General features: G+C 54.2%; 3 protein-coding genes across 6 annotated transcripts; 2 read left to right on the top strand and 1 right to left on the bottom strand.

The window, feature by feature from the left end:
• Nucleotides 1–2,781: 2,781 nt before the first annotated feature.
• On the top strand, nucleotides 2,782–3,809 carry LOC119234086 (olfactory receptor 13A1-like). The gene has a single exon (XM_037496851.2). The coding sequence runs from the start codon at nucleotides 2,782–2,784 to the stop codon at nucleotides 3,748–3,750; it is 969 nt and encodes a 322-aa protein (XP_037352748.1). The 3' UTR covers nucleotides 3,751–3,809.
• A 7,155-nt stretch (nucleotides 3,810–10,964) lies between these two features.
• On the top strand, nucleotides 10,965–19,213 carry LOC119234161 (cytochrome P450 2E1). Its single transcript, XM_037496951.2, has 9 exons — nucleotides 10,965–11,141; nucleotides 11,799–11,958; nucleotides 13,821–13,970; nucleotides 14,157–14,317; nucleotides 14,629–14,805; nucleotides 15,570–15,711; nucleotides 17,270–17,457; nucleotides 17,687–17,828; nucleotides 18,470–19,213. The coding sequence occupies exons 1-9, from the start codon at nucleotides 10,965–10,967 to the stop codon at nucleotides 18,652–18,654; spliced, it is 1,482 nt and encodes a 493-aa protein (XP_037352848.1). The 3' UTR covers nucleotides 18,655–19,213.
• An 11,865-nt stretch (nucleotides 19,214–31,078) lies between these two features.
• SYCE1 (synaptonemal complex central element protein 1) lies at nucleotides 31,079–36,659 on the bottom strand. 4 transcript variants are annotated; one of them, XM_037497171.2, is made up of 13 exons: nucleotides 36,555–36,659; nucleotides 35,545–35,607; nucleotides 34,989–35,048; nucleotides 34,569–34,643; nucleotides 33,912–33,959; nucleotides 33,619–33,673; nucleotides 33,082–33,171; nucleotides 32,807–32,870; nucleotides 32,067–32,133; nucleotides 31,860–31,983; nucleotides 31,671–31,781; nucleotides 31,455–31,542; nucleotides 31,079–31,242 (listed from the first exon to the last, which is right to left on the bottom strand). In XM_037497171.2, exons 1-13 carry the CDS (start codon nucleotides 36,622–36,624, stop codon nucleotides 31,165–31,167), a joined length of 993 nt encoding a protein of 330 aa, XP_037353068.1. In that variant the 5' UTR covers nucleotides 36,625–36,659; the 3' UTR covers nucleotides 31,079–31,164. The 4 variants fall into 4 exon arrangements, with proteins under 4 accessions (XP_037353068.1, XP_037353069.1, XP_037353070.1 ...); XM_037497172.2 differs by lacking the exon at nucleotides 36,555–36,659 and adding an exon at nucleotides 36,289–36,377; XM_037497173.2 differs by lacking the exon at nucleotides 36,555–36,659 and adding an exon at nucleotides 36,058–36,118.
• Nucleotides 36,660–63,509: the final 26,850 nt, after the last annotated feature.

Genomic DNA, 63,509 nt, shown 5'->3' with positions numbered 1-63,509 from the left:
CCGCAGCCCTGGCATCTGGTCTCCTGACGCTGATGGGCGGGAGGCTGCGGTCACGCGCCTCGAGCTGCGCTAATGGTCCCTGCGAGCACCTCAGCGGTGGCCTCCCCAGGGCCCGCCCCGAACCCTGGCCCCGGCCTTGGAGACTCCGAGCTTTCTTGAGCAGCGGCGTCCATACCGGAGCACGGTGGACACGGAGGGGCTGCACGACGAGCCACAGCCCGGCTCGCGGGGCCAGCAGAGGTGAGTGACCGCAGCTGCCCTGCCCTCGGTGCGCCGGAGCAGAGTCCTGCTTCAGAGGGAATCGGAGTCTCGGCAGCAATCTCAGACTTGGTGAGGCACAGAGTGAGGGAGTAGCAGAGGTGCTGCCACCCCACAGCAGCCCCGCTGCCCATGGGGAACCCGGCCTGGTAGACATGGGGCCTTAAGTCAGCCAGGAGATAGGAGCAGAGAGAAGCAGGAGGAGGAGGGCATGAGGGAGGCTGAGGAGGGGCCAGAGTGTGTCCAGTACAGACCAAGTGTCCACCCAGGCTGCATGCCTTTGGGGCACCTCCGTGCAGACAGGACACAGCCCCAGACAGGCTAGAGTGTGGAAGCTGCCTCATGGGGACGGCCGTCTGGTCAGCCTCCCGCCACTCCGGAGGCTGTGTCAGGTGCCCCCGTGCAGACCCCAGTGTCCTCCACACACTCAACAGGGCGGCCAAGTGTCCAGGCCCTGCCCAGGGCCAGCTCCCTCGCTCACCACACTGAGCGCCTGCATGGGGAAGAGGCCTGTTCGTCCCTTGGGGTCGGCTCCATGTTTGTTAGGGCGTCCTGGGGTCACGTCTCCTGCCAGCAGGGGGCAGGCCCGGGACACTGGCCAGGACTGAACTTTGTGTTTCCGTTTTCAGAAGGGCCGTCCTGAGTCCCAGGTTCCGGCGTGAAACCTCACACGGGAACAGGCAGGATCTGCCGGTGGGTCACCCAGGACGATGTGGCCTCGGGTCAGGAGGGGATGGAGGGCTGCAGTGTCTGTCCAGGCCACCTTTGAGCTGCCCGCTTCCCCCATGACCCCACTCTCCATCGAGCCTGGCCAAAAGAGCTCCCCCTCCCTGCAGGACCCCAGGCTCCCCTCCCCCTGCAGCACCTCCACCCCCGCGGAGTCGCTCTCCCCACCCTGCCGGCCTCGCCCGCAGCCCCTGGGCCTTGCTGGAGGGTCTGTCTGTGTCCCCCCCAGTTGTGTCCGGCTGTCCACGGTCTCCTCTTGTGACTGAGGGACTGGGCAGTCCCTGCCGGCCTTGCCAGGGGCCCCGGGGGCCCCGCGTCTGACGGCGTCCCGGAGGCTGTCTTCACCCCACGCCGCCCCGTTGTCCCTGAGCTCGAGCTGTTGTTCTTCGGCTTCTGTGTCCCGTGTGAGAAACCCAGCTCCGTCCCGGTGGAGACCGCGGGCCCTTCGCTCGCTCGGACACTCGCGCTCCCGAGCCCGGTCACGCAGTGTAGACCGGGGCGGCTCCCGCCGTCCCTGCAGCCTCCAACACTCTGTGCCGTGGACACATCGTTGTCGCTGACGTTCTTGTCTCTTCCTCAGGGAAGAGCTGCCCCTGCCGGTTCCCCTCACAAGGCGGTGGCCGCCCAGCCCGGGGCCTCCCCCTGCCCGATCCCAGGCCCCGCTGCTCTGTCCTTTCTGCCCCGTGGGTCCTGGACCCCTCCCTGTGTGTGTGTGTGTGTGTGTGTGTGTGTGTGTGTGTGTGAGCTCCCTGGAAAGCCAGAGGTGGCCGCCCCCCACCCCCTGTGGATTCTGACTCCTCCTGTCCAGGGCGAGGCTCTATGGGGCCGCACTGCCGAGCAGAATCCTTCCCGTCCTTTCTGAGTGCAGCTCTGCCCCGTTGGCATCCTTGGGGGGTCCCCATGCCCCACACACATGGACACAGTCAGGCGCTCACACATGTCCCGGGAGTGTCCGTCAGTCCAGCGGGAGGTGCCCAGAGCCAGATTCTGCTGGAGGAGTCCCTGGGGTCTCCGTGGAGATCTGTGGGAGTGGAGGCAGCTGCGGCGTCCTCGGGGGACAGGGCCTTGGCGTGCAGAGGAGGCCGAGGTGGCGGGGGAGCTGCCAGAGGGGTTGGAAGCTCAGCCGGCCGTGGGGACCCGTGGAGCTGACAGAGATGACGGCAGAGACGGTCTCAGCCCTGAGCAGCTGATCCGCAGAGCCTGGATGGCGGGAGCTGAGGGGTGAGGGGTCAGCCAGCTCCTGCTCCCTTGGGCCGCTCGGGCATCAGGCAGGGCAGGGCCTGCAGGAGGTACCACACCTGCCCTGGGGTGCGGCCACCATTCCCCTGGGTGTTGAGCGCAAAGGGGCTGCAGTTCATGGAGGCAGAGATGTCACACGAGTGCTTGGGGCTCAGTGAGGGGTTGGGGGCGGGCGTCTAGGGACAGCTCTGGAGCTAGAGACAGGCGTGTGCACCTGGAGAAGCAGGGCTGAGCTCAGGGTGACATGACTTTTGGGCGCAGGGACATGCTCAGCCCGCAGAGGGCATGAACGGCCCCACAGCATTGACTGGAGGGCCCAGTGGGCAGACTGCTGCTCTTCTGGGGTTGGGACAGGGAGAAGGGCATGGAGTAGGAACTTGGCCAGAGCCCGTTGTGGGCAAGGATGTCTGAGCAGATGTCCCAGGGCACAGGGAACAGGGCAGTCTAGGTAGATCCTGGAACAGCTGCCGGGGTCATGGGTCAGGGTGTGTATAGGTGAGGGGCCCGCGGCTCCTATGCTGAGCCCAGGCTGACTCTCTGTCTCTCTCAGGGGGCACCATGGAGCCGGGCCTGGGGGCCGCTCCCGGCAGGGCTGCAGGGCACAACTGGACGCAGGTGGAGGTGTTCATCCTGCAGGGCTTCTCCGAGCACCCAGAGCTGCGGCTGCCCCTGCTGGGCTGCTTCCTGGCCCTGTACGCCCTGGCGCTGGCAGGCAACACCATCATCGTCGTGCTGATCAGCTGCAGCGCCAGCCTGCGCAGCCCCATGTACTTCTTCCTGTTCAACCTGGCCTCCATGGACGTCATCTGCACCTCGTCCGTGCTGCCCAAGACACTGGTGGGCCTGGTGTCGGAGACGGAGAACACCATCTCCTTCCCGGGGTGCATGGCCCAGCTCTTCTTCCTCCTCTGGTCCCTGTCTGGAGAGCTGCTGCTGCTCACGGTCATGGCCTATGACCGCTACGTGGCCATCTGCCACCCGCTGCACTACAGCTCCATCATGAGCCCACGGCTGTGTGGGGCACTGGCCGCGGCCGTTTGGACCATCTGTGCCGTCAACGCTTCGGTGCACACCGGGTTGATGGCGCGTCTGATCTTCTGTGGCCCCAACCTCATCACACACTTCTTCTGTGAGATCCCCCCGCTGCTCCTGCTCTCCTGCAGCCCCACCCTCATCAACAGCATCATGACTGTCCTGGCCGACGCCTTCTATGGGGTCATCAACTTCATGCTCACGCTGGGGTCCTACGGCTTCATCATCGCCAGCATCCTGCGCATCCGCTCGGCCGAGGGCAAGCGGCGAGCCTTTTCCACCTGCTCCTCCCACCTGCTGGTGGTCTCCTTCTACTACTCAGCCGTGTTCTGTGCCTACATCAGCCCGGCCTCCAACTACAGTCCTGAGAGAAACAAAGTCTCTGGAGCACTGTACACCTTGCTGAGCCCCACCCTGAACCCCCTCATCTACTCTCTGCGGAATGCTGAGGTCAAGCAGGCCCTGAGGAGACTCCTTAATCTCTGCAGACGCTAATGCCCTGTGCAAGCTCTTCTGTCAGTGGATTTCCCGCGTCCCCCTCCCCCGAGTCTCCCTGAGACCAGGCTTGTAGATGTGAGACTGGCCAGCTCCCTCTCATCAGCCCAGCATGGGTGCTGGCCATGCTAGGTGAGCCTGGATACCTGGACACCCAGGAAGCCTCAATGGGACCCGTGGTCTTCATGCAAGGAGGCCTTCAGGTCTGACCTGATTTCAGTTTAGCTCCTGGAGTGAGGGTTTGTGTCCATATGTGATCACTTGGAGATTCTTCTTTTGATATAAAAGCTAATGCAAATCATCTCCTGTCCACATCTACTGTGATTTATGCAGAGATATTGTGCATTTTTGTCTCCAGTCTGTACGTGACATTCACACTGGGGCTCTGCCTCAGTGGCTGGTGGGTGGGCAGCGGCAGTGGTTTCTCTCACCCGCTGCTCCGCCGCAGGACAGCTCCAGCTGGGGCTCCTTGGTCCCAACAATTTATGCACCTTGAGATCAGGCAGGCTGGGGCTGTAGCAAGTTCCCTTTTATGCAGGGTGCTGGGATTGTAGAGTGGACCAATCAGGTGTGAGGTATGAGCTCTTTGGTGCTAAATGGTCTAATCGGCCATAGGATTGAAAATGGTCCAGTCAGAATGGCAGTGGAGCACCTTGAAAGAAGATACAAGGCAGAGGTGGAGGGAGCTGGGGGACGCTGCTCCTGGCCTCTGGAGAAGGAAGGACTAGCAGCTCATCTCAGAGGAAGAGAAGCCCAAGGCCCCTGCAGAGACCTTGCCACTGTGCCTGCCTCTGGGCCTTCTCTGATGTGGCCTGAAAGGGGCCCCAGAGGCGTCGGGCCTAGTGTCTCAAAGAGCCATTTAATTTTATGTCTTCCACCCTCTTACAAAGAGCCATTAACACTGGGTGTCTCTGACACCTCCTGGTGACCAGTGGTGACCCATCACTACTGGCCAGTGCTGCCTAGCTCTGTTGACAGGTGACCGGCACTCTGCTTGTACTTCTGGTGGATACTCTCTGGGTGATGCAGTCGCCACTTGTGGCCACAGTGAGCTCTCTGTTTGCCCTGGTTGTAAAATAAACCCTGTGGTTGTTGTTCCCTGAACCTCAGGTGTCTTGCAATTGTGTGGAGGGTGAGAACCCAAAGGCAGTGACCTGTCCACCACCAGGCCCTGCCCTTTGACCTGCAGTTGCCCCTGTTGTGTGGGTGCAGTGATAGCCCTGGTCTCAGTGGCCCTGTTTCAAAGTGAGAGCTGTGCCATCCACGTCTGCCCTTTGCTCCCAGACCCCGCCGGTGGGTGCCCAGCTGTGTAGTTTGGGTGGGAGGCTCCACACCCGTGCTGGAGAGGGTTCCTTGGCTCCACTTGTTACCACACCGATGTCTTTGCTGCTACTGTCCTTCCTCTTCCCTGGGGCCGGCCACCTGGTCACCCCTAGACCTGGGCTAAGCTGTGCCTCCTGGCGGACTGCAAGCTCAGTGTCTCTGGAGCCTCTTTTTCTTTCACAAAAGCAGACTGGGGTTGGGTAGTGCATGCTGGCGGGGCCTCCACAGTCGACAGGAGCCTGGTGCCCACACCTCCTACTCCTGTCCCTGGCCAGGGTCCTCGCAGACTGCAGGCTGGAGTGAGGGCTCCTGCCGGGGCCTGGAAGCCTGGTGGCCCCCGAGGACGCCTCCTGCTCACAGGCTCACTGCCACCCCTGTGGGCTGGCGGATCTTGGCAGGGCCAGAGAGGGGTGGACCCCTGTGGGCGTCACCACAGAGCCTGTTGGCAGCTGCTGTCCTGTGAGCTGGGGATGGTCAGATGTCCACCCACACTGACCTCTGCCCCCAGGTCCTGCACAGCCTGGGGCTGGGGCTTGGGGTCTCACGTCCATCGGCCTGTCGGGCCTGGGCCTGGGCTGCTGCTGCGTGTCTGGACTCCGCACGTAGGGCCGTCTTGCCCCCGGCAGCAGGCCCCCCACGCCAGCCCGATGCAGTCTCACCGTGCCGGCTGGCTCAGGCCGAGGCGCCGCTCAGCTGCCGTCTCATCTCACTCTCACCACACGTGGAGGACAAGGGGGCTCTGCTGGGTCCTTTTTCCAAGAACACTAGACCCGTTCATGGGGGGCTCTGGGGCTCCATCCTCAGGACACACCTCCCAAAGGCCCCATCTCCCCACACAAGAACTGGGTCTTGGGTTCAACATAGGACGGGGAGAGGCCATAGGCCTGGCCCAGTAGGTGTCAGGAGGGCTGTCGCTATTGGCCCGCCCTGGGCTCGCTGCCCCGCCCCCCGTGCCCTGGCGGGCTTGGGCCAGGGCAGCAGCCTGCCTGGGGCTGTGCCAAGCTGGGCTGTGAGGCTCACCCACGGCGTGGGGCCCAAGTGTCCACACCTAAGCGGAGCCCCAGGTTTCTTGTCTCGTCAGGCGTGGCGCGGAGGTGGGGGCAGGGGCAAGCTCTAAATGCATTGAACAGGAGCCGCTGCCATCACCTGGTGCCCAGAGTCCTACAGGGGGCGCCCTGTAGGGGGGCAGGGTTAGAGGCAAAGCGTTGCAGGTCATGCCCCCTGGCTGGAGGGGCCAGGCACTGTCCGGTGCTGTCAGGGGCCAGCGGCGTCGTTCTCACCTAAGTCACCCTCTGCACACACGGGCGACCCCACATGTCCCTTCTGACAACAGGGGGCTCATCACCGCATCGTCTCCTCCACTGCCAGGAGCGTCAAAGGTGGGCATGCAGTGTCCGAGGGCTGCGGGCACTGTGAGGGGGCAGCGGCCCTGCTCCCGGAGCTGAGCGTGGTGGGGGTGCCCAAGGGAGACGGAGCTTCTAGGGTGGGGGGTGAGGGACGACCCTGCTGGGCCCTGCCCTTCCCTGCTGCAGTCTTGTGTGTCCAGGGACTCCCGGCCTGTGCTGGTTGTCGTGGGTGCTGCTTTATCTCTGCCTGCCAAAGGGCAGGAAGGCACAGCCCGGCCTTCACTCGGGGAAAGTCTTAACACCCATGACACTAGCGCCGGAGGGAGGTGCCTCAGGCCCCCACGAGCTCCGGGCCCTGCTGTCCCCTGCCCGCTTCGGGCCACCCAAGCAATGGCTTCATAGACTTTCTGTCTTGCCGGGGACCGGCCTGGCTGGACAGACAAGGGCCAGCGGATGGACGTCGCGCTCTCATGCCCACTGCTACTTCTCTTCTTGCCGTCTCCCGCTGGGGTGACAGTGAGGAGACCCCACCGCCAGCTGTCACAAAGAAACAAGTAGATACTGAAGACTCGGCATCCACTTTAAGTTAACAATTCAATCCTGCGGCCTGTACCAGCAGCAGAAAGGCCAGAGCTCTGTGAGGCCAAGGACAACGCAGGGGACTGAAGGCTGCCCCGGGGCCGGCTCAGCTGCCCCGGCTGTGCCCACCTCCCACCTGCGCGTGGCCAGTGACGTCTGCAGGTACTGTCCAGTCAGGGACATGCCCGGGCGTGTCCCGCGGAACCGCACCTGCTGGCAACGGCCACCCCTCGCGCTGCGGCTGCCCCTGGGGAGGGGAGCGGACAGCAGAGTCCAGTGGAGACAGGTGGGCGCGGCAGGGACGACGCCGGCGGGTGGAGGCCAGACCCGGCCGCTGTGCAGGCGCTGTCCTCGCGCTCTGTGCTTGCGGCAGAAAGAGCAAAACTGAGAGGGAGGGAGGGAGGGGAAGGGTTATCCCCCCCGCCCCCCCCCACCCCCGGGCCCAGTGCGCTGGCTCCTGAGGCGCGACCCGTCCTCCCGGGCGTGCCCCGCGAGAGGCCTCTGCAGCCCGGGTGCGGTGTCCGAGGAGGGCGCTGCTGCCCTCACAGACGAGCGACTGAGGCCACCGCGCCCGGGCGGCCCTGGCCGGAGGGGGCAGCCGGACTGCAGCGGGCCTCAGAACAGTCCTGCAGAACGGGGTGGATTTAGTACAGAAAACAAGCAAGAAGGGCAAAGAGCTGAATGCTGTAATCATGAAGCCTATTTTTAAACACAAAATAAACGTTTTTGTCTGTTCGGTGCCAATTACAAAAATCAGGTATGCCCTTGGAAACAAAGTGACTGTGCGCTGCGCGCTTACAGTCTGCGCTTGGATGACAGCGAATAAAGCTAGAGGAAGTGAAAAGTTCTTCAATCTTCATTTGTTAGAAATTGAAAAAATGAGAACCTTGAGACAGGTCCCTGGGCGCCCCACCCCCGCCAGGAGCACCCCACAGCCCCGGCCCGTGGGTCCCCGCCGCGGCGGACTCGGCTGCGGCTCCGACTCTGCGGGTTTGTCATTCAGCTCATCTGAAGCTTCTCTCCCGCCTCCACCGGGCACTGGACCTTGCAGGGCTGTTCCTGCCACGGGTCAGCGCCCGGCACCCGACAGAGAGGGTTGTCTGTAAATAACAGTTTTAAAGAAAAAGCAGGATGTAAATTTGGAGCAAGAGCTCTCATTATTCCTGATGGGAACGCAAAATGCCTCAGTTGCTTTGGGAGACAGCCTGGCATTTCACACGGCACAGCTCACCCGTCAGCCCTCAGCCACCGCCCGGGTCAGCAGGCAGTGAGTCAGCTTGGATCCGAGCAGGAGCCACGAGCAGGCGTCGAGGTGGCTTCGTTCACGAGCACCAATGGGAGCCCAGCCCGTGAGACAGGGCGCCGGGGGCGCATGCCATCTCCTTGCGGGGAGCGGCCTCAGCAATGAGGGGGCGATCGCCTGCACACAGGACGGCCCGGCGCGCCTGGAAGGCGTCTCCTAGGTGAGAGAAGCCAGGAGACTGCACGCCGCAGGACTGCAAGCCTGACAAGAAACAAGACGCACAGGGGTACCAAGGGGACCTGCAGGGTGGGGCCGGGGAAGGCCACAGAGAGGCCACACGGCAACATCTCGGGCATCGGAGCTGCCCGGGTGCTGTCCGCCGCACCCACAACGTCTCCAGACCCCACGGGTTTGCAGAGCAGTCAGCGAACTTGATCTTGTGTGGCTCTCAAGTAACCAGTGAGTGTTGGGTTTCTGTGGTGGAACGCGGGCTGGGGGTGAAAGTGCAGGCGTGACCAGCACCCCCGTGGGAGGCCGCCCCGCCGCACACAGCTGTCCGTTCGCCTCACACAGCTGTCCGCATCGCGGCTGGAATTCAAGCCAGGGCCTGCCCTGCCGCCCCCGCCCCACGCGGCCTGATGCTGCGGAGAAGAGATGGGGGTCCAGATGGCTCGGCCTCTGTCCTGGGGCGTTGGCTGTGCGCCCCGGGGAGGGAAGGGCAAGGGGCGCAGCTGAGCCGGACCTGCGGTCCAACCAGTTTGTGGGTTACCCGATCCACAGGACCTGGACCAGAGGCGGGAGCCGGGCCGAGAGAGGTCAGCGCCCCTGGGGCGGCAGAGCCTGCCAGGACAGCACCCGAGGCGGCGCCCGGGGCCAGGGAGAGCAGGGCCGGGGGCGGGGGTGCTGGCGCTCGACTTCTCTGTGTGACAGGGAAAGTGCAGAAGGTGGTGTTCACTCTTCTCCCGTTCTCCGCGGCGTCCAAAGATGCATCACCTGTGTGAGAGGACGAACACGCCGGGGAGTCGCCTGTGTGTGGGGGGGGGCTCCTCAGGCTCAGCCGCCTGGGGCCGCTCCCCGCGCAGGCCGGCGAGGCCGCGTGCGCTTTTGAAAGAGAATTTGATGTCGTCTTTGGAGAAACGTCTCTTCAGTTCTTCGCCCGTTTCCCGACTGGACTGTTCCCTCTGTCTCGTGGAGCCCGGCGGCTCTGCCGTCCTTGTGATCCGGGCCTTGTCGGCTGACGCGGCGCCGAGACTTTCTCCGGGTCAGGGGCGTCTGCGTTGGTTAATGTCTGACGTGGCTGCAGCCGCCGGTCCGGGCGTTTATCTCCTCATGGAGCGCCTCTGCTCCGGGATGCGCCCGCACAGCTGTTCCTGGGAAGCGTCTCCAGCGTCCCGCCTGTTTGCTTCCGCGCATCTTACGGTTTCGGGCGTCACGTCCCGTTCTCTGACCCGTTTGGAGCCGACTTTGCGCGGGGCGGCGGCCCGGTCCAGCTTCACTGTTCTGCTGCCCGCCGAGACGAGACGCGCCTGCCCGCGAGGCCGGCGGCGAGGACGGGGCGGGACCCCGCTGTGCTGCGGGGGGCGCGGGCGGCCGGGCGCGGGGCGCCGTCGGGGGCCTCAGCTGCCGACCACGGGGCTGGCGTGCGAGGCGCGGGCCGCCCCGGACCCACCGAAGGGCGCGGACGCGCGGATCCCACAGCTCCGGGCCCCGGTTGCCGCCGCCCCAGGCGCGAGCGGGTGAAGCTGGAAACCCCCGAACAGCGGGGAGACGCGGCGACCCGGACGCCCCCGCCTCGGGCCGGGCCAGGCCGGACCTGGCTCCGCCGCGAGCCCCGAGGGGGCGGAAACGCGGGACGTCACGGCGGGAGCCGGGCACGGGGGGACGCGGTGCCCGAGAGCAGCAGCGGAGCGGGGCGGGGCGGGGGGCGGCGCGGCCCGGACCCCGCAGGGAGCAGGCGGAGGGGTGCGGGCCGGGCGGGGGTGGGGGGCGCGGGGCGGGCGAGGGGGGCGGGGGGCGGCGCGGCCCGGACCCCGCAGGGAGCAGGCGGGGGGCGGGGGTGGGGGGCGCGGGCCGGACCGGGGGGGGCGCGGGGCGGGCGAGGGGGGCGGGGGGCGGCGCGGCCCGGACCCCGCAGGGAGCAGGCGGGGGGGGGGGCGCGGCGGGCCGGGCACTCCGTGGGGCCCGCTCCTGGGGTGGGGGTCGCTGCTGTCTGCTGTCTGTGAAATAAAAGTAAATAAAAACGGGCGATGGAAAATAAGGAAACGCGGGAGACTCTGCCCGGGCGGGCGGGCGGGGCCTCCGGCTCGGCGACTCCGCGCGGCCGGCAGGGGGCGCCGGGGCCGGGGCGGGGGCCGGGAAGCGCCAGCGGGCGGGGCTGGGGGTTGGGGGCCCGGGCGGGGGGGGGCGGGGGAGGCTGGCGGGCGGGGCACCCGGGGCGGGCGGGGGACGAGCGGGCGGGGCTGGGGGGACTCGGGGGGGGGGGGGCCGGGGGGGCGGGCGGGGGGGCCGCGGGGCTGGGGGCGTGGAGGGGCGTGGAGGGGCGGGGGGGCGCGGGGGGGCGCGGGGGGCCCGGGGCGGGGGCCTGGCCGGGCTTCTGAGGGGCGGCGGGTCCTCTGAGGCGCCGCCAGCGCGGGTCAACAGCCCGGCCCGCGCGCATTGGCCGGCCCCGCACCCGCCCCCGGCGCGGCCTTAAAGCCCGAGGCCGCCGCGCCGGCAGCCGAGCCATGGCCGCGCTGGGCGTGACGGTCGCGCTGCTGGCCTGGGTGGCCAGCCTGCTGCTCGTGTCCGTCTGGAGGCAGATCTGCAGCGGCTGGAGGCTGCCCCCCGGGCCGTTCCCGCTGCCCGTCCTCGGGAACCTCTTCCACATCGACCTCAAGAACATCCCCAAGTCTCTAGGCAAAGTAAGGGAAACTCTGCTGCCCGCGGGGCCAGCACCGGGACGAGGTGTGGCTCGCGCGCTCACCGCCGCTCAGGCCCCTCTGGGGCCGGCGGGCAGCGGGCAGCAGCGCCCAGGCCGGGCAGCCCCCGCCTAGCTGGTAGCGCCCGGGCCAGCGGCCCCTGCTCCGGTGGGAGCTGCATCTCAGGAAGGGCTGGAGCAGGGGCCGGGCAAGGACGGGCGGCGCCCTCTGAGCTTACGATGCCACAGGGCAGGGTGCACGAGAGGCCCTGGGCAGCCCCTGACCCTGCCTCAAGCCACCGCTGTCAGCCGTGAATGGGCCGGGGTCTGAGGATGCGACAGGCCGGAGAAGGAGCGGCTGGGCGTGGATGCTGGCAGGCATCGGCACCCCCAGGGTGGGCTGCCAGGACCCTGCTGGGCACCTGGGGTCTCAGACCTGGGCGGGACAGCAGACAGTGGGGTGACGGGGCAGATGGGCGGGGGGCCTCGGAGGAGGGGTGGGAGGCATCGTCCACGGGAGTGATGGCAGGCGAGCCCCAGGGCCATGCCCACGCAGAGGCCAGCTCCTGGGGACGCCCCCGGCCCCCCCGGAGCGCTTCCAGTGGAGAGGAAATTCAGCCCTGGCCCCCGGGCCCGGGCCTCACCCGTGTGTCCCCCCCAGCTGGCCGAGCGCTACGGGCCGGTGTTCACCGTGTACCTGGGCCCGCGCCGTGTGGTGGTGCTGCATGGCTACCAGGCCGTCAAGGAAGTGCTGCTCACCCACAAGAACGAGTTCTCCGGCAGAGGCGAGGTCGTCGTGTTCCACGAGCACAAGGACAGAGGTGAGATCGCAGCCGGCCCTGCCAGGCGGCAGTGGTGGCGGGAAGTCACAGGTTGCGGGGTCGGGGAAGCCCTGCAGTCCCGCTCAGCTCCTCAGGACGGCACTTGTGGCTGCAGGGCCGAGCTGCCTGGCCTGACGTGGGCGGCCCCCTCCCGCCCTGCTCATCCTTCCTGCTTCCTCCAAAGTAGGTCAGAAACAAACAGCACAGTGTCCCTTGCACCCCGTGAAACTCGGGGCCCAGCCCCTCCTGCATCAGTCCTGGTGATGAGCCGCCGAGGCCAGTGGCCCGGTGCGGAGTGTCAGCGCCCACGTGCCGGGTCCTGGCCTTGCTCCCGGCCTTGCTCCCAGCCCATGATTTTAGGCCATGCCCGGTGGCGTTGGCTTCTGTTTTGGAGAAATCCAAAGACTTGGGTTTGGGCTTGCTTCTTTGTGTTGGCGAAAGCAAAATGGAGCAGCTACGGCTTTGTCTTTAACCCAGAGGAGAGTCACTGCGGGGCAGCTGTGAGAGCAGCGTCCTGTGGTCAAGGAGGGCCATCCCGGGCCAGGGGCCCTTGGTGCTACCGTGGACCGCGTCCTGACCTGGGACCGCAGCCGGGCCGGGCTGGGCACCCTGAGTCCACGGGGACGCTGGGGCTGCTGCCTCCTGCCCAGGGCCACCAGAGTCCTATTTTTCATGTCTCATTCGTCCCAGAGCTGCCCCCCAAAATTAGCCAGCCCTGAACTTGGGGTGCCTCTGGACCCCAGAAATGAAGACCTACTGCCCCTCGTCAGCACACCGCTGAGCCCAGGGCCGCTCACCAGCACCTGCGTCCCGGGCCCTTCGCCCACAGAGAAGCCTTTGCCATCCAGGCCTCCCTAGCCCTCTGGAGTCTCCGCCCTCTGCCTCCCTCTCTGTCTCCATCCCTGGCTCTCTCCTTATCATCCACCTTTCCCTTGCTGCAGAATTCTTCCAGTGACATTTAAAAATTATCTGCTTCTCCACTCCTCCCACCTCAACCACCAAGCCCTCTGGGGTCACTAACCCTTCAGGTGGGGTCCCCGTGCTCGCTCCTTCCTGCTTCCCCCACCTCTCTGGCCTCAGGTTCAGGACATCGGGGCTGGCTTAGGTCTCCCCCAGGGGTTGTCAGGTGATCCCACAGAAGCTCTGAGTCTGGAACCTCCCCCCTGTAGGATGCCCTTGGGCTGTCACCCCAGCCCCGCAGGTGACCCCAAGGGAATCTGAGACTCAGCACAGATAGGCCTGAACCTTGGTCCCCAAGCTCAGTGCCCTTGTGTTTTGTGCTGGCCATGGGAACTGTGCGTAGGTGACCTCCCAGCATCTGGTGCTGGGGTGCCCAGCCAGTATCCTGCCTGCAGCCACCTGCCCAGCCCGGCCCTGGGAAGGGTTGCTGGAGGGCTCCCCGTTTGGAAGAGCTGTGCAGGGGAGCCCTGGCCTCCGTATGTAAGTGGGGGCTCTCTGCGAAGCCACTGCTGTGCGCTAAGGCTTCAGTAGTTCAAGCCTTTGGAGTTGAGCACTAAAGACCCACGACAGCGGATGGCTTGTCAACAATTTTGTCGGTAGACAGGAAAGAGAAGCGAGGTTCCTCTGGGGCAGTCGGGTGCTCTTCCTTCCCTCCCAGCCCCCCACCATGGGGAGAGGGAGGCAGTCAGCACCGGGTACCCCGCCCCGCCTGCCCCCCGCCCCCCCGCCTGCTGGGCCCCACCCTGCCCCCCGTGCCCCCGGTGCCCAGCACCCCCCTCCTGCCCGGCCCCCCCACCCTGTGCCTGCCTGCTCACCCCCTCCCCACCAGAGCCCCCCACTGCCTGGTGCCTTCTCCCCACCGGGCGCGGGTGGCAGCGTCTCGGCTGGTTCCTTCCCCTCAGGCGTTATCTTCAACAACGGACCGACCTGGAAGGACACCCGGCGGTTCGCCCTGAGCACCCTGCGCGACTACGGCATGGGGAAGGAGGGCAATGAGGCGCGCATCCAGAAGGAGGCCCACTTCCTGCTGCAGGCCCTGCGGGAGACCCGAGGTGAGTGCAGGCCCCGCCCCAGCACCCCACAGTCGGGCTTCCCTGCGCCTGAAGTAACTGGAAAGTCAGGGAGCCCCAACCGGGGCTGTCACTGGCAGTGGGCAGCGGCCAGCCGCGGGGTCCTCTCGGGCGCCAGAAGGGGCGGCCTCCCTGCCCCTGGTGCCAGCGAACCCCTTCTGTCCCCAGGCCAGCCCTTCGACCCCACCTTCGTGATCGGCTGTGGGCCCTGCAACGTTATCGCCGACATCCTCTTCCGCAAGCACTTCGACTACGGAGACAAGACCAGCCTGCGGCTCATGCAACTGTTCAACGAGAACTTCTACCTGCTCAGCACGCCCTGGCTGCAGGTGAGGCCTGCGCCCCGCCGGCCCCCCAGCGCTCAGCGCCCGGGCAGGAGAGGGGGTGCCGGGCCTGGGGGCCTCCTGGGGAGCGAGCGTGTGGTTCGGGCCTGGCGCCCTCCTGGAGCTGTGGGCTGAGGCCCTTCCCTGGCCCTGCGCAGCTGGTGCCGGGGGTGCCTGGCCCAGATGGCCACACAGGCACTGTGGCCACTGCAATTCAAGTCTGAAGAACGTTATTAGCCCAGTGCCCGAAATTGTGTTGCATCCAGAAAAATTATGTGTGTGTGTATTTATTGAGCTAATTCCCCCCCCTTCTCTAGGTTTATAATCATTTTTCAAGTGTTATGCAATACCTGCCGGGAAGCCATAGGAAAGTGATGAGAAATGTGGCAGAAGTAAAAGACTACGTCCTGGAAAGGGTGAAGGAGCACCAGGAGACGCTGGACCCCAACTGCCCCCGGGACTTCACCGACTGCCTTCTCACGGAGATGGGCAAGGTGCCCCGCAGCACATGCCCCAGGCTCGCCTGGCCACCGTGGGAGGGTGGGGGTGTGCGTCCCAGATCCATACCTGCCTGCATGTGGCGTCCACACGGCCTGCGCCCAGCCCCCGCGCCTGTCCAGATGCAGCCAGCGGCCACATGCAGGCTGAGTCCCGGCCACGCTGGCAACAAGATGGCCTTTCCCAGGGAAGCCAGGACCCCAGCTGGCTGGGGCTGTCGGGTGGGGTGAGTGGGCACCGCCCACGGGCACCTCCAAACAGTGCTTATCCAACTGTGATGACTGTGTCTAACCTGGGGGTGCCCAGCACGTCAGCACGTGTAACCCCAATTGTGCATGATTGCAAGGGGTCCCAGCCCCTATGGCACCATCCAGCTGACAGGTCCTCGGGATCCCCGTTCCTCAGGGTGCCACATCTGTGACACCTCACCTTGTGGTCGCCGTGACTCTGAACTGCCATGTTCATGTGAATGCCACGCCTGACTCTCTGGGACGACTGTCCGGCGGTCTGAGAGCCTCTGGCTGGGGTCCCTGCCCTGGCAGGCACAAGGCTCCTGGATGCCCAGCAGGTCGGGTGGGAGATCAACCCTGCGGGTTTTGACTTGTTAGCAGAGGCCCCACTTATCCGGAGGTCCTGCGTGTGTGGCCACTCAGGAAGCCGCGCCCTGCCCCCCGAGAACTGGCAGGGTAGCTGGGGAGTGGAGGGAGACGTGTTCCTCACTCCGAGGATGCCCTGTGGGCGTCTGTCCTGACCCTTGCAGGGAGAGCCGGGTGGGGAGCTGGCCTACACCCTGGACAGCATCGCCGTGACCGTGGCCGACCTCTTCTTCGCGGGGACAGAGACCACCAGCACCACCCTGCGCTATGGGCTCCTGATCCTCATGAAGTACCCAGAGATTGAAGGTACATTGGGCTGCCAGGATACAGCACGTGGCTGTTGTGCCTGGAGAGCCAGCCGAGCACTCAGGGCCCGACTCCGTCTGCAGGGCGGGCGGGCGCTGGTCGTCTCCATGGGGGAGCAAGCCGGGGGTCTCAGATGGACCCTTTGGGAGGAAGTGTGTTGTGGAGGGTGGTCCTGAGCCCTCTGCATCCCTCGGACACACCCCTGATTGCAGGGAAGGAGCTGTGGCCCCAAGGGAGAGCAGGCTCCTCCGTGAGTGAGTGGCCTGAGTAAGCCTGGCCTCCGGGCAGGGAGGGGGCTGGTGAGGTGTGGGTGGAGCCCCCCAGCCCACCTGACCTGACTGGAAGAACGGGGATCGGGAGAAGGAAATCCTGGGGGAAGCACCCCAAGGCTGTCCCAGATCCTCTTGGTACCTTTCTGGGAGCTCTTCCCCAGCATATGGGCCAGATGGGGAGGAAGGCTTCGCTTCTGGGGTGCACCTGCAGAGGGGCATGAGCTGGCAACAGCACATGGGCCACGTAGAGGCCATGAGGTGGCCCCAAGTGCTCCCAGGTCTGTCAGTGCCAAGTCCAGGTAAAAGGGAGGACAGGGAGGCAGGGCCCGGGCCGCAACCAGCACCCAGACCAGGGCCTCCCCTCTCTCTGGGCGCCCTGGCCAGGGCACCTGGAGACCCCGCCAGACCCGCTGCTGCCTGCAACAGCCTGGCCCCCTGGCACCTCACGTGTGGTGATGGAGGGCGGCCGCACCCGAGGCCGTAGTGGCCACCATGGGGGGGGGGGGAGGGAGCAGGCGCAGTTTCCCGGGACGGGGCATGTGCCCCTCGAGGGTCAGACCTCGTTGCCCCGAATCCAAAACCGCTGTGTTTCTGGTTGACAGGAGGACAAAGGCCAAGTGGCAGCCCCTGAGTGGGGCCCTTTGTGGGACTGGGCGGTGCTGGGGCCAGCCGGGCTGCCTCCTCCTGGCTGACAGGCCACAGTTGAGTGCTGGCACCCATGCCCACTCTCATGGCTAACAGAGAAGTCTGCCAGCCCTGCCGTCCCTGACGCATGTGTGTGGTACTCACTGGGTGTTAAATGTCACCACACGACCCTTATTGCTGTTACACGTGCCTCCGATTTTTGCCTAGGCGCTGCCCTCTGCTGTGCCCCAAAAGGCCCACAGGAGCTGTCCAGCCAAAGTGGCTGGCGCCTGCCCAGGGCTGGTCCCTCAGCGGGAAGAGGGCCTCAGAGCTCTGCCCCCAAGGGTCCATCCTGCCGTCCCCCTGGGGTGGCACCAGCCTGGGAGGGGGGCCACAGCCATTCCTCCAGCTGGAAAGCCTCCGTGCCCCTTTGCTGCCACTCTTCTTGGCATGAAAACAGCGCCTGGATGGGCTGTGACCACCAAGATAGTAGAGGCCAGAAGTGCCTTAGAAAGCCCCTCACAGAGGCAGCCCCTGCTGGCCTCGTGCAGGAACCAGCCACAGGCTGCCCAGAGGGCCCTGGACTCTGCGGGCCGGCAGGCACTGGATAGCCGAGAGCCGACCCTCTGTCTGCTATGTCTGTTACATTTACTTTTTGCCAGAGAAGCTTCATGAAGAAATTGACAGGGTGATTGGGCCAAGCCGTGTCCCAGCCGTCAAGGACAGGCTGGAGATGCCCTACATGGACGCGGTAGTGCATGAGATTCAGCGGTTCATAGACCTCGTACCCTCCAACCTGCCCCACGAAGCCATCCGGGACACCATGTTCAGGGGCTACGTCATTCCCAAGGTCAGACTGGAGCCCTGTGCTGGATGCCCTGGAGGGTGGGCTGCGGCCTTAGGCGGACACCACAGAGAGGGAGGGAGTCTGGGGAAAGGGCTGCTGAGTTGGCCGCGGGCCCTCCCACTGCTTCGGCTGAGACCTGTCCTATATAAGGAAGTCCAGCCCGCCTCCTCCGGGGCATCTGGGCTGAAGACCTGAGGCCCTGCTTGGAGCCCATCCGCCTCCATCCCCCCAGGGCACAATGGTGATCCCGACGCTGGACTCTCTCCTGTACGACAGCAAAGAGTTCCCTGACCCAGAAAGCTTTAAGCCCGAGCACTTTCTGAACGAAAACGGGAAATTCAAGTACAGTGACTATTTCAAGGCCTTCTCTGCAGGTGAGTGCGGCTGGCACCGTTCCCCCCCCCCTTGTGGGCCGCAGTGCTCCTCACTCTGCCTGCGGCCACCCCGGTGTTCTTCAGAGGTTAGAGAGGTCAGTCCCCAGGAGACCTGGGAATGAGGTGTTGCGGGTACATTTTTTTTCATATAGTGGCTGTTTCATCCAGTCATAAAAGTCTTGAAGTATTTAATAGGACACTGAAAATCTTTCAGAGCTACATTATCTAATTCTCCATAATTGTAAACAAAGGTCACTAAACCGAATCTCATCTTCGGCTACCTGGGGTCATCACAGGCCTTCAGACCTTCCTCAGTGTCTCTCTACCTTGGGCTGCTGCCCAGGCCTCTGGGTGCTGAGCAAGCCCATGACTGGACACCCTGGCTTCTGGCCACACCCTCCTTCCCGGCAGGACATCAGGGTGGGCACTGGACAGAGGCCCTGGTCCTGCCTCGCCAGGTCCATGCTGCTGACTCCTGGTACCCGGGCGCAAACACGCCTGAAACGGGGATCCACTGTCTGCGTCCTGCCAGCGGGCAGACAGGCCAGCTGGGCTCTAGGACGGCCATTTCCCACAGCTCCCCCACCGGGCCCGGCCACCTTGGCCTGCAGGCCCAGCTCACCCCCTTGCCGTCCTTCCAGGAAAGCGGGTGTGTGTGGGCGAAGGCCTGGCCCGCATGGAGCTGTTCCTGTTCCTGTCCGCCATCCTGCAGCACTTTAGCCTAAAGTCGCTCACAGACCCGCAGGACATCGACCTCAGCCCTGACGCCATCGGGTTTGGCAAGATCCCACGCCCCTACAAGCTCTGTGTCATTCCCCGCTCGTGAGCGAGAGGCACCTGCCTCTGGAGAGGCCTCAGAGCCTCCAGGAGGGCGGCAGGGCCATGGGGTAGTGGGGGTCACATACTGCAGACAGAATGTGAACACAAAGTTCAGAAGAGATTGTGTGAAACCAATTAAACAAATAAAAGCAAACTGACATGCTCTGAGTTTATGCCGAAGCTCCCAGAACAATGTGAGACTGTTTCACTGCCAGTAAAACTCTCCTCTCCTGGAAACAGTAGACCCGTCTAGTCACAGAGCCAGCAGCTGCTATAAGGTGTCAGCAGAAGGAACAGGAATCATAGCGCAGCTTGGGAGAGGGATAGACGCGCCTGCGGGCTTGGCAGCTACATTCAGGGCCACCCTCGCCCCCTTTCCTTGGGGCAGAAGCCGCTCCCCGGGCTAACTGTCCTTCTGCACTACATCTTAAGATTAAAATGCATCTGAAAAGTCGGCAGAAACATTTATTCTCTCTCAACATTATAATGTGCCCTTTGCATCTGGAAGGAAAAATCCTACGGGGACATTGCCTGGACTGAGACAGAAATGAGGGGATCTTTGATCAGTGCAGTGAGGCCCCTTAATGTTGTAAAACAGCAGAGAGTCTGGAACAGCCGCATGGGAAGCCTGGCCACTCAGCTGCACGCCCCAGCTTGCCCTGAGAAGGATACCCCGGTGCTGGCCAGTGCCGGAGAGGGCTGAAGGCCAGGCCTGCTCAGTGTTTCGCCCTGGGGGGCGGCTTTCAAAGCCAGTGGTGCCTCCCACCATGCCCTCGCCTTCCTTCTCAGAGGGAGGCGAATATCTGACTATCTCAGAGAACTCAGATAATCGCCCACTTGAGGAGCTTGACTGGATTGTATGTTCTAAGCCCCATTTTCCACATGGGCAACCACACCAGGCTCAGGCTAGACGCTGCTGTCCATCCGCACGTAGTTCCGCTGCCCCCTGTGGCTCACTGCCAAGACTGGCCAATTGGCAGATGGAGAAACTGCAGGTGCTCCAGGCTAAAGGGCCTGCGGCCTGGTCACAGGAGGAAATGCTGGTTCCTGCAGAAAACAGGAGGGGAAACTGTTCAGTTGCTTTGGAAATTCAAGGAACAGACTCCTCCCTTTGCAGGGCCTGAGGGTGACCGCTCATTGGGTCAGCAGCGAGGTGTCCTCTGCATCCCCGTGACCCCCCCAGGGGAGGGGCAGTTTGGGCTGAGGACTTACTGGCCACAGTCCAGACTGGAAGCTCGGACATGACCCAGCTGAGGGAGTGTTCCTTGCTGCCTCTGCAGCTGCCTGGACACAGACCCGCTCATGGCTAATCCCGGACAAGCCCTTCATCTGTGTGCTCCTACCTCACGTCCATGGAGGGCAACAGTATCTGTTTCACAGAATTATTTCCTCCTCAGATGAGAGAATCAAGCAAAGTGACACAGTCCCCAAAGCCAGCCAAGCCCAGCACAGACGTTCTCTGGAGACCAGACTCCATGTCTTGGGCCAGGCTGGGCACCGGGCACACCCAGCGCAGCGGCACCAGCCAGGCATCCTCGACCCCGCTCACAGGGCAGCATTGGCCGAGCTCACACTCCCCACAGAGGGTCAGCCTGGAGCCTTTGGAACAGGGCTGTGTGGGGATCCTGGGGGAGCCGGCAGGCTGCAGGCCACTCACACTCCAGGCCCCCATACTGGACACCTGCCCCTGGGGTGTCCCCAGTGCACTGCTGGGTGGTGGGGCCATGTCTGTCCACGGGAGTGCCCCATTTCCGAGACATTGGCGATTTGAAAGCATTTCATGTTCTGCCATCCTGGGACTCCAGGGATGGCCAGTTTGTCAGGTGAGAGCAAGCTATTCGTTTACACTGAGGCAATCTTGGTTTAATCATTGTTTGTGCTTTGGGGGTGCAGGACCCCCACAAGTATGCCTGCCACAGAGCTCCTGGCCCCTGGCCTACTGGTGCCTGTCCCACCTCCTCTGGGCCCCAGTTCTACAATCCATTTTTCAGAATAGTTTTTCAGTTTGGCTTTATCTATTCCTTTGCCTGCTTTCACGATGTTACACTTAGACGTGACACCACCTGTGTTCAGGAGTAAACCATCTAAAAAGGGGTGGGGCTTAAGGACACTCCGAGGTTGCCCAGCCAAGGCATCCCTGACAGGAGCCGGGCCTGCACAATGTACTGACTCTGTCTGAGCTTCTGTGGTACTAGGGGCGCTTGCCCAGGGCCCAACTCACACCAAAGCAAAGGGCAGCCAGACCTGGAGGTCACCCACGGGGTGGCCGGCAGGCAGCAGTGCCTGGTGCTGGAGAAGTTCCACCTCAAGCCCAGTATCTTGAAAGAGGGGCAGGGATGCTGACCATGAGGAAAATCTAGGAGCACTTCCAGAAGTCTGCCCTAAGCAGCAGAGACTCTTGAAGCCACTGAAGAAAGGCAGGCCCGTGGCCCCACTGTGGCTTCAGAAAGGTCACACCCAGAGGCAACTATGTGCACTTAGAGCTCTAAACAGCAGAAGTAAAGCCAATGAGTCACTGAAGCAACATTTAGTAAAAGTGTATTGTGTACCAAACAAAGGTATTTCACAACCCAGAGTGCTCAGCTCAAAGCCTGGAACCAGGCCCAGGAGCTCTGGGCAGAGCTACAAGGCACCTTAGAGTGGGCGGCCACACTCTTTATTCTTCAGCAATTGGTTATAAAACTACAGTTTGCCCAAATGGTAGGGAATTGGTCCAGGTTTCCTCATACCAACCTTGGGAAACAGCCCAACCTTTGCTTATGATTCCAGAGGCGCCAGCAAGAAGTGACCCAGGTCAAGCTAGCCTTGCGAAATAAGCTCTTGTCAGCTTTGCTGTCTGACTAAAGTTGCCTGGTCTGCTTAGGGAATTCTCATGGCTGGTCTCCATCTGTGTTCTATTTTATTTTATTTTTTTTTATATTTAAAGAGCAGGTTTATTAGAAAAGGGATAGGACATTAAAGGACACTTGCATAGACACAAGCGGGCAGGAAGAGCTGACCACGAAGGAACAGGTTTGCTGAGAGAGGCCTGCATGGTTGCAGGCGGGCACCCTTGAGACCTGCCTCCCCTGAGGGAGGTCAGTGAAGAGAAGTCAAACTGCTGCCCTGCAGGAGAGACTTGGTGAAAGGAAGCACAGGTGGGCAGACAGAATGCTGCCCTGTGGTTTATTTTAAAGAGAAAGATGAACAAAGAAAATGAACAGGCAATTAACAGATAAATTCAAATCATTAACCATATTGGGCTGTCGGAACTCATGACCTGTTGTCTAGTTCCGTCTGCTACAAACGTACGTGTGCAGACTTCTCCAACAACCCAGTACTTTAAAGTTATGTGAGCCCTGGGACCCAGCACTCTCTGCGGTAGCAGGTCCTGTGGAAATAAAGACAATTTGTGCCTGGATCATGCGGGAGCCACAGCAAATGCAGGGCAGACGAGGGGCACTCACACTCACCCATAAGTTTTGCATCAACAGCACCTCACTGATAAGGGGAGGCATGGAGCCAGCTGCACAATGCAGGACACTGTGGAACAAGCAAGATCCTGGCCTTTTTACTGATCGAATAATCACACAGCATCAGTTACATGGTGCAGGAGGACAAGGAGAAAAAGACGGTGAAACTAAAGAATGTGCTGTTGTCATCTAGGGCTTTGCGGGGGACATGAGTTTGCTGACCAGATGATTCTTATCTGCTCAAAGACCAAGTATTGTCATCGAAACCAGACCCCAGGCCCTGGCCATGGTTCAGTGCTTATCAACAAGGCGTCCACTGATCAGCTTCTGGCGTCCCTTGGCATACACGGGTCCTCAGCCCCCAGGGGTTCCGGGTTTTACCTTGTGATGCACGCCCTTCCCAGGGTGACCAAGCTATCTGCTCTTGGTTGATTTGAAAGGCACCTTGTAAGATTTTGTGATGATTGATTGACTGGGTGGTTCTGACCTTTGTATAGGAGTGCAGAACTGCAGGTGACAATAATGGTGGCCTAGTGGGCTGCTTAAGTCTAGCGGGGGACCCACATGTCCCCCTTTTTTAAATTTTATTTAAAGAAAAACAAGCATAGGGGGAATATCATTAATAGGATATTTCCATTAGAAGAAATGGGAGTGCCACATGGAGATCGATACATAGTCTGGTCTGTACTAGACATCAAACAAAGTGGATCATTTAGTAAGTGAATAGTCCAGGTTGCAGGCAGGCTGTGGACAGGGAACACAGTCACATCACCGGGTGTCTCTGGTACCTAGAGCAGAGGAAACATTAGTGCCTATGGGTGGTTCTGGGCCAATCCAACTTATGACTTGAAAAACTGGGGCATTCATAACATGGGTCCACTTAACATGGGCTTGTGTCGTTGGTAATAAAATCAAGGAACATAAAACTACCAGCTTGCTATTAGTGAACAACAGATAACTGCTGGTACTGGGAAAGTTACAGGGAGGTCAGCAGAGCTTCAACACAGAGTTCTCTGGTGTAGGCAGCACAGGGCTTTTAAAATGACAAGAAAATCAGCAAAAGTAATAAAACTATACCAAACAAAATCCAAATTGAGACCTCTAACATTGAGACCGGAGAACCAGTTTTGTTGGATTTAGCCAATGGGTAATGTTGTTTAAATGTGCCAGTGTGGCATTTTGTGCTTTGTGTTGTAATTGTGCCAATTGTTGTGATAGTTTGTCTCTAAGGTCCATGACATCACATCCAAGGTTATTATGGAACACACCATGAGGTTGTCTTTGAACCTCTTCCCAGGAGAGGTTGCACTAAAAGAAATAGGAGTTACACAGAATGGTCTCACAACAAGCCACAACAGAGTCTGTGGTGTCCTGAGGGCTTGTTGATGTTCATCAAGTCAGCATACAGCAGCCTCAAGGGCATCAAGTCTTTATATCTGATGTTCCGGAAGATTGCACAGTCAATGGGAAGGGATCTTCTCACTGAGGCCAAGAACATTCTTAAGACAAAAAACTTTCCCCTGGGGACAGGAGAAGAGGTAATTAAGATTTTTTTTTACAAGTTTGCCTGTTCTTAGACTTTTATCAAAATCTGAGGTTTGAAATTTACCTCAAAATTTGTATTTCTTGGGCCTCCCCGGCGGCATAGCTGGTTGAGTGCTGTGCTGTGAAGCTGTTCGCAGCCTCTGCAGTGCAGGTTCGATTCCTGGCTGGCCAGGGAGATACCTACATGGCATGGCAGACCTCTCCTCTCTCGCCTGCTGCTCCCCTTAGCAGTGTCTTCAGTCCGTCTGCCTGTTCTGCTCCCAACTCTGTCTCTGGTGAATTCTCTCACACTCCCATGCCTCTGAGCTGTACCCCAGTTCTTGTATAAATAAAGAAAATCTTAAAAAAAAAAGTTGTATTTCCACTTTATATTTTTTACCAGGTTAATTAGTTTCAACAAGAAACTCAACTTTTTACAGGCCCAATAAACAATTTAAAAGTTTTAACTCAACCAATAAGCATTTTGTAGGAAACACAGGGAAATAGAATTTTTTAAAAGATTTATTTATTTATGCATAGAAGAACTGGGGTACAGGCCAGAGCCATAGGGGGGTGGGTGAGAGGATTCACCAGAGACAGAGTGGGGAATAGAACAGGCGCATTGACTGAAATACACTGCTGAGGGGAGCAGCAGGCGAGACAGGAGAGGTCTGCTGTGCCATGTTGGTAACTCCCTGGCTGGGGATTGAACTCATGTTGCAGAGGCTGCGGATAGCTTCATAGGTTGCATCTTAACCCCTTGCGCCACCAGGGAGGCCCAGAATTTTTTACCTATAGAACAGATCAGAACAATATCTTAGGGTGGACAAAAGGAGAGTCCAGTCCCCACAGCTGGAAGGCAGCAGTGACCTGTCAGTGACCTCAACCCTGGAGCAAAGTTCCAGGCAGCTGCTCTCTGAGACCGGGCCATCCCCCACCAGCCTGCCACAGTGAGTTGGGGCTGCTTGGATAAGAACCTTCTAGTCCCATGTAGTCATATTATACCCATTTCCTAGAACCTTAACATTTTTTTTTGTCAATGAACTTTGAATACCGTTTTTAGAAATACCATTTAACATTTTCTTAAAAACAGCAAATGGCAAACTCTAGTGTCCTGGACACTGGCTGCCTCTTCGAATAACTGGAACAGCTTGAAGCATTTTTCCCTCTGATTGTCTTTCATGAGAACATTTTTCTATGAGTGATTCAAAATCTGTTGCAGGCGGTTGTCCCTCTTCTGATCTTGGCTGCACCCACACTGCGGTGGGGGCTCAGGAGGGGAGGAGGAGGAGTCAGAGCAGGAGCCCCAGGCCATTTGGACGTAATAATGTGTTTTTATCCTCTTGAAGCCGTCTTAGTGCTAATTGACAGAGATTCCAAGTGGAAAGGTGAGATTCTCTTACCTGGCTGGCTTACCCATTGCCCTACGTATTTCCAATTATTTAAATACAAGTTTTTTTTCACCAGGGTACCAGGTGAAAAAATCTCTTTCTGGTGGTTATCAAGAGATATTCTAACTGCCACCTTGTTACCTTGTAGTGGCCACTTTTACAAGCTCCTGAGAGATTGGGGCCTGGGAGTGGTGGCAAGAGATTGAAATGTCTTTAGAATTTCCTGGAACTTATCAAAAGATCTAGTAGGTGGTACAGCCGCTCCCTCTCCTTGACTGAAAAATTCCCCAGCACGAGCCTCTGGAGAGGTGTCATGACCAGGGTCAGTCTCAGAGAGTCCAGTCAAGTTGCTTCTGTAGTATTTATTTGTGGAGGAGGAGCATTAGCTCGCTGAGCATGGCTCTGTTGGACTTATGAAAACTGCCTCATTTATTGACTGAATAGCAAATTTACATAAATTCCATATTTTAAAATGAGAAACACATTTTAAAATTCCATATTTTAAAATAATTCCATATTTTAAAATGTGTCTAAATCTCTGTCTTCGTAGATTTTCCCAAATTTTTAAAATTAAGATTCCTTCTTAAGAATTTTGTGACAATACGTTTTAACTGCCTTTAAAAATTGAGAGCTCTCTTTATCAGACACATCACACTCCTGGGTTAGTAGGAGAGTGTAGCGGCAGGAGGACACAGGGCAGGTGTCGGGTAAGGAAAAAATGTCAGGCTTTTCTGCCCTCCCGCCATCAGGATAGATGATGGATCCTTGCGGTGCTGAACGTATGCCTGATGGCGGCACCTGGAGCAGGGTGTGGGCCTAGGTAGATGGGATTCACCTGGGCTGAGACTGGGCTTTTAAGGGCGGCGTCACGGGGACGCCAGCAGAAGCCGAGAAAGCAGCAGCAGAAGCCGAGAAAGAGGCAGAGAACGTTGGAGAGCCCAGATAGAGTGAGGACTTGCTGGGGGCTGGGGTCTACCAGCCTCCCGGCCCCCCAGCACCCCTGCCTGCTGTGTACCAGGTAAATCTAAACAAAAGCCTGCAATAGCCACTGAGGCCTCTGACTCCTCCTTTACCCGGTCTGCTGGATCAGAAAACCTGCACTGTGGTCTTCCCGACCCTACAATTGGCGTAAGTCGGCAAGATGATCCATGCAGACGGGTATGGAGCCCTCCGAAGACCTGCAGGGACTGAGGAGTAACAGATCATTTGCCTGTGACGACGCTGGAGGCATCATGGCGACACAGGAGAGGGACAAGGTCCGGGAGCTACAGGACGAGACCTTGCGTGAAGGAGACGCCCGAGAGGACCAGCCAATGACCCCCGAGGCAGCAGGAATCGCTGGGGAAGAGAGGACCACAATTCGGAGCTCACCAGTGCTGATGGCAGGGAGAGGCCAACGGACTTGGACTAATGGACGTGGACTGACAATCCCTCCAGAAGGTGGAAGATCTTTGGCAAGTTAAGTTTTTGGGACCCTGAGGGAGGGTACTATTTGTACACCCCAGGAGATGGGAATCTGGGGGTTGCCAGTGGGCCTTGATGGCCAAAAGCAGCCTGTGTATGCCCAGCAGCTAAGCAGAGGAGAAAAGCCAACTGAGAAGGCAAAAGCTGGTGCTGATGCTAAGTTTGGGAAGCCTGAGCGGCTGCTAAGCACTAAGTAAGCTGAGGAAGACCAGTGAGTCTTGTAAAATCACCTGTGGGCGATGCCCTGCTCATTCCTGAGTGAGGGTGAGGAGCTGAGGAACCCGTCCTCGGGGGACGGGTGGGGAATGCGGCTTGGGGTGGAGCCCAAGCCGAAGAGGGGACCCGAGAGAGGCCGTATGTAGAGTTTGGATCCCCGACCCATGTGCGTGTGCAGGGGGCTGGCCTGAGTGCAGGGGTCTGCGAGTCGCATTGGTGGCTATGAAAGCCGAGTGTTGGAGCGACTGCAGACAGAAACCCTGAGGGTTGGCGATTACCCCCAAAGAATAGAGAATCCCCAATCCAGGAGTGAGTGCATCCTGGGGGTGGATGCGGTGTGTGGCTTGTAGCCGAGACTACAGCCAGGGGTCAGGAAGCCTGATGGCTCCTGGCATGTGACAGAGATGTCGAGAGATTTCCCCTCCCTCGTATGAGCAGTGCCTTTGGCAGCAGATGTGGTGGATCATCTGCTGGTACCAATAATTGTCTTTGGCCACTAGGTTGGTGTCCTGCCTGGACTTATTTGTGTTCTGGTGTATTTTGTTGTATTGTGATATACTTCAATTACTTCCGTGGGCCATGGCTGCAGTGTTCATATTGCCAAGAGACATGTGTTTATGACTTGTATATAAAGACTGATAAAGGGCCTCCCCGGTGGCGCAGCGGTTGAGCACTGGGTTGCGAAGCTGCCCGCAGCCTCTGCAGCACTGGTTCGATCCCCGGCTGCTCCCCGGCCCCCGGAGGAGGGTCCCACATGGCGCGCAGACCTCTCCTGCCGCCCGCTGCTCCCCTCAGCAGTGTCCTTCGGTCCCTCTGCCTGCTCTGCTCCCCGCTCTGGCTCTGGTGGATTCTCTCACCCTCCTGCGCTTCTGACTGTGCCCAGTGCTTGCATAAATAAATAAAAAAATAAAAATAAATCTTAAAAAAATAAAAATAAAGACTGATAAAGACTATATGGCAGAATAACCCTTAGAGGTGGACTGTAGCGTAAGGAAAAAATGTCAGGCTTTTCTGCCCTCCCGCCATCAGGATAGATGATGGATCCTTGCGGTCCCGAATGCATGCCTGGTGGTGGCACCTGGAGCAGGGTGTGGGCCTAGGGAGATGGGATTCACCTGGGCTGAGACTGGGCTTTTAAGGGCGCCGTCACGGGGACAGCAGCAGAAGCCGAGAAAGAGGCAGAGAACACCAGAGCACCCAGATAGAGTGAAGACTTGATGGGGACTGGGGCCTGCCAGCCTCCTGGCCCCCCAACCCCCCAGCACCCCTGCCTGCCGTGTACCGGGTAAATCTAAATAAAAGCCTGCAAAAGACACCGGGGCCTCTGACTCCTTTACCCAGTCTGCTGGGTCAGAAAACCTGCACCGTGGTCTTCCTGACTCTACAGCAGGTTATCTATGATCGGAGCAGACGGGGTAAGAAGTCCTAGAGCCCTCAGTGGCTTTTCAGGCTTTTATTGGGATTTTACTGGGTACACAGCAAGCGGGGGTACCGGGGGGCCAGCCTCCCAGCCCCCAGCAAGTCTTTACTTTTTCTGAGCTCTCCAGCATTCTCTGGTGGTCTATGCTTCTCTTTCACTCCCTTTCGCTCTCGTTCTGCTTCTCTGCTTCCGTTGGCGTCCCTGTGACACTGCCCTTATAAGTCCAGTCTCAGCCCAGGTGTACCCACTTAGGCATGCCCACACCCTCCTCCAGGTGCCGCCATCAGGCATGCATTCAGGACCACAGGGTTCCATCATCCATCCTAATGGCGGGAGGGCAGAAAAGCCTGATACTTTTTACCTTACCCTATAGAGAGCTTTAAGTTGATCTTTATAACTGCTCTGAGTGGTGGGGGGGATTATTACCCATGTTTCTAAGAGAAAGGAAAGACCAAACTGAAAGCATCACAGACCCTGAGTCTGTGGCCTTTGACCAGGGAGATTTAGAAGAAAAAGAAGACAGGAAAGGCAGGACTGAAAGTATCTTCTCACTGCTTTGTCACAGACTGGGTCTGTGAAGCCTTTGGCCAGACCTGAGAGGATGTCCAAGTCTCTTCTCAGTGCTTGAGAAGCAGGGTGCGGGGTCCCTGTTTGGGCACCACTTGTTGCGTCAGCAGCACCACACTGATAAGGGGAGGCGTGGAGCCAGCTGCACAATGCAGGACACTGTGGAACAAGCAAGATCCTGGCCTTTTTACTGATCGAATAATCCCTCAGCATCAGTTACATGGGGCAGGAGGACAAGGAGAAAAAGACGGTGGAACTAAAGAATGTGCTGTTGTCATCTAGAGCTTTGGTGGGCCATGCTGACCAGATGATTCTTATCTGCTTGATGACCAAGTATTGTCATCGAAACCAGACCCCAGACCCTGGCCATGGTTCAGTGCTTATCAACAAGGTGTCCACTGATCAGCTTCTGGCATCCCTTGGCATACACGGGTCCTCGGCCCCCGGGGGGTTCCGGGTTTTACTTTGTGATGCACGCCCTTCCCAGGGTGACTAAGCTTTCTGCTCTTGGTTGATTTGAAAGGCACCTTGTAAGATTTTGCTATGACTGATTGACCGGGTGATTCTGACCCTTGCATAGGAGCGCAGAACTGCAGGTGACAATAATGGTGGCTGCGCAGGCAGTTTAAGTCTAGCAGACCCACACCAGGGAGCTCCAAACCAACAAACACACTCCATTCAAGGGGGACAACAGGGAGCATTTCCCTGGTGACGGGAAGCAAGGCTGTTGCAGCCTTTTTGAAAATAATTGGCAAAACCACCTCTGGGAAAATGGTATGTGGCCCTTAAGGGAGTCATTTCCATAGAATAATACATAAATCACTATATAAACATTAAGCAGCCTTCATGAGGCCCTACATGAAATTTTTTTAAAACGCCAGAAACAAGAATTGTTTTGAATATCCTGATACAAAATGTGGAAACACAAATAATTTTGGAAATATGTCCTGTGAATTAATGGTTTTTGCTTGGTTTTGAAATGGCCTTGAAAATTGGCCATCACAAAGATATGGTCAAAAGAGCTCTTGAGGGCCTCCCTGGCGGGGCAGGCTGTTGAGCGCAGTGCTGTGAAGCTGTCCGCGGTCTCTGCAGCGCGGGTTCGATCCCTAGCTCGTCGTGCAGATACCCACATGGTAAGCAGACCTCTCTGGTCTCGCCAGCTGCTCCCCTCAGCAGTGTACTTCAGTCAATCTGCCTGTTCTGTTCCTCACTCTGTCTCTCGTGAATCCTCTCACCCACCCCCCTACATCTGGCCTGTACCTCGGTTCTTGTGTAACTTTATCAATCTTTAAAAAAAGCTCTTGAAAATCAGGAAAGTAAATATCCCCTTCTAAAAACAGGCAAATGAGTTAAAAAAATAAACACGTGGCCAGTGAAGTTACAATGGTCACTCTTCTCCAGTCTTGCAGTGACCAAGCACACGCAAGGTGACCAGTGACGGAAAGTGCACAAAGCTCTGTACCACCTACAGCCTGTGTTCAGCCATTTTGTGTTTTTAGCCATTCAGTGACCTATCTGTAGACCCCCTTCCATTTTTAAAGTACAAGCTCATAAAACTCAGGCTTTTCCTGTTTTTTTGTACATAGTTACCTTCTAATTCTTTTTTTCCCCATATAAACAGGTGTTGAATTTTGTAAAGGTCTCTCCTCCTCAGCTGAACTATGTTCTCTCATTATTTTATCGTGAACCAACTACAGTTAGTCGTCTGAAGCATGGGCGTGCCTGGATTGCAGCTTTTAAATGGGACACTTCCATTGTCACCAGGTGAGAAGCCAGCTTCTCCTGGGAGGTACTGCTGTTCTGACAGTTTGTCACTCAGGTGTCACGTCTGTATGCGGACAGTGCTGTCCCATGTGAGGCCTGCATGGGATCTGCCCTCCCAAGAGAAGGACTCTATACAGTCATGGGTTCTGACCACCGCCTTGCCCTCAGCTGGACAGCCACAGCCACGGCAGCTGCAGGTGACAGCCCCAGCAAGCCCGGGCTTCAGACACCTATTCTGCATGGTGATCTGTAAGCCTCCAGCCACACCTCCTTGCTTAACTGGGGGGCAGTGGGCAGGGGACTGACAAGGGCCCCGGCAACTAGTTCTTCACTGCTGGGGCTTCTGGGGCTCTGTGTGGCCTAGTCTTGAGTAAGGAGTTGAGGAAACCACTGCAGGGAGGGTCTGCAGCCTCCCAGGCCTGTCAGAGCAGGGGCGCAGGCCAGTATTGCTCTGCCTGGTGGCCTAGGAGAGCTTGTCAGGTCCTAGAAACCAACAGGCCAGACATGCAAGATAACACTGAGTGTCCTCAGTGGGACTCTGGCTGAGGCCAAGGGCTGGGGTGTGGCTACAGCTCCCTCAGTCTCAGGGCTGGGGTCTCAGGCCTCACCACTCCACCCTCACAGCACCGGCTACAGGAGGCAGTTGTACCAAAATAGCACCTTTATTCACCGCAGTGCCAGGACTAAGTACCAAGGTAGGGGGTGGGGGGATCTCCTTGCTAGGACGACACTGGGCCTTGCTTCATGGGCAGCTCCGGGTCTTCCTCCTCTCTGAGTCCAAGGGACTTGGGATTGGCCTGCGGGAGGGTAGGTCTGAGGGTGTGAGTGGCAACACTCCCCAGGCCTGCCCTGTTCCCAGCCCACCAATGCCAGCCTCCACCTCTTTGTCTGGGCTGTGGCCCTGAGGAAATGATTTTCCTTGAAGCACATTCTGTGAGGACTCCGGGGCCCTCCTCCTTGACCTCCCGCCCCCAGCCCCTCTCGGTAGAGATCTCTGCCCAGGGCTCACAGCTTCTCCGAGGCCAGTCCCTTCCTCTTGTTTGTTCTGGGCTTGAACCGGGACCTGCACCCCTAACATTTCCAGTTCCTCCTTCAGCCTGGACACAAAAGGGGGGTGGGGGGGAGGGAGAGGAATGAGAGGGTGTCAGACCAGGAGGGAGCCCGGAGGGGAGCAGACTCTTTAGCCAGCTTTCCCTTGGGGGCTGAGGCAGGGCTCTATACCCACCTCTGCCTCTTCTGCTGCAGCTGCTGGCATTTCTGCCACAGCTGCTCATGGCGCTGGGCCGCGGCCTCCAGGAGCTCCTGGGACTTCCCATTCTCTTCCTCAAACAGGTTCCTGGAGGGGGGGGGTGGGGCTGTCAGCACTGGCTGCTCCCTCTCTCACTCCTTTGTCCCTTCCCAGTCCTGTTCTTACACCACAGCTGCTGCTTCTTGGCTGCGGAGGAAGAGCCCCTCGGTGATGGTGGAGCGGCCCTTGGCCCCAAACTGGGAACACAGGCGGCGTTTCACATCCTCCAGCTTTGCCTCTACCAGTTTCTCTGCAGCAGGAAGGGGCAGAAGGACAGGTGAGAAGAGGTGAGGGTAGGAGAGAGGAGCGCCCCCCCCCCCACCTCAAGCCTACCTTCCTTGAGCAGCTGCTCCTTGTTGCTGTCCAGGGCCCCAATCTCCCCGACCAGTCGCTCCGGCCTCTGAGGGTAGAAAGGAGGCCAGTATCTCTCTCAGCTCTCCCCAGGTGCCAGAGAGGCCTGCCTGGACCAGGTCTCTGCTCTTCATGACTCAATGCCTCCTAATCCAGCCCTCTGAGCAGAAGGCAGGATCCAGGTTCAGAGGTTCGACAGACCAGAGGCTCGAGTTAAGCTCACATGGGGTGCTCAGGCACCTGCATGTTGGTCAGCCCAAGGGGGAGTATTTGCCATAGGGAATCTTGGAAGAACTACAAGTCAGACTGTTCTCTGGAGAGTTAGTCACCAGCCGCACGATGGCTCCCCCCCTCCACCCCCTGCAGTCACTCCTGTTTGGCCTGAGTGGCAAAAACTGAGGTATTTGGTCCCCAGCTATCCGCCCTGCGCCGGGATGGCCCCAAAAACAGCCATGGGTCTCTCGATGGACAGCCCCTCCTTGCTTCATGAAGGTGCCTCATGTCCACTGTAAGGCCCCGGAACAGTGGCAGAGATGTGGGGGGTGGGGGTGGGCAGGGCCAGCACAGATGTCAGTGGGGAGCAGTGAGGGTGGTAAGAGTAGACAGAGAATTTCAAGGCTCTTTCCTCAGGGACAGGGAGGGTATGGCAGGAGAGGAAGCCTGGCGGGTATCCCTCATTGTGGGCCTCGTGCTGCTAAGGCAAGAGGAGCTGAGTGACTCACGTGGAATTCCCAGAGGTCCTTGTGCTGACCCATCAGATCCTCCAGCTGTTCTTCGAAGTCCAATCTGGGGGCCAAGCATAGAGCATGAGGGCCCATGGGCTGAGCCACCCCTGCCAATCTGACCCAGTCAAGGGTCTTGCCATGTTTTTTGCTCTGCTGGGAAGGAGCACCTCTGCCACCCTGACCCTCACTTGAGGCAGCTTCTCTCTCACCTCCACCCCAACATCGGCCCACCTGTAGCCCATCTGCCCCAGGCCTTAGGCACCAGGCTTTACCTCAGCTGCCTCTGTTTGCTCTTCTCTTCCTCAATCTGGGAGTTGAGGGCAGAAATCCGTGCCTTGCACCCCTGCAGCACGCTATGCTTCCTGGGGAGGGCAAGGCAGTCCACAAATATGTTCTCTGAATGTCACCCCAGAAGAGTGTGGGGTGAGACTTCCACCTCTTGAGATTCACTTTAGCCTTCTAGATTGAGGGCCTCCTCTGTGACTACACAGGAGCAGGGGCCCCTGGAAGGACTGCTGGAGGGGCTGGGGGCAGCCACATAGGCAGAGACAGTGCAGAGGTGCACACACTCTCACATCTGAATTTCCCAGTTTCCAACCTCGGTGTGCTGGGACTTAGGGCCTCTGTTCACAAAATGAGTTAAGTAAGGATTTGGGTGGTGAAGTCAGACACAGCTGGGTGGGTGGCGAGTGAGAAGTGTCCTCAGGCCTACCCCCCTCACTGCTGCAGCCCTCATTTGTCCTACTTCACCTCCTGTGCATGCCCAGAATGAAGGGCAAGACAGAGCAAGGCTCAGCAGAAGCGCTTACCTCTGTGCTTCACCTTCCTTCTCCTGGCAGTGCAGCCGGAGAATCCTCAGGGTCTCTGCAGAGAAAGGAACCCAGAGCCCATGAGAGCATGTTAGGTGTCAGTTTTGGGCAGATAATGGGACCAAAGCCCATGAGGTCCACAACATCTGATGGGATTTCGCCATGTGCTGCAGGTCAGGGGGAATCACAGAATAAACCAAGCTGATTCATGTTCCAAAAGGTTTCCACTGCCCTGGAAAGTGGGCTTCTGTATGTCAGCCAAGGCCAGAAACAGGATGGAGCAATGCAGGTACCTTGCTTTTTGTTCAGGATCTCCTTCAGGCGCATTTTCTCTCCATTCACTGGAAAACAGTCAGAGAATCAAGCATCAGGCACCACCCCCTGCACCTTGGGGTCTGGCTGGTCTGCAGTCCTGGAAGCCCAACCTCAAATATGGACCCTCAGGTGGGTCCCTCTTGCACTCATGCTTCTGGTGAGCACCAGGGCCCTGATGTTGACATAGAGTAGCTATGAGGACTCATGAAAGATTTACATGGGTGGGAAAGAAAAATGTGTCACTAAAAACATATCAAACAGGAAGAAACACGTGACCAGACTGGGTCAGAGACAGGAAAGAGCGTGTCACCAGACTGAGTCAGGGCACCATCTGTAAAGGGAACGATCAGAGAAGCACTGTCTGGGAGGAGACATTTGAGCTAATGATGATGTGAGACAACAGGAACCTGTATTATCTATGGGATCACAGGTTGACAACAGCCCTGAAGTAGAAGAGTGTTTGGAGATCATATCTGGAACATTCCCATACCCACTGAGTGGCAGAGAGGGAGACTGGTAGGACCTGAGGCCAGAGGGGATGGGGCCCTTGGCTACAGAGGATGCTGGGTGTCAAGAACACTGGATCCAGGGAGCCATGACGTTGGTGACCTCTGGGTGACCCCTGGCATACTCACGAGAGTCAAGCTCCTTCTGCAGGGCCTCCCAGACAGTTCGGGCCTCTCCCAGCTCCTCGCTGGCTTTCTTTTTAGCTATGCAAAGAACACAGGACAGATGTGCAAGTGCAGCCTCAAGTCCCACTAGTACTTGCACAAGGTGCCATTTCTTAATGCTCTTCAAGCAAACCTAGCAGGGCCCAGAGCAGGAAGCAAGACTTCCAGAGCCCAAGCCCTCTGTGCTTGAACAGCTGGTAGCGGGCTAGGGTAACAGACAGTAACTAGCTCCTATAGATGAGGGTATACTTGGTGTAATGCTCTGCTGTAGTTGTCATAAAATACTTTGCAATTTCTAAATAAGAGGGACTGCATTTTTATTTTGTACTAGGTCTGCAAATCACGTAGTTAGCTGGGATTACAAGCCAAGGTCCCAGGACTCACCTTGCTGAACCTCGTTAATCCGGTTAATCAGGACCTCAACCCTGGGTTCCAGGTTTCCTGCTGCAGAAAGGAAAGGCAGTTTGAGGGATAGTGACAGAGCAGGCAGGGATTCACATTCTGGGCAGAAGAGGGGCAAGGAACAGATAAAGGAAGACACTGAGTCAGGTATGATAACCAGTGTCAAGTGAAATAGGGGAACAAGGAACTAAAAAATGTGCTTCAGATGTGGGTACCCCCACCCCTAAATCAAGTGAGGGGACAGGTCCCACAGCTCCCGGGTAGGGTGGGAGCCAGTGCAAAGGCCTTATACTTTCACCCTTTGCACTCTGCTGTCCCCTCTCAGGGGACATTGGTAGCCAATGTCCAGAAAGGTTCGGAGTGCAAAGGGTTAACTTTGAATTATATAGCCATACTTTTACTCCAAAGAAATAAGCTCAATAGTAAAAGACACTGAACAAGTTAATTTCTTAAGGCTGTGACTTTGGGGCCTGGAACTGAATCCTCCACGGCCTGACCCCAAACCTCAAGCTAAGCCTGGGACACAGGAGACAGTAACCTTTCTCCAACTTCTTCACCATTTCCATCAAGTCTTCAATTTTTTGCGAGGACTTGGTCTGCCCTGTGTAGATAAAAGCAAACATTTTAGAATTCTACAGGGGTAAGAGGTGTAAGAAAAGATCAGACATGCTGGGGCTGGGACAGCGTGGGCTGAGGGCAGGTCTCCAGCCAGCAGCCCTGCTCTGGGTCCTGATGTGGACATTGTGGGACTTGAATCAGGTCCCTTCTTTTTTGGCCTCTCCTTAGACTGTGAACAGTGACACCAGAGGCGAGGGAGGGGGCACTCATACTGCTCTAGGTCAGCGCCGGTGATGTCATGATGAGCCATAAAAAAGGTGTGTAACAAAAGCAGCAAAGAATCAGAAGTTATTGTAATTGGCCGGAAGCACAGCCAAGTACAAAGCTCTAGAAGCCTTTATTTCTAAAACGCCCACAAGGACCAACGTTTCCGAAGGGATCTGGTTCTCCCACAGACAAGCGATCATGTGAATCCCAGCCAGCAAGCGCTGACCTGCTGACGGTGAGCTCAGCACTCGCTTCTGGCCCCTCACGGAATGGCCCTGTCTCGGTAATGACTGTCCCCAGAGCTAAGGCCACGACGCAGATGCCGGGGCGCCCCGACTGGACCCGGCGTTGGCGGCGGGATTCCCGGCCCCGGCCGCCACCGAAGCCCACCAGCTTCCGCGCCAAATTCGGCCGGGGAAGGGCGAAAAGGCATCAAGGGAAGGGCCCTGCGCGCTACCTCCCGGCAGGAGGATCCAGACTCGCCGCCCGGCTCTGACGAGCGCCCCTCGACGCGCAGCGCGGGGGCGGCGGGATGAGGCCGGCGGGGCTGCGGTTACCGGGGCGGGCCGCGCACGCGCAGTCGGAGCGGGCCGCGCCCCGCCAAGGCCCCGGATGAAGGGCCCGCACTGTCCCAGGCTGCGCCACACCTGGCCGTGGGCCCGCCGAGGCCGCCCGCCCGCCGCCCGCCGCCCGCAGCACGGCCCGCCCGCCCGCTCGCACTACCTGTGTCCGTCTCCGCTGGGGCCGGTGCCCCCTCGGGCTCGGCGCTGGGAGGCCCGGGCCATCCCGACATCTCCCCTCGGCGCGCCCACCCGGAAGCACACACACCGCCGGGGCGGGCCAGCACCGCGCCTGCGCACTGCGTTTAGCCACCTCCGCGCGGCACGTGAGGGCCATGCGGGGACTGGACAAACCGCCAGGGCCGCACGCTGCGCACCGCGTCAGACAGAGGCGCAGTGTTCTCTGGAAGTAGTAGTGCGCATGCTTCAAACCGCCAGGTCAAGTCAGGGTTGGGGGCGGGGCTGCAGCCGTCTTGCAGGCTTGTGATTGGCTCGTTGAGGACCTGGCCTGTGCCGAGGCCTCCCCGGTTGACGTCGTGGATGCGCCTGCGCCGCGCTTGGGCCGCCTGCAGGCCCGGCGTCCGCGGGGCGTCTCGCTGCCAGCTCCGGGCGGCGCTGTCGCTGGACCCTGGTGGGGGCGCTGCGGAGCCAGGGGCCATGTCCTTCCCTGACCACCCCTGGCGGCCCTTGTCGGCTGCGTGCAGACGCAAGCGGAGGGCGAGCAAAGCCGGGGGAAGGGGAAAGGGTGAGGGCGAGGAGCATGTTTAGGCTTTAGGGTAAGGGATTGAGGGCTAGTGGGTAGAGGTTAGGGTGGGGTTAGGGTTTAGGTTTAAGGGTTTAACTTTTAGGATTAAGGGTTAAGGATTTAGGCTTTAGGGTTGGGGTTAGGGTTTAGTTTAGGTTTCATGGTTTAGTGTCTGGGTTTAGGGCTGAGGCCAGGGTTTAGGGTTAGGGGATTGGGGGTTGGCTAGGGTTAGCAGGGCTAGGTGAGTTTACAGCGCGAGTGTTCAGGGGGAAGAAATAATTGAAAGGGTTTGATGGTTAATTACATGTAGTTGTGGTGGAGGCAAGAATCAAAGGTTCTTTCAAGGTTATTAATTTGAATAACCGTTTGAAATAAATATATAACCGTCTGAAACTTTTAAAATAGAAGTTTCACATTTTAAAAGTTTGTGTGCTTTATAATGTCTTAGAGTAATGCTTCCTGTCCTTCAGTTACACAATTTGAGAGTCAGAAAAGAGTTTATAGTTTCTTAGAGACCCCAGGCCTCCCGTCCTGGGCCTTGTGTGGGGGAGCTAGAGATGGAGGCAGAAAGAGGCATGTTTTAGAGGATCACAACTGTCTCTCTGTGAACTGTCATCTTAGGGGAAAGAGCCACACCCTGAGGAAGAAAACTCAAAATATTAAAGAATGGGAGAGCTGTGGAAACTAATAATGTCAAACACTTGAAAGAAAGCAATACAATTTTAAAATTATGCTTGTATTTCAGAGTTGCCCCGCACATGGTGTGTTTGCAGGTTAATAGCTACAACTGTCCAGCCTTTCTAAAGGGCTGAGTCATGATTTATACTTGAATCAAATGCTTTTGGGGATTCCAGTTAGTTCTCGTCTAGCCAGTCACTGAAAAGCTTTGCCTTTGTCTTTAGGGAGGGCACTCGTAGGGACTATAGAATGTTAGGCTAGTCAGGTATTCCTTCCTTTATGTCTTTTCCATCTGATGAATGGGAAAGGATATATTTTGTCTGGGTGAAGCTGTAAATAAGTTTGAAATCACTCTCTTGCAGATGATGGTTCAAGCCTGGAAGATGACGCGGTTGGGACACTTCAGATGGGACCAGAGTTATGCTGGTGGTTCTCCTTCAGGTGTTGGGTGGAGACTTTACAGTTTGATTGAAAAACCTGAGGCCTGCCTGCTCTGAATATTGTTAGGTGAGGTCACTGAAAGTTCTTTCGATTGTTCCTGATACTTCCTTGATTCTGGCTGTGTGCTGCCTGCTTTGTTTGCCTTTTGAGGTATCCAATCCAAACTCTTAATAGTCAATTCATAGTTTTTTTTGATATCACTGTTCTTTATTCTAATTGAATTTCAAATCAACAGGGTCCAGTTGGTTTTGCACAATGCTGTGTGATAAAGTGAAATCTTGTGGAATTGGTGTGATCTTTATGAAAACACACTTCTTAAGAGAACAATGCACCTTCATGCACCTTCAGATGGGGCACAAAGACAATTGTGGAATTTAGTGCTGTGACACATTTTCTGTTTTAGGCCAATAGAGACCCTGATGCTGGAGTTGATGAAGCTCAGGTTGCAGGAGATGCTCGGTTCAATGAGATTTAATACATACGGGCTGGAGGTGCGAGAGGATGAGAGGATTCACCGGAGACAGAGTGGGGAGCAAAACAGGCAGACAGACTGAAAGCATTGCTGAGGGGAGCAGCAGCCGTGACAGGAGAGGTCTGCCACGCCATGTGGGAATCTCCCTCTCTGGCTGGGAATTGAACCCGCACTGCAGAGGCTGTGGACAGCTTCACAGCGCTGTGCTCAACCTGCTGTGCCAACGGGGAGGTGCCTACATGGCTTTTAAATTCCAGCATAGTGTCAGTGTAGTTTATGAAGTAATCAAAGATAGGAATTAAGTCAGGAAATTCAAAACGTGAAACTGAAAAACATTAAATTGGTAATAAAGGTAGAATCACATATCATAGCCCCGTCTCTGCTCACATGTGTCAGTAAAATCTGCAAGTCTTGACTGCTGGTCACCTGCTGCTAAACAGGTAGGGCCTTTTCCACTCACTCTTCCCATGGACTATCCTTTCTGAAACTAGACTTGTGGTCTGGCTTTGCAAACAGAAAGCATGAGCATATTACTACTGTCTAGGGTGGGTTGACTGAATGTCTTCAAGTCTTCCTTTCTTTGCCTCTCTGGGGAGGGAAAATGAAAGGAACAAATATTTCCCAGGGGCTGTCTGCAGCCTTTCCATCTTGCCTCCCTGTCCCTCACAAAAGGCAAAACTATTATGTCATCTCATTTGTTGGAAGCCTTAAAGTCCTTCAGTGGTTTCCACTGTCTGCTCAGGCCGAAGTCTAAGCCTCTAAACGTACTTTTATGACGTTGTTGTTATCTGTCCCTTGTTTTCTTAGACCTCCAGCCTCTCCAACATGCTTACTCTCTCTTCTCCCCCCCTATTCACTTGGCCAATTCTTTGACAAGGGTCAGTCCTCAAATGAGCCAACTCTCTAGGGATCCCTGCTTGACCGCCCCCAGGAATGGGTCAGGTGTCCCTCACAGGGAAGATTGTGGTGGCCTTCCAAGCCTGTTACAGCCGTTGTGGCATCTGTTGAAGTTGCCCATGTGCCTGCCTGCCCCCCGGAGTGCTCTGAGCTGTTGGCTTAGCTCGTGTCCTCAGCTTCTATCAGACAGTGGGCACCTGGTCAACATCTGGTGGAGGCATCATGTATCCCTCTCACATTGAGGGGACACGGTCCCTTGTACAGATAAGGAAACTGAGGCTTTGGAATGGGAAAAAAAACAGCCCTCACCTGAGCCTGTCTGGTGCATCTGTTTTGACTGAACTGATAGTCTCAGTGTTCTTTCCTGGCAGCTGCCCTCTTTCTCTCCTTATTCCATGGAGATGGAAGCACAGCTCTGACAGGACCCTACCTTCTGCTGGAGCAGCCCTACCTACCTCTCTTTCCTGTGAGAGCCTTGTTGATGACTGATGACACCCCATTGCAAGCACTAATTTCTTGTGGGCAATGAGGAGACTGTGGTTGTCACATCCCTCCAGCATGGGAGTTCAGGTCAGGGACAAAGATTTAGGTGGTTGCCTGTGACCGGGTGAGGCCTTGGTTAGTGGGCAGCAGCAGCATCCCAGGGACCAGGTTCCTGCCAGCATGGACAGAACTCCAAATTCCAGGGTAATGCTCACAGGGGAGGACTCACTCATGGTGGTGACACCCACTCAGCAGTCCTGCATCACGACAGTGTGGGATTCACAGTGAAATGGAGGCAAGTATCCCCTGTCTGCTCCTAAAATGGCGTCCACCTAAAAATTCTGAGGTCAATGGGGAAGTCTCAAGTATCCCCACAGTCGTAGGTGGAAATGTTAGAATGTCAATTTTATGTGGTTTGTGTGCAGTTGAATTTCAAGATTGCTAAAATGTGTTGTGCTTTAGACTAACATTTGTTTTAATTGTTGCTACATCAAAAATCGCTGTGTAGGGCCTCCCTGGTGGCGCAGCAGTTGAGCACTGGGCTGCGAAGCTGCCTGCAGCCTCTGCAGCGCTGGTTCGATCCCCGGCTGCCAGCGAGGGTCCCACATGGCACGCAGACCTCTCCTGCCGCCCGCTGCTCCCCTCAGCAGTGTGTTTCATCAGTCTGCCTGTTCTGCTCCCCGCTCTGTCTCTGGTGAATTCTCTCACCCACCTGCACTTCTGAGTGTACCCAGTGCTTGTATAAATAAATCTTTTTTAAAAATCACTATGTAAAAAAAATAAAGGGCACAGATGGACATTGTAAAAGGTGCCTGCAGTGTATTCGTGGTGTTCTTTCATTGACAGCTAACATCAGTTCATTTAGAGTGAAATATTTTCAGCCAAAAAAAATTCCCCCTTTTAAAAATGGGGGGTTTGGATATTGTTGGCATTCTTATAGTTCCTTGAAATGTCTCTGGCTAGTCCCAGGGTTTTTTTTTTTCTTTCTTGTGATTGCTTGAGTCTGAGAACCCACTCAAGTCACAAGGCTTCTGACCTTGTGTGGTTTGCAAGCCCGCTCAGAAATACACCTACTGTTGAACTTCCACAAAATCATAAATATAGGGCCTCCCTGGTGGTGCAAAGGGTTAAGACACAACCTATGAAGCTATCTGCAGCACGAGTTCGATCCCCGGCCAGGGAGGAGACCCCAATGGCGCAGCAGACCTCTCCTGACTCGCCCGCCGCTCCCCTCAGCAGTGTACTTCAGTCAGTCTGCCTGTTCTGTTCCCCACTGTCTCTGGTGGATCCTCCCACCCCCCCATTCCTCTCGCCTGTACCCCAGCTCTTGTATGCATAAATAAATCTTTAAAAAAAAGTATAAATATGTATTTCGATGCCACAATCTTTCTTGCTTCCTGTGAAATCTCTACTGAAATAATGATGATTTAAGCTCCAGAATGAGACAGAAAATGAAAGTGTGCTGTTTGCCAGGACACTGTGGACTTAATATTGATGTGTGACAAGTTGATTTGGAACACAGGAATTTCATTCTTTCTGTTCTATGTTTTTCACTTTGTAATGGCAATTAACTAGCCACAAGAAGCATCTCTCAGTTATAGAACATTCTGTTTTATAAAACGTTATGGCTCCATTCATCATTTTGTCATAGGTATGAATACCATTCAGAACTCCTATATTTGGAAGCTGGAAGGTTTAGGCTTTGAAATAGTGTCCTGTTTTCATTTTTTTTTAAACTAGAGCTTCTGGGTTAAACAAAATTATAGTTTTAAAATTTTAAAAAGGCAAAATGTGTTTATTTGGATTTAAAAACTAGCAGGAGCCTAGGTCCAGGCTAGAAACCCAAATCCCCTCACAAAAATAGTGAGGTGATCGTACCTTTCTGGTGACGCAGCGGGTTGGGCACAGTGCTGTGAAGCTGTCCTCAGCCTCTGCAGTGCAGGTTCAATTCCTGGCCAGCCAGAGAGATACCCACATGGTGTGGCATAGCTCTCCTGTCTCGCCTGCTGCTCTCCTCAGCAGTATTTTGGGTCCATCTGCCTGTTCTGCTCCCTGCTCTGTCTCTGGTGAATTTTCTCACCCTCCCACGCCTCTGGCCTGTACCCCAATTGTTGTATAAATAAATAAGTCTTAAAAAAAACCAGTGATGTGACCTTGACAATAATGCCAAATGCTGGTGCTCTGTCCTGTCCTCCTTGTCTAGCTGGAAGGCCATGTTTTCATCCTTAAATATTTTTCTATGACCACAACAGAATCCTTAAGACTTTAAAAAATTTTATCAGTGACTTTTCACCTGCCAAGGAGCCGAGAGGTAATTTCACCTAATGATTTTTTTCATTAGCTTTAGTTCACTGGTTCTGATACTAAAAGGGAGTTGCGTGCATTATAGAAAATTTGAACAGTAGAGTAAGATATAATGAGCAACAGTCAACTCTGATTTTTTCATCAAAAGATACTTTCATGAGTTAGCTTTCTTCCTTATATTTTCCAGTATTTTAAATCATGAAATATAACACCTGTTGTCCCGATCCGCAGGATTTGGAGGCACGGAAAGAGAAGGGCTGAGGATTGAAATGAGGGGCTTCAGATGACTTGCCGCTAGTGGTTGCTTCTTTATTTTTCCTTTTTCCTTTTCCTACTTTTACATGTTTTTTCTTTTCCCTGTCCTACTACCTTCCCTGGCCTCTATGCTCCTCTCTCAGTACATTTCTCAGTATCCTCTCTCTAAGTCTCTACGCAGTATCCTTTCCACAGTCTCCTTCTCCAAGTCTCCTCGCCTCATCCTCTACGCAGTCTCTGCAGTCTCTCTCCTTATCCTCTACGCAGTCTCCACAGTCTCTCTCCGCTCTCTCCCGTGGTTCCCTTCTTATACCCTCGTAGCTCCTCCCATAGTACCTCCCAGTCCCACATGATTTACCGGAAATGCAGTGGTTTCTCCAAAGGCAAAACAGGAATCAAAACCAAACTTACGCATGCATGCGCAACACGGCGCATGCTCCAGGCGGCTCTGGACAACCTGTGTGTAACGCAGGTAGTGTAATCATGGAATCGAGAATCACAAAAGGGAAATCCTACTAACTTGGTCAAGAAACATACCACACTGTATCATAATTTTCCTCCCTGAGTGAGCGCCAATATGTGACTTTCATTGTAATTATTTCCCTTGCTCTCCATGACAAGACACAACACCTATATCACTAAATGTATAATTAAAACATTCAAAAATTTTGTCTGGTATTTAAAATTTAAAGCATACAATGTTAGTTTTGTAATGACTTTCATTCAACAGTATGTAGACATATATGGAAAATATGCTCCATATCACTTATGATCACGGAAATGAAAATCAAAACCACAATGAGATACCACCTTACAAACAGTGAAAATGGTTCATATTTAGAAAACTGGTAACAGTAAGTGCTGGTGAGGATATGGAGAAAATGGAACACTTTTACACTGCTGGTGGGAATGCAAACTGGTCCAGCCACTATGGAAAGTAGTGTGGAGGATCCTCAGAATACAAAAAATGGAGCTACTGTAGGCCCAGCAATTCCACTCCTAAGAATCTACCTAAAGGACACACAAAAATTAATTTGAAAGGAAACCCACAGTGCTTTCTTTATTGCATTACTATTCACAATAGGTAAGATATGGAAACAACATAAATGCCCTAAAATAGACGACTGGATCAAGAAAATGTACATATACACAATGGAATACTACTCAGCAATCAAAAAAGATAAACTCATGCCAGTTGCAGCAACATGGATGGAGCTGGAGGGGATTAGTGAAGTCAGAAGGAAAAAGAAAAATCAGATGGTTTCACTTACAGAAGGAATATAGGGGAACCAAATAAGGGATTGGGGGGGGAAAAAGACAAAACTAGCAGGCAACTATAAATCAGAGACATTCTGCAGGAGAGGAGGAGGGAGAGGGATCAAAACAGGCAGGAAAAGCACAAGAGACTGGTGATGGTTCCCAGGTGACTTGGGAATTTTATGGGGACTACAACTGAGAGGAGAAAGCAAACTATAAAAATGAATAATGATGTAGGCTAGACAGAAAATAAAAAGTGTAGGCAAGATTACCCTTGTTATTGGATGTAGCTAGAGTCCAAAAATTACTTTTCATTATTTTATTTCATTAATATTTTGTGTCATTATTATTACTTCATTATTTTCATTAATATTACATTATTTCGTTAATATTACTTAATAATTTTTTCCATCCATGCTGGAGCAACACTTTCTACAATTTTTATAGCCTCCTTATTCATTTAAAATGGTAACGTATTTTTCAAGTCATTAAAAACTGTTCAGAATTATTGTAACTAATTGTTATGTGTCTTTTCTTCCTGTACACATGGCAATTTATTTAATCCTTCCCTGGGGTTTTCATTAAGATTATTTCCAATTACTTGTTACGATAAAGAAAGACCTGGGAGATATTTTTACAAATAAAGATTGTTATCTGTGTTCAAAGCATTTCCTTAGGTCATTTCCCAAAAATAGAATGAGTATTTCATTTAAAATAAAATACAAGGGCCTCCCCTGGTGGCGCAGCGGTTGAGCGCTGGGCTGCGAAGCTGCCGGCAGCCTCAGCAGCACAAGTTCGATCCCCGGCCGCCGGCGAGGGTCCCACATGGCACGCAGACCCCTCCTGCCGCCCGCTGCTCCCCTCAGCAGTGTCCTTCGGTCCTTCTGCCTGCTCTGCTCCCCGCTCTGGCTCTGGTGAATCCTCTCACCCTCCCGCACTTCTGACTACCCAGTGCTTGTGTAAATAAATCTTAAAAAAAAATACAAATATTTTAAATTCAAAGTTCTCTGCAGAAGGGCAATACAAATCGATTCTCTTCTCAGGAATGAACGAGAGCACATATTTCAGCTCCCCCTGGCCAGCATTTCACTGCATCCAGCTGTCTTCTCCAAGGCTTTTGACACGAGCTTCCCTCTGGCTGCACCTGTCCCGCCCTCCGCTCCGGCCCGCCATGGCCCCTCGCCCCAGCTGTCGCTTCCCCTCCTCGCCGGCAGAGGGCGCGCCCCTCCCCTGTGGTTCCCGGGAGCGTCCGGGTGGGTCCTGCCGCCTCATTTCTCCCCACTGTGGCCGCTTGGCCCCTCCGAGCCACCAGGCGGCGCGCTCGGCGCCTCCGCTCCTGTTCTCGCCCAGGAGCTTCTCCTTCCGCGGCCCTGCGTGCGCCGCCGCCTGGTCCGCGCGCCCGCCCGCGGCGCCTCCGCTGCCTTCGTTCCGGCGCCGTCGCGGCCACGGCGCCCGGCGATGCGGGGGGCGCCCCTGGTGGCGGCGCCGCGTCTGTGGGCGCCCGCGGCGAAGGCGGCCGACCCCGAGCGCGCCTTTGAACACAGAGGGACGCGCCTCGCCGCTTTGATGGCCTCCGGGAAGTTTATGTTAAAAGTGTCTTCAGAGAAAACGCGGGCTGCTGGCCTCCGTGGGGGCGCGGCCCTCGGCGGAGTCGCCCGAGAGCGCCGCCGCCCGCGCCCGCCCGCCGCCCCAAAGCCGGGCCGCGCCCCGGGGGCAGCGCCGGGCGCCGCGGGAACCCCCGGGAGGCGCCGGGACCGGGGCCCTCGGGCTGCCGAGGACGAGGGGAGCCCGCGCGGGAGGTGAGCACAGCCCCGGGGGCGGCCGCCGGGCAGGGCCCTCGGCGCGGGGCGCGCTGGCTGGAGGACGGGCGCGGGCTGGTCTTGGTTCCCTTCGGGGCCTGTTGGACGGCGGGGGCCGCTTCACCCCCGAGCGTGACCCCTCGGGGTCCCCCTGCGCTGACCCAGCCGCGTCCGCCCGCGCTCGCTCCGCGCGCGCCTCGAATCCAGGCCACGGCCGTACCCGGCTTCACCCGCGGGTCCCTCTGCTCGGGGTGCCCCAGACCCCCGCCCCGAGGGCTTTCCCGCCCCGCCGGAGCTTCCCCGCCTGTCTGGGCCTCTGGAGCCCTGTAAGTGACCGGCTCTGCTCAGCTCAGCTCTAACTCAGCTCCCGAAAGAATTTCAGTCAAAGCCGTGTAATTAAACATGTTTCTAATTCTCTCGTTTAAGGACAAATAAATACAATTCCATATTGAGATGATGCAAAGATGGACATATTGCTATGAAAAGTACACATATTGCCAGCAAGTTATTATTTTCCTATGTTTTGGGATTTTTTTTACCACTGGGAGAGAGAAAAACAAAGGTTCCAGTTTGCTCATAAAAAATATGTGAAACACCACTGCTATATATAAATCATAGCACAGATCAAAGACAAACTTTCTAGAGATAAAAAGCAAAACATAAAAAGCCAACATTTTCAAAAGTCATTAAAATTATATTAACCCTTTCCTTTGTATTTTGTCCCATGCAATAAGTCTGAATCTTCTGTTGGTAATTTTCATAAATCAAATTTTTCTATAGGCTCAGTAGTTTTTTTGTCAGTGCCACAACAAATCTGTATTTCTAGAGTACTGTCACTCCCTAAAGAAAAGAGGTGAAAATTACCACACTTCTACTATAAAGCAAAATGCAAAGATGTTTGCTTAATTTTTGACATGTATTTTTGAAAAATCAGAACTGAGCAGTAATATTATACCAAAACAGACTAAGTTTTAAGAAATATCTATATTAAAACTTATATCAGTTTAAAATTTAAAATATCTATTTTAAAGCTTTTTATCAATTCACATATATGGTGAACATGTGTGACTTTTTTTTTCAATGACAGTGCTTCCTATGAAGTTTTAACTTGTCTAGATTGGCCCAATTGGTTTCAGCATTTTTTTTCTCAATGAGGAAATCTATTCCTTAGGAGCCCTTCCAAGACATCCCACATCCTTTCACTGACCAAAATCTTTACTATTTCAGAAATTTGATAGCAAGGATGTGTTGTCACAGAGTTAGTCAATGTATACAGGTTTTTATAAAACTACATGTTATTACCCAGAGTGATAACTAGAGGTTTTAAGAAAAGATCTTTGTTTTTTACAATGCTCAGTCATGCTGACAGGATTAGATTCTTTCCAGTTAACCAAGCGTGATAGTAAAAGAGCACTAAGATTTTAGATTACCTTCGCAGTCTTTAATTTGTAATGGAAAGCTAGTAAAAACAGTTTAAGAACACTTTATTTTTTTCCCTGTGAAAAGGGAATTAAAGTTTGGTTTTACGTAAGTACACTGCTGATACAAATGTAAAATCATTCAAGGACATGACATTTCTTTTCCTAAGATACCGCTCTCACACCTTCAACACTTTCTTTTGTTTTCCTTTTTTCAGTCTGGTAATTTCAAACTATTTCATTTCAACACTAAAGTCTTCTCAAGACCTTCAAAATATCCATTCCCAATACATTTCCTTCCTTTTGAACCACACCTCACTTTACTTGGGTTCAGAGTTATTATTTTTTAATTTTATTAGTTTTTAATTTTTAGATTAAAAATATTTAAAAATTGAATTAGTAACTATGCTATTTTCACAAATATTGATAAAATAACTGTGTAAAAATTAGTACCATGGCCCAAATTCCAAAGTAAAGACATTTCTGTGTCTGTGTGTTTGCCTTGTCTCCAGAGGGTTATTGTGGTAAAATAATTAGAAATAGTACCTATCTAAATTCCAATAGAGAAAAACCCAAATTTTGAGACCACGCATGCACACTCCCTACATGTTTGCCCCACATTTGTACTTGAGTCCAATGAATAGGAGACGTGTTTGGGTGGGGCTGCATGATACATCCCTGAGTGGTCCCTCTAGGTGTCCCATTGCTCCCTGTGGACTTTGAGTGATCTCAAAGTCCATCCTTCCAACACTGCTGCCCCACTAGGTGACAAATGGTGACCTGATGTGACCAGCTTGGAGGAAGAAGCATGGGACTAACCTCCTGCGCCCAAAAGGGAGCCTGAGAAAAGGGTGGAGGACCTCGATTTCATCCTAGGTAAGGAAAGTAACAGATGGAAGTAGATCTAGCTCTGCACATGTGCAGGAGGTCAAATTAGGCCTTTTCACCTAGAGGTTTCTTTTTTCTCTCTTCCTCTTTCCTTGTCCTCTTTCTTCACAAGAAATAAGCTGGAAAGGCCAAATTTCATATGCTTCTTTTAAGTAGGTTGAAAGGCTCAAATAGCGAATGTTTCTGTCTCTTGCTAAATGTTTACTTTATTTTGGAGCCAATTAAGAGGCCACAAAGAATGGACCTGGATTGGCCAGTTAAACACCATTAGGGTGGCCACCGTCAGTCTCCCATGACAGGATAAACTGGTAACTGGACCTGGTTAGGGATTAACCCATCCCTGAATCAGAAGACAAAGTCCTGGCATCTTATCAGAGATTTTGGTCCCTGAAGGAAATAGGCCCATATACCATCTAGAAGCCTGGTGGTGTTGCCTATAAAGGATTGATCTCCTAGCAGCCCAGGCTGTTTTTTGTTGTTCTTTGGCAGGAAGAGTCAGTTCCACACAAGTTTGAAAGTGCTGGCCTCAGTATAACAGCTGTGGAAGCCATTTTCTCATCTAAGCACCACATAAAATCTGACACAAAAAACCCCACCACGGCCTCAGAGCCCCCTGTCAGGCAGCTAACAGACTCCTCTTGTCTCTTTTTTTCTTTTTTTGGAGACAAGTTTAACTTCTTGCAAAATGGGGACTATATACATGTGTTTTTTCCCACGTGTGGGGGGAGAAACAACATAGAAAGCTATTGCAAGATCTCTTAAAAATGGCAGCTGCAAGGTAACAAGGCAGAAGAGACCTCTTGATAACCACCAGAAAGAAATGTCCCTGATGTCCTAATGATGGAGCCTTGGATTTAAAGGATTGTGAAAAGGCAGGACAACGCCTGTGGCAAGGGGAAGGACTGGACCAGTGAAGGTCGTTCATCTCATTACTTGTAATCTATGTGGCTTGGCCCTCAAGCCAATTCCTGGACATAAACCCCCCCTCCCTCTGAGGACATTACAAAAGAACCCCTTCCTCCACTTTCTCCTAAAAAGTTTTTGCTTCAACAAGGGCCTCAATCCTCCCTCCCTTCTCTCCTTCCCCTCCCTCATTCCACCCAGACTGCCTCGGGCCCCTCAGTCATTCCTTTCTGACTCAGCTCTTAGTAGAGAAGTGTTTCTTGATGGTGGCATAGAGTGGGAGAAATGCTTTATGCATTCCTGGTCATGAGAGGGGGCAAACAGAGGTCTTAGATGTGAAACCTTGCCATTTGCAGTCATTAAAGGATTCAGCATTAGCATCAATTAAAATGGAATTCAAAGCTCTTTTGATGTCTTTTTTGGAGTTAGTGCGGGGTCCTTGGCTTCACTCTGGGAAAGGTTTCACCACAGCTCCCATTTCAGTGGCACGCAGTGAGTTTCTCCATGAGACAGAGATAGCAGTTGTATTTAAAGAGCAGGTTTATTAGAAAAGGGATAGGACAGCAAAAGACACTTGCTGGGCAGACACAAGTGGGCAGAAAGAGCTGCCCCAGAAGGGACAGGTTTGCTAAGAGAGGCCTGCATGGTTGCAGGAGGGTGGCCTTGAGGAAAGTGGCCTCTGCTGAAGGAAGTCAGTGAGAAGCCCCGGCAGGTACAGGTCACGGGCAGGTAGGAGGCTGCTGCCCTGTTGTGGGGGCAGCATTAGGTTTTATCATCTTCAGGGAGGGGCTCATCTTTGTGGTTGGATGCTTTGTGCCCTTGACACTCCCTATAGCAGTCTGATAGTTTCTGGGTATTGTGGCTCCTGATCTGGGCATTGATTCCTAAGGGTCTTGGTTTCTATAACTGGGCTGATGGATTACGCTAATCCCTTCTACCCCTACCCCTTGTGTGAGTTAGGTTCTTGATCTTGTATCTCCTTTCCAGTTTTTCTATTCTTATCCTCCATCAAGAAGATTAACCAGAGACAGAGTGGGGAACAGAACAGGAAGATAGACTGAAATACACTGCTGAGGGGAGCAGTGGGCAAGTCAGGAGAGGTCTGCTGTGCCATGTGGGTAGCTCCCTGGCTAGGAATTGAACTCATGCTGCAGGGGCTGCAGCGAGCTTCGTAGGTTGCATCTTAACCCCTTCCTCCACCAGGGAGGCCCAATAATTCTTAAAATTAGCACACATGGCCAAAAATTCAAATGAAAATCAAGAGATCTCTGTGTCTGTCCTTGTCTTTTACCCCAGGAGGGTTAACTATAAATGGTGTCTATAGAAAATCCCAAATTCTGAGATCATGATCTGGAATTTTGGTAAATAAGAACTAGTTCAAAATTTGATGGTTTAATTTGAAGCATGCGTGCCTTAAGGTTATAATGTTGGGTACAGATATTTTGTTCAATGTTTACATGTATTTACTTTAAAAAGAAAGCTCATGGTATTCAGCAAAAGAATAATTAACCTGATCTATATATTTTTTTAAGGATTTATTTTATTTATACAGTAGCTGGGGTACAGGCCAGAGGCTCAGGATGGTGAGAGGATTCACCAAGACAAAGTGGGGAACAGAACAGGCAGATGGACCAAAAGCACTGCTGAAGGGAGCAGCAGGTGAGACAGGAAGGCCTGCTGCGCCATGTGGGTATCTCCCTGGCTGGCCGGGGATCAAACCCATGCTGCATAGGCTGCAGACAGCTTCAAGCGCTGCATTCAATCCGCTGTGCCACCGGGGAGGCCCCCTGATCTATATTAACAAAGATAAACTTGCTTTTATGTTTTTTTCTTTCACTAAATTTCTCTTGATAAAGTTCCTTTCCAGGAAGACTAATCCACTTCACCGCTGGTAGAAAAAATACTTTTGTCCCCCAGGTAAACACCCTAAATGACTTATTTTTTTTCTCCTTGACCTCACAGAAATTCAAGATAGAATGCAAAGCCATGTGGATGAGCTACTCAACCATAGTGAGTCTCTGACAAGTATGCAGGGAATGCATATTATGTTAAGTTCCACTTTCATCAGTCTACCTAGTACTTGCCTAAACAGAAACTCGGTATATGGGATTGTTAGATTTGCAACTCTGCAATTTAAAATTCCAGTCCTAAAAAAACCCCCAAAACTATAATTGGTATCTCTGTTACAGGGCAGCCCCTATATAAAACGGGTTGCCTGACTGGGTCCTCACCTGCGTGCTTAAAAGGAACTTATTAATACTCCACTGCAGGAACTCACATGGGAAGGGGAAGTGAGGAAATGTACAACTCAGGGAGAAAAGAGGGAAATAAAGTCTTAAATGCGTCCTACCCTTTCCACTGACCTGGAATCCCAATGGCACTCTGAGAGCTGGCCACGAGCCAAGAGCTGTGAAGCTAAGGAGGAGACCCCCAAGGCCCACGTGTCTGGTTTTATATCAAACCTGGTTGCTTAACTCCACCCTCAGGCCCCAGCAACCCTCCCTTTGGTGATGATGGGATTTGTCTTTCCTAATGTCTTGATGGCTTTGGTCTGGAGTGGGGGTGGAGTCCACAAAGCCTGTATGGAATTAGCTCAGGACATCCTTTCCCCCTAACAATTCCCACCCTTTCACTTGTTGCCACCATTTCCATGGTGATGAAGATCAAATATATGGATGGTGGGATACAGTCTCAGATGAAAATTTTTCAGGGTTCCAGTGTGAAAGAAAACCAGTCTCTCTAGGTATTGTCCATTGTGGAAAGCAAAAGCCTTCCATTCCTGGAAAAACAGTTCATCAGTCCGAGCCAAAAAAAAAAAAAAAATCTGGAGGCATTACCCAAAACGAAACAGCAAATATGTCAAAATCACAGGGAAAAAAATTTAAATTGGTTCAACTTATGTAAAAACAAGTTCAATCAACCTTGATCCCAAATTGTTTTAACAGCATAGTAAAAGTTTGCAAACTAGATCTACTTTTAAACCACATTACCTATTTTTTCATAAAATTACGGGGCAGAATAACTAAACAGCAATTTTAGCTGGCTTTGTTGGAATACTCCATATAGGATCAGTGCGAATTCTTGACATCTGGTCCACGTCGGCTTCAGGAACAAAGTTGGTCTCATCAGACTCCACCTGGGCTTTCCTCTTCTCGAGGGTACCAGGACTTTTCGTTGGCAGTGTTGTCCAGTCCTGCCAATGGAGGCAAGCTTCCTCACCTTCTTTGGAGGTCTCTGGAACCCTACAAACAAAGCAACAGGTTCTCTTCTTCTTGGTTCAGCTGTTTTAACTTCCTGGAAGAACCATTCAAAGCCACACAATGAAACTCATGTCCAACTTTTTAGTTTAAGCAGGCAAAATCCCTATGGAAGTTATGCAAAAACAGACTCTGAGATAAGTAGTAAAAAAATTACTACCACTATTTTTATGCTGTGTTGGTATCAAGGGGAGAGACACAAGTTAGCTAACACAAGTTAGCTCTGCTGAAAAAAGAAAAAATTCAACATTGCTGCAGGTCCTGGTCAGTGAAAACAAGAAATTTTTTGTGGAGTAAGAATGAAATGCAAAAAAAAAAAATTACCAGTATTATGTCAAAACTTAGTAAAAATCAGGTGAATCTCCAGGTCTATTTTTAAAAGCTGACTCAAAAACATTATGGTTTTCATTCCTCATACTCTTAATAGTTAAATCAAAAGCCTGAATGTGTTGTTGCATAGCTGAGTTAAGAGCCTGAATATGTTGTTGCATAGTTGAGTTAAGAGCCTGAATGTGTTGTTGAATAGCTGAGTTAAGAGCCTGAATGTGTTGTTGCATAGCTGAGTTAAGAGCCTGAATGTGCTGTTGCACATTCTCAGTATGTGAAGTAGAACATCTACCTCTCATAGAACCAAGAATGTAGCAAATGGCACTTACACATATTACCAAAAAAACACCTAGAAGCACAGACTGTAAAGGGATGGCTTGTAAACCACCCATGTATGTATACAGAAGTAAAATCATGTGCCATACACCAGGTTTTATCAAATTATTTACATTTATAAAACTGGTGGTAATATTTAACAGAAAAAGGCTACTTAAACTCAAGGCCAGAAAAAAACTGAAAGAACTCAAGCTAGGGATAAAACTGTGTAAGCTCATGGTTGAGGCCATGTTTGGGTCAAAAAAACACCCACAAGAGCTGTACACATGGGGAAAAAAAGCAGACTTTTAAGACTTGAGACAAAGATTACACTGTGAGTCCTGTAGACCTAGTGCACTTATGGTGACCAACGCAAGGAAAGTTACTTTGGGCTGGTCAACCACAGGAAGGATTGACCAGGGAAGGGGACATGAGGAAATGTACAACTCAGGGAGAAAAAAAGGGAAATGGAAATAAAGTCTTAAATGCATCCTCCCTTTCCGCTGACCTGGAATCCCAATGACACTCTGAGAGCTGACTGCGAGCCAAGAGCCATGAAGCCAAGGAGGAGACCCCCAAGACCCACGTATCTGGTTTTATATCAAAGCTGGCTGCTTAACCCTCAGGTCCCAGCAACCCTCCCTCTGGTGATGATGGGATTTGTCTTTCCCAATGTCTTGATGGCTTTGGTCTGGAGTGGGGGTCGAGTCCACAAAGCGTGTATGGAATTAGCTCAGGACATCCTTTCCCTGTAATATCTCCACTTTGTTCTTTTTATCATTAACATGGTGATCAAATCTCTTATAAAACAAAGGTTTTGCTAAGTTTAATATTAAAATTTGTTAAATATCCAGAATCATCTAAACTTAAAAACACCAGTGGCGCAGCAGTTGAGCGTTGGGTTGCGAAGCTGCCAAAGCCTCTGCGGCGCCGGTTCAATCCCCAGCTGCTCCCCAGCCACTGGAGGAGGGTCCCACATGGCGCGCAGACCTCTCCTGCCGCCTGCTGCTCCCCTCGCAGTGTACTTTGTCAGTCTGCCTGTTCGCTCCCTGCTCTGGTGAATTCTCTCACCCTCCCGCGCTTCTGACTGTACCCAGTGCTTGTATAAATAAATGAATAAATATTAAAAAAAACAAAAAAACACTGAGTTTTCAGGTTTACCTTTTTGCTCCTTTTGTAAGGAAATTAATATTTTATACATCTCACCTAAAAGAACATTGACGCATATGTCTTGGTGTGAGTTATCTAGTCTAAAGGGATGATAGTATAACAGCTATTACAATGTCTTACAATCTAAAGATTAAAAACTAGGATGTAATAACTGAATACAAGTAAAATGAGCAGTGTGTTTAATAAGGAAATAATTACTGGGAAGGTCATGTTGGGATAGGTAATCTATCTTGGGAAAAATTTAAATAAAATGATTATCTTTAAAATGGTAATGAAAAAATAAAGTGTTAAAGATCAAAGAGCGGTATTTTAGGAAAAAATTTGCGTGATCCAATGACTTTTTATAAGAGTTTAAGTTGGTTTTAAGACTAAGTTTTGGTTTTTAGTCTACAGAAAGGATGAAATTGTTCTAAAACTGTCTCTACTGGCTTGCTAGCTTGGACTGCTTAGGTAATCTGGGTGTCCTGGTGACCTTTTCCCCCCAGACTTGGTTAATCAAGAAATCCAATCCTGTCGGCAATACTGAGCCTGTCAAAGAAATTCAGATCTACTAAAAAATCTTGTCACTCTGGGTCATTAAGTGCTTTATAGAAATCCGTAAGTTTACTGATCCTATTACGGCTTCCCTGGTGGTGTAATTCTAGACGAGCCGGGCAGTGCGGGTGTGCTCAGCCTCCCCTGGAGCACTGTGTGGGAAGACGGGGCACCTGCTCAGGCAGGTGGGGCTGGGGGGGGGGTGTTACAACATGGAAGATTCAGCTCCTCCTGCTGACCCCTGGGGGCAGCTATCTTGAAGCCCCCTTCACAGCAGCAGGGACCATGGAATTGCCTGCCCTTCTCTCCCTCTGGACAGGGCCAGGAGGAGGCCAGTCAGGCCAATGAGGAGGACACAAAGGGAAGGCTAGGGAGGCCCAGTGATACCGGCAACTGCCCTGGCCATCCCTGCCCCTCAGGCTCACCCCAGGAGCCCTCAGGGCACTCAGGGCTGCTTCCAAGGCCAGCAGCGGCTTAATGAACATAAAAAACTTACAAGCAATATAAATACATAGGCCAAAAGTGAAACTAAGAATATGTTAAGGTGCCTGCGTCCACATCCTGAGTGTTAAAGACTGGTAAAAACAGATGGCTCTGAGCAAAGGACTTGCTGGAGGCTCCTCTTCCGTAGTCCAGTTCACTGCTCCCTTTGGAGTCAGACTGCTCTCCAGCCAGCATCTCTCCTTGCTCCTCATTTCGGCACCCCACGAATAAGCCTCACTCCCCAGTCCTTCTTTCCACGAATGGGCGGCCTGCTCTCTGACAGCAGCACATGCTGCAGACCAGCTCAACATCCTGGTGACCACGGGCCCTCGAGCCTAGAGACTTCCATGGCCGGAGGACTCCCACGTAGGGGACGGCCTGGCTAAGACACTTCGTGGCTACTGTCTTCAGTCAGAGCTACTCTGGGAATTTGGCGTTGGCTAGCCTACAGGAACGTATGTGTGTGTGACTAATACAGTAATAAAATTCTCTTTGAAAGCCAACTTCCGACTGAAGCCAATTAAACATGCTTGCAAGAAGTGGGACCCCAGGGCCGACCTCTCTGGATTGGGCACAGGCACAGGACAGGGATAGGTCCGGGACAGGGATGGGCTGCCCCATGCTGGCCAGACCGCAGGACAAGCTGACCGCCAGCCGCTTCCGACTGTGAAGGACCTGGTGCAGGAGGAGACTTCTCTGAAGAAGCCCAGAAGTGAGACAGGCTCCCCATCTCCATGGACCAGCCTCAGTGACCCCAGAGGTGCAGACAGAAAGCTCCCCTTTTTGGTCAGTGCGGGAGCCTCCTCCTCTCCATGCTTCAGTTCTGTGGACCGACTGGCTGATGGCCTTGCCGTGCTGATGGCCACTGCCTGCCCGCCCTGAGGCTCTGCTTCCTGCAGACACCCTCCAGGTAAAGTCTCCAGGCCACTGCGTCAGCCCCGTGTAATTTGGGGCATCTGCTTCTTGCTGTTGGTAGGTAATTTTATAATGAACGTGAGATTAATGGTGTTAAGAGCTTAAGAGTGTATTCAATGTGAACTATGTCTGAAAATAATCACCTGTTTCTTCATGAGTATAAGAACTTGGCATGATATTTCAATGCACTAAACTCCTAGCAATTTCTAATCCATAGTTTGTTTTAATGTTGGAAATATATAATTATTTGGTGAGCTCATTTAATCTTCCTTTAAAAATAATTTTTGAAGCTGCACTAAAAATACTCCCATATGAGCCTGAATTGTGGGTTTGTCTCACAGGCTTGCAAATGTTTTCTCTGAGCCCCGTGGGATATTAGTATTCGCTTGGCAGCTGTCTTCACAGCTCTGAGGATGACTAAAAATTTGGCATCTGATGTAGAAAAGGTGTGGTGATTATTTTAGTTGAGATAAAATAAAAGTTTATTTTAGCTAATAATAAAATGATATAATTTTATGAGGAGCGAGGCTTTGACACACATGCCCCCACCCCGCTCCGCCTGCCGGGCCTTCCCAGCACCCGCCCCGCTCATCGCAGTTGGTCACCTTGGCGCTCCCCAGCTTGTCGGCCAGGCTGCCCCTCGGGTCCGGTCCCGGCCTCCTCCTCCAGCTTCTTGGGCCGGGCCGGGCCGGGCCGGGCCGGGGGTCTAGGGTGGATGTCCGGCGCCCCTGGGGCCTCATTCTCCGCTTCGGCCCCACCGCGCCTCCTCCTGCCCCCTCCCCGGCCGCGCGCAGGGCCCCCTCGCCGCCTGCCCCGCAGCTTCTCGCTCCCGGCCTGGAGGTTCCCGCCGCCCGTCCCGACGCCCCGGCGAGGGAGGAGCAGCCGACGGTGGGGGCGCGGCGCCCCCTGGCGGCGATGGAGGGCGGCGCGGCCCAGGGGAGGCAGGGCTGGGGCGCAGGGAGCTCACCCGCTTCCCACCTCTGGGGGCGCGGGGCAGCTCCCCGCAGCCGCCTGGACGCCGCGGGACAGCCCCGGAACCCGCCTGGCTCGGCTTCAGCCGCGCGGGTGCGCGAGGCCCGCGTCGGAAGGGCACGTGCGACAGGTCACGTGCGCCGGGTGTGGACGACACGTGGCCGCCACCGTCACGCGGACCCCGCGGAGGCAGCACGCGCGGCGGCTTGGCCGGGCGGGCGGGCTCAGGCGACCTTCGCCCGCCCGGCTGGGCCTGCCCGGAGGCGGCGGCCGCCGCGGGGTTAGGTCGCGGCCGGACCAGGGCGGTCCCGTGGCCGCCGGGAGCGCGCCGGGGGCGTCTGGCTGGACTCCGACCGACCCGCTCCGGAGGCCCGTAGCTCCCGGGGGCGCTCTGGCGCGTTCGCGGCCGGCGTCGGTCACAGGCCTGGAGGCCCAGGGGCGGGGCCGCCAGAGGGCGGAGGCCCCACCGGGGCGCGGGTGGGAAGTGTCCCGGCAGGTCCGGCCGCGGGCGCCCGTGCCCAGGCCGCGAACTCGCCTAACTGGAGGCCGGGCGCTCGCGGGCCTCACCGCCCTGGCCGTCAGGACCCGCATGGCCCGAGAGAACTCTGGAGAGAGCGGGGAGTGAGGTCTGCATGGTCTCGGGACCCGAGAGCCACACGGGGAACGTTTCTCCGCGGGATACAGGGCATCCTCCCAACGCCACCGCAAACACCCGCCGGCCCAGGGGCGCATCAGGAATGTGGACGCCTGAAACGGGCCAGGCCAGAGCGATGTTGCCGCCGCTGCTGTGTATTGACTGGAAGTTTATGCGCAACGATGGAGGGAAGAGATCCAAGACACCTGTGAGAGACAGGAAACCCTCGGCGATGTTTATTCGCAGAGCACAGATGACAGTGTCTTCCACACAGAACTTGCTAAAGAATCAGCCCCCGATGGATGATGAGGACGTTGGACGGAGCTGGGACATTGGCCCTCACGTCCATGCGCAATGTGTGTTTAGTGTGTGTCAGTCCTGCTGAATCTGGACTTTGAGGAGATTCAACGTGAAATGGAGGCAAATATCCTCTGTCTGCTCTCAAAGCAGTGTCTTTCTAGAAATTGTAAGATAAATGGGAAGGCTTAAACGCCGCCAAAATCTGATGGGAATGTTTGTTTGGATGTGAATTTTATACAGTTTGTATGTAATTAATTTTCAAAATTGCTGAAATGTGTTGAGCTTTAGACTACAACATTTGTTGTAATAATTGCTTAGTTGAAAATCACCTTGTACAAAAAGAAAGGGCTTGGGCCTCCCTGGTGGCGCAGAGGGTTAAGTCGCAGCACTCTGAAGTTATCAGCAGCCACTGCAGCACTCGTTTGACCCCCAACTGGGGAGCTGACCCACATAGCATAGCAGACCTCTCCTGTCTCCTGGCCACTCCCCTCAGCAGTGTATTTCAGTGGATCCACCTGTTCTGCTCCCCGCTCTGTTTCTGGTGTATCCTCTCACATCCCCCACCTCTGGCAAACACCCCAGCTGTTCTATATGTAAATCAATAAATGGTTTTTTAAAAAGGTCACATATAGGCATTGACATAGTCATGTGCTATATACTAGTGACTTCCTTTCATTGACAGTTGACAAATTCAATTGAAGTGTACCTTTGAGGGTCTCCCTGGTGGCACAGGGGTTAAGCACAGCACTATGAAGCTATCCGCAGCCTCTGCAGCACTAGTTGGATCCCTGGCCTGCTAGAGAGCTACCCAAATGGCACAGCAGACCTCTCCTGTCTCACCCCCTGCTCCCCTCAGCAGTGTGTTTCAATCAGTCTGCCTGTTCTGCTCCCTGCTCTGCCTCTAGTGAATCCTCTCACCCCCTGCACCTCTGGCCTATACCCCAGTCCTTCTACACATAAATAAATCTTAAAAATAAGGTGTACCTTTTTAGCAAAAAAAAAAAAAATCCACTTTAAAAAATGGAATTTAAATATTGTTGTGATTTTTTGGTTCCTTGAATGCCTCTTGCTATTCTTGGTGTTTTGGGCTTTTTTCTTTCTTCCTTTTCCTTGAACCTTAGCACCCTTTTCATTTATGATGCTTCTGACCTTGTATGGTTTGCAAGCTTGCCCAGAAATAGGCGCACTGTTGAACTACCACAAAAGAATCAATATAAATTTTGATACCACCATTTTTCATGTCAATTATGGACTCTCTTCTGAAATAATCAGGTTTTCAGTTCTAGAATAAAGCAGAAAATGAAAGTGTTCTGTTTGGCAAGACACTAGATTTATATTGATCTGTTCTAATGCTCAAATTTTGTATGCAACTCCCTTTCAGTTTCAGAACCAGTCAACCAAAGCTAGTAAAAAAATTGGTGCAATCATTGGTGCAATGGCCGCCCCCCTGCTCCTCAACAAGTGAAAAGTAACCATAGAATTTTCTTTTAAAGAAAGCCTTAAAAATTCTGTCGTGGTTATAGAAAAAGCTCTAGGGGTGAAAATATGGCCTTCCTGATAGTGAAGCAGTGTGGGCAGAGCAGCTGCCTATCAGTTAATGTCAAGGTCACCTCGTGTTTTTTTTTTTTTTTTTTTTTACTGAGGGGTGATGGAATATGAATAGAAAAATTTAGAAAGGAATGTATCACAAGAACAAAAATTGGAGGTGGAGGAAGGGACAATTTATAAATCTTTACTAAGCCAGCTATGGAAGGTTCCAGCAATCAAAGGTGGGATCAGAAAAGATTATCAGCCATGGGCCTCCCTGGTGGTGGAAAGGGGTTAAGATGCAACTATGAAACTATAGGCAGCTACTGCAGCACCAGTTCGATCCCCAGCCAGGGAGCTATCCAAATGGTGCAGCAGACCTCTTTTGTCTCGCCTACTGCTCCCCTCAGCAGTGTATTTCAATCTGCCTGTTCTGCTCCCCATGCTGGTGAATCCTCTCACACCCTCTCACCTCTGGCCTGCACCCCAGTTCTTGTATGCAGAATAAAAAATAAATCTTTAAAAAAGAAGAATCATAACATGAACTCCCATGAGCTAGGCGAAGAAATATACCATCACATGTCATCATCTTCTCTGAGTTCCTGCTAATAGGTGACCTTTACAGTAACTGTTTCCCATGCTCTTCACAAGTTCTCACATAATGCTGTATTATGAAATGTATCATCAAAACATTATTTTCATTTTTTTCTGGTATGTAAAACAGAAATCAATTCTGTTATATTCATTTTCTATCTAGGGTCTTTCAACAAGATGTGGGCGAGATGATCCACAGGATTGGCTGTAGCTAGAGCCTCCTGCTGTCACTGCTGTATCATATTCCATTGGACGCCAAGTTCATTCTATTCTACATGCACACTACATGAGTTCATTCCTATTTTCTTTTTTTTATTTATGCATACGAGAGCTGGGGTACAGGCCAGAGATGCAGGGGTTGAGAGGTCTCAGCAGAGACAGAGTGGGGAACAGAACAGACAGATTGACTGAAATACACTGCTGAGGGGAGCAGTGGGGAGACAGGAGAGGTGTGCCGTGACATGTGGGTTGCTCCCTGGCCAAACAGGTATCGAACTCATGCTGCAGAGGCTGCGGATTGCCCCATAGTGTGGTGCTTAACCCCTTGCGCCACCAGGGAGGCCCCATTCCTATTTTCTGTCCATGCTGGAATAACATTATCTCGAGAGTTTTATATTCCACTTTCTTCATTGAATACGGTAACATTTGATGTATCTATTGGACTGTTTCCTGGGGTTTTCCTTGAGATGATTTCCAGTCATTGGTTACTGTAGATAAAGAGCCTGGGAACGCTTTCACAAATCAAGATTTTTACGTGTTCTAAGTCACTCCCCAAACACTGAATGACTACTTCTATGATTGCCAGAGCCAGCTCCCTGCAGAAGGGCCACTGGGAGGAACACTCTCAGGAACGAGCGAGAGTCCAGGATTCAGCTCTTCATCATGCCATTTTGCTCCATCCAGTCGCGTCCTTCAAGGGTTTGACACAGTCTGTCCCCCCACCCGCTGCCCTCTCCCCGTCCTTCCCGCCCCCTGCTGGGCCTGGGGGGAGCCTCCCTGCTCACCGCCCTTGGCGGCCCTCGCGTTCCTCTCCATGTCAGCCCTGGCTGCCCCTCGGGTCCGGTTCCCTTCCTTCCCTGTCAGCTTCTGGGGGTGGGGTGGGGTGTCGAGGGTGGACTTCCAGCGCCTCTGGGGCCTCGTTCTCCGCGCTGGCCCCACCACCCCTCGAGCCCCACCGCCACCCCCACAGCGCGCAGCCCCCCTCGCCCGCTGCGTCCCGCAGCTTCTCGCTCCTCCGCCCTGTAGATCCCCGCCCCGCCCGGTCCCTGACGCTGCCGTCGGGTCTCGATCGCCGCGCCAGGCCGCGGGGGCAGAGGGAAGGGCGAGGACAGCGCCCCCTGGCGGCCACGGAGGAGAGGGGCGGGGCCGGGCCGGGGCTGACCCAGTTCCCACGTCTGCGGGGCGCGGGCAGGTGCCGCAGCCGCTGTGGTCGCTGCTCTGAGACCCCGACAGGGGCCCCGCGTCGGCCGCCCTGAGCCCGCCTGGACGCCTAGGGACCGTCGCGGACACCGGGTGTGGATGGACACCGAGGCCAGGAGGCTGAGCTGTCCCTTTCAGACCCGTCCCGACCGAGGGAGGCCGCTGCAGCCGGTGCTGAGCTTCAGCGAGCGGTGGGCACCAGTGCGACCCCGTCGTGACACCCTTGTGATTCATTTCCATGTTATCTTCTTAGGAATGTTCTTTTTTAAAAAAGATTATTTATTTATGCATACAAGAGCTGGGGCACAGGCCAGAGATGCGGGGGTGGGGGGGTGGAGGGGGGTGGTGAGAGGATTCACCAGACAGAGTGGGGAACAGGCAGACTGACTGAAACACACTGCTGAGGGGAGCCGCGGGGAGACAGGAGAGGGCTGCTTTGCCATGTGGGTTGCTCCCTTGCTGGCGGGGGATTGAATTCGTGCTGCAGAGGCTTCGGATTGCTTCATAGTGCGGTGCTCAACCCCTTGTGCCACCAGGGAGGCCCAGGATATGCTTTTTTTTTTTTTTGCCTTAGAATACAGGAGACAGACTTGTCAAATGCAAGAGATCTAAATGCTCATGGGTGGGGGGAGGCGCCAAGAGAGACCTGTCACTGCACCAGTCATGGGGTTCTGTGGGCATTCAAGTGCTCTATGAGTGAACAGTATCAGTATCTTTCAGAGTCCAATCAACAATTTCATATATTCTTTTATTCCCGTCTGCATTTTCACTTACTTTTTTTAAAAATAGCAAATACACATCTGTGTACTGAACTCTATATGCACTTAATACAAATAAAGCTGTCCTCCCGTCTCTGATTCTAGAGAGTCCATGGCCTGAGAAGGTCAGAATGAATGACCTCCAACTATGAACAAACTCCTTGTAACACACTGCGGGTCACTGGGATCCCAGATTCCTGTTGGGGTGGGTGGGTGCTCAGGTGAGAGTAGCTTTTAGATTTCCTGTGGGGAAGCCTCTGCTCTGTGCAGCAAGATGGGGGTACACACTGGACAGCAGGCAGGAGCGCCCAGAGACCCAGGATTGTGAAAACTAATTAGGAAGAGCAGCTGGGACACTGCTCACTAAACACTAACTGAAGAGTAAGAGATTCGATCACAGATTTTGGGAAAACAGGTGCCTTCAATGTAAATAAACTATGTTTTCTCCTGAGTAGATTTGCACCATAATGTACCATCGACTGGCAGACACCCTAGCAGGGGTGCGTGTCCTCTGTGCGGATCAAACCCTGCTGTTTCTTTGTCCCGATATGGCCCAAGTGACCCTTGTCCCTAGTTCCCGTGCACTCCATGGGGGCTCCCCGGCAACATCAGGAATTCCCTACTTACCACTGATCAGGGCTGAGGATTGACACCCTGGGAGATGTGACAAAACCATCAGGTTCGATCTGGAAAAAATTGCTTTTTAGGGACCTCCCCTGGTGGTGCAAGTGGTTGAGTGCAGTACTGTGAAGCTCTCTGCAGCCTCTGCAGCGCGGGTTCGATCCTGGCCGGCCGGGGTGATACCCATATGGCATAGCAGACCTCTCTTGTCTCGCCCACTGCTCCCCTCAGCAGTGCATTTCAGTCAGTCTGCCTGTTCTGTTCCTCTGCTCTGTCTGGTGAATCCTCTCACCCTCCCGCACATCTGGCCTGTACCCCAGTTCTTCTATGCATAAATAAATAAATCTTAAAAAAATTACTTTTTGGTTTCCCATTCAATTTAAGAAATATAGGCTCGGGGCCTCCCTGGTGGCACAAGGGGTTAAGCGTTAGCACTAAGAAGCAATCCTCAGCTACTATAGCACGAGTTTGATCCCCGACCAGGGAGGTGACCCACATGGTGCAGCAGACCTCTCATGTCTCACCCGCTGCTCCCCTCAGCAGTGGATTTCAGTCCACCTTGCTGTTCTGCTTCCCACTCTGCCTCTGCTGAATCCTCTCACTCCCCACCTCTGGCCTGTGCCCCAGTTCTTGAATGCATAAATAAATAAATGCTTTTTTTAATAAGTGTAGACTCTTCTCCTTTTGAGTGGAGACAGTGGCTTTGCAAGTGGAAATTGCAATCAATCAACCCTTGTTCCTGTGTATCTCTG

The sequence above is a fragment of the Talpa occidentalis genome, unplaced genomic scaffold, assembly GCF_014898055.3.
Source record: "Talpa occidentalis isolate TD23 unplaced genomic scaffold, MPIMG_talOcc4v2.1 talOcc4.8, whole genome shotgun sequence".
NCBI lineage: Eukaryota > Metazoa > Chordata > Mammalia > Eulipotyphla > Talpidae > Talpa > Talpa occidentalis.
The sequence above is the reverse complement of the archived record's forward strand: the minus strand, read 5'-3'. Positions and strand labels throughout refer to the sequence as shown.

Coding starts and splice junctions, on each gene's coding strand:
- LOC119234086 (XM_037496851.2), top strand. CDS start 2,782: ATGGAGCCGGGCCTGGGGGCCGCTCCCGGCAGGGCTGCAGGGCACAAC.
- LOC119234161 (XM_037496951.2), top strand. CDS start 10,965: ATGGCCGCGCTGGGCGTGACGGTCGCGCTGCTGGCCTGGGTGGCCAGC. Junction 11,142..11,798: donor TCCCCAAGTCTCTAGGCAAA/GTAAGGGAAACT, acceptor TGTCCCCCCCAG/CTGGCCGAGCGCTACGGGCC. Junction 17,829..18,469: donor TTTCAAGGCCTTCTCTGCAG/GTGAGTGCGGCT, acceptor CCGTCCTTCCAG/GAAAGCGGGTGTGTGTGGGC.
- SYCE1 (XM_037497171.2), bottom strand. CDS start 36,624: ATGTCGGGATGGCCCGGGCCTCCCAGCGCCGAGCCCGAGGGGGCACCG. Junction 33,960..34,568: donor GCAGAAGGAGCTTGACTCTC/GTGAGTATGCCA, acceptor ACTGTTTTCCAG/TGAATGGAGAGAAAATGCGC. Junction 31,243..31,454: donor GGACTGGCCTCGGAGAAGCT/GTGAGCCCTGGG, acceptor ACCCTCCCGCAG/GCCAATCCCAAGTCCCTTGG.